Source organism: Solanum dulcamara, chromosome 1, assembly GCF_947179165.1.
Source record: "Solanum dulcamara chromosome 1, daSolDulc1.2, whole genome shotgun sequence".
Lineage (NCBI taxonomy): Eukaryota > Viridiplantae > Streptophyta > Magnoliopsida > Solanales > Solanaceae > Solanum > Solanum dulcamara.
The window spans coordinates 11,395,367-11,467,455 of record NC_077237.1 but is presented as its reverse complement, the minus strand read 5'-3'; the positions used below and the strand labels follow the sequence as shown (position 1 = coordinate 11,467,455).

At 33.6% G+C, this 72,089-nt stretch overlaps 4 protein-coding genes across 5 annotated transcripts; 1 reads left to right on the top strand and 3 right to left on the bottom strand.

Annotated features, from left to right (window-relative positions):
* Positions 1 to 31,329: 31,329 nt before the first annotated feature.
* Positions 31,330 to 32,859, bottom strand: LOC129891514 (alkane hydroxylase MAH1-like). The gene has a single exon (XM_055966904.1). The coding sequence runs from the start codon at positions 32,857 to 32,859 to the stop codon at positions 31,330 to 31,332; it is 1,530 nt and encodes a 509-aa protein (XP_055822879.1).
* Positions 32,860 to 45,988: 13,129 nt separating this feature from the next.
* LOC129887150 (uncharacterized) lies at positions 45,989 to 47,341 on the top strand. Its single transcript, XM_055962123.1, has 2 exons — positions 45,989 to 46,227; positions 47,101 to 47,341. Exons 1-2 carry the CDS (start codon positions 45,989 to 45,991, stop codon positions 47,339 to 47,341), a joined length of 480 nt encoding a protein of 159 aa, XP_055818098.1.
* A 442-nt stretch (positions 47,342 to 47,783) lies between these two features.
* Positions 47,784 to 50,286, bottom strand: LOC129887158 (uncharacterized protein At5g64816). 2 transcript variants are annotated; one of them, XM_055962134.1, is made up of 2 exons: positions 50,188 to 50,286; positions 47,784 to 48,312 (listed from the first exon to the last, which is right to left on the bottom strand). In XM_055962134.1, exon 2 carries the CDS (start codon positions 48,265 to 48,267, stop codon positions 47,884 to 47,886), a length of 384 nt encoding a protein of 127 aa, XP_055818109.1. In that variant the 5' UTR covers positions 48,268 to 48,312; positions 50,188 to 50,286; the 3' UTR covers positions 47,784 to 47,883. The 2 variants fall into 2 exon arrangements, with proteins under 2 accessions (XP_055818109.1, XP_055818117.1); XM_055962142.1 differs by having other exon boundaries at positions 47,784 to 48,305; positions 50,188 to 50,275.
* Positions 50,287 to 54,494: 4,208 nt separating this feature from the next.
* LOC129901941 (small GTPase LIP1) lies at positions 54,495 to 65,216 on the bottom strand. The gene is made up of 7 exons (XM_055977036.1): positions 64,628 to 65,216; positions 58,534 to 58,625; positions 58,293 to 58,434; positions 57,559 to 57,863; positions 56,109 to 56,162; positions 55,893 to 56,023; positions 54,495 to 55,079 (listed from the first exon to the last, which is right to left on the bottom strand). Exons 1-7 carry the CDS (start codon positions 64,719 to 64,721, stop codon positions 54,893 to 54,895), a joined length of 1,005 nt encoding a protein of 334 aa, XP_055833011.1. The 5' UTR covers positions 64,722 to 65,216; the 3' UTR covers positions 54,495 to 54,892.
* Between the last annotated feature and the right edge of the window lie 6,873 nt (positions 65,217 to 72,089).

Below are 72,089 nucleotides of genomic sequence, written 5' to 3'. Positions count from 1 at the left end.
AGCTCCAGAATGTGTAATTTGGTCTAGGAGAATTGACAGAATTAGATTTGGAGTTGTAACGAAGATTTGAGGTCTTAAGTTGGAAATTTGAGGAATTTTAGGCAAAGATTTGACTTTGGTCAACTTTTGGAATTTCGATACTCGGAATGGAATTCCAACGAATACTTGGATTCGGGGGATGGTTTTAGGTCTAGGAATGGAATTGGTTGAATTTTTGGAGGTCCCAAACTCATTTTGGTATTTTGGAGGCCTAAATTAGTTTAGTTGCAACTTTTCGAGTTTCAGGTCAAGGAGACCTCGATTTCGAATTCTGATGATTCCATTGAGTCCGAAACGTCGAAATTACTAAGGTAGCATATAAGTTTGGTGCACTTAGCATTCCGAACGAATCTCGAGGGTCTATTCCATGACTTGAACTTGGTGAGTTTTGCTGCAATCTGCTTCCGGTGCCATCTTCTAAACATTCGCGGTACTCCGTCTGCATCGCGAAGGGTCTTTCTACTGACCTCCGCGTTCGCGGTGGGTTGGTCTTGGGAACCTTCGCATTCGCGGAGGGTCGGAATTTTTCTCTCCGCATCCGCATGCCATTTTAAGTCGCGATCGCAAAGCCCAAAAAAGACTTGATTCAGTATTTAATCCCCATTTCGAAAATTTGACCTTATTTCACCATTGTTGGACCTTGGGAGCTCGGGAGAGGCGAATGTTTGAGGGATTTTTGGGGAAAAGCATCGGGGTAAGTTTTTTTATCATGAATTTGTCATTAACCATTGGTAATTTCTAATTTCTTAGTTCAAAATTGATGGTTTTAAGTTGGGAAATTGGGGTTTTTTTCAAGAACAAGGAATTTTTAGTGTTTTGATGATTGTGAATTGATTTTAAGTCCAAATTTAATTCCGTTTTCACTAATAGTTTCCAAATACTTCGAGGGTCATTTTCATGTAAAAATTTTCGGGGTTTTCTATTTGTTTTCGTAATTGGATTTTTTGAGTCAATTTCGGCTGGTTTTCAAAAAATATGATTTGGGTGTCATTAGAATCGTGTTCTTATTGGGATTGCATATTTGTGTCACGACCCGATCTAAGGCCTAATCTTAACATAGCGATCAAACCTTGAAGGATCCAACAAAGCCTCTTAGCATACATTGCATTCATAAGGTATGGTAAAATATTATAAAAACAAGCGGAAGAATAATATCAAACATGGAAGTCTAGAAATGAAAACGAAATCTCAAGCCATATGTCCAAACGGACTACATCAACTCTACGTCCAAACATGCCTCTATCATACTAACGTAGGTGGGGGCATAAAACAAGTCACTAGCTCCCCAAACAAGAAAGAAAAGTCTCAAAATGGCAACATAGTCTAAGGGTAGCAAAAAAAAGAAATAAGCTTGATAGGTAGTCGCCGAAGCATGAGGACTTACCAAATAGACTAAACAAATCTTCTATCTATCCATGTGAATATGTAGGGTGATCGTCAAGCCTTAAATTATAACACAATGTAGGCAAAAGTATGTGTTAGTACGTTTGAATGTACTAAGTATGTAGGAATACATTGCATGACATAAAATAAATGATGTAATGATCAAGGTTAAAACACATAATAAGTAAACCATTTATAAGTGATAATGAATCAAGAGTAAGGCTAATGTCATTTAAAACCGTAATGCATTCTTATAAAAAAAGGAATTTGTACAATGCATGGGTAGTCATAAGTCATAATAGAAAATCATAAAAGAGCTTGTAAGTTTATAAGTAGTAGTAAAGATCTTAAATCATATTGAGATTCATAAAATCAGGGGTGAGAGAAAATACTTTATTTTTTAAAAGACATATTAGCCATATTAAGAAATACCTTGAACATTGAAAGAGGGACCTTATACCTTTTGTGAGAGCGACCATTAACCGACATAAACCATGTAAGCTATAACATGGAGTTTCAATATTTACCCATATATCGAAGGAAAGGGGGAGACTACTTATCAAGGTAGATTTCTATATGCCTAAGTGGATCCACTAAGCTACATGAAGGATCGAGCCTCAACTACGGGTGATCCTTTTATCCTACGGTGTCACGTAGCTATGGGACAATGGGATCTTACTACGGCTCTTGCGCCTTTACTAGAGAGAGAATGCCTATCCCAGGGTGCACTCGGTGCTAGATAAGCTCTCAACATAATAGACAAACCATAAGACATAAAGTCGACATCATGTGGGAGGGGCCATAACTACTACCTATCCACCATACATAAAAATATAATCATAGAATATCTCCTTAATCATTAACTTGGTGAGAGATCCTCCACCATCATTCATACTTTTCTTAAAAGCATACTTGAAATATAATTCATGTGCTTCATAAGTCATTAGTAAATCCTTGATAGAATTAATGATCATACTACATGGTTCATCACAAAAACTTAATACATACTTTTCATGTAACTTGCTTGAAAGCTTTATCAAATCATGTTCATATTATATAGTTTTTCTTTAGAAATCATAGTATAATGCATAAGACTATATGGAATCATCTTAAAATCATGTAGTTAGACGGAAATCATGCTTAATCATATAGGATAATATCAATTGAATCATAATCGAGAGGACCCAATAAGGAATTTATGAAACCTAAATAGCTTTATAGAGAAATTATTTGTAAATAATCAAAACTCATGCAATTTAATAGTAATTCCTACCTACTTTAGTAAATAAACAATAATTAAATCTAAATTCATGCAATTGAAAAAGAATTGAACAAGACCTATAATGAGATCATGAACCCTAGGTAGCATTGTAGAGAATTCATAAGAAAATAACCAATTTCATGCAATTATCATCAACTCGTGTTGAAATAGATTTGTAATCATAGATTAAACCATAATTAATGCACTTGAATGAAAATTGAGAATACCCATAAATATACATTCTTGAATTGGGTAGAAAAGTAAAAATTTCTTTGGGCTCCATGGGTGGAAGGAACCCATGGATGAATACGCATATACCTAGGGTGGATTACTTGATTGAAGCTTTGAAAATTGATGGAAGAATTGGAAACCCTTGTTGATCCTTCAATGGAGTCATGTAGGAGAAGAAGAGAGTCTTGAGAGGATTGTTTTCTATAGAGAGGATTTATGATTTGAGAATTGGGTGAGAATAAGGGGAAAACTAGTTTGTGGGATGATATATTCCTTCAAAACACCAAAAATTGACTTAGAATAAGGTTAAAAGGCTTTGAAAGGGACCAAATTAACCTTGGGACGCGTGAAGAAAATTGCAAAAAAAAATATTTCAGCAACCCTTCACAGAAGCCTTCATGGCCCGTGAAGGTCTTCAAGGTCTGTGGTGGGTGGTCATAAACATGCGAATGCCCATCAGGACTTCACTAAATTGGGGATAACCTTTTACTTCGAACTCCAAATGAGGCAACTCAGTGGTGTTGGAAAGAAGAAATAAAGACCTTTAATTGGATAGGTCATGGGCCACCTAGTTCTTTATATTCTATCATATATGCTTGTTTGAAGTTGACTTATGTAAAATCTTACATCTAAACTCAATTGGTAAGGAAGCATTAAACTTAACTTTGTGCTAAAGGATTCTTGTGACCTTAAAACTTCTTCAAATCTATCCCCACACTAAATAATTGAACTTAACACCCCTAAGATAAAAATGAACCCCTGAACGGACCATTTTCACGGTTCGTGAAAAGATCCACGGGTCGTGGGGTGGACCGTGATGATTGCCTTGATCAAACTTGGATAGGGACTCTTTACTGAATAGGACCACAAGCCATGATGGACTCGATGGGGCCGTAGTGTCCCTCGTGAAGCTGACCTACTACATGGTTTTGAGAGTTGGCTTCCACAGACCACTTGATGGTCCATGACCATGACTATGGGTCGTGAACCCGATCGTGGTCCTCTCTTGATCTCAATTTCATTCCCTAGCACTACATGACTCCCTTCCATGAGCCATGGTGCTGAACACGGCTCTTGATGATCTTCCTGAACCTCAACAGGTGAAAATTTTTCTGAGATTTCATCCTTACATTCCATTTTTTCGGCTTTTCAACTTTTGGGGTCTTACATTATCTCTCCCTTGGGAACATTCTTCCTCGAATGTGAATTAAGATAGCATGAATAGAGTGGAATAAATGTCTAACAGCCCAACAAGAATACAATGATACATCAAAAATGCATAAAATATGAGATCTTTAAATTCAACTTAAAAAGTAACTTAAAATCAACTTCATGAACATGCATGCATATGAAAAGACATGAGAATAACTAGAACTCGGGAATTTGCAATAATAGACATGAGAAGCTAACACTTCAACTAGCACGTAAACTCAAGCTCTCGATTTATCAAGTCAATCATGACACAATGAATACAAAACCAATCCATACCAACCATTATCATGACCAAATGGAACTAGTAACATACCGAATGAAGCAGCCCGAGCCATCTCCCTTCCTCTTCTAGTAGCCACCGGACAATCCCTCATTTTATGTCCCATATCATCACACATGTAGCAACCCTCCTTACTAGTCATGCATTCTCCTTAGTGATTCCTACCACACCTTTCACAAGGGGAAAAGAGACATCCTTCCTTGTTAGGCCTAGACACCAGGGCATTAGCAAAAGATGAACTATTATTGGTTCGAACCCTCTTGGACTCTCTCTTAGACATCTCTTCCTCTATTTTCTAGGCATATGTCATGAGCCTAGAAATATCCATCTCTTTGATATATATAGTGGCTCGGAACTCTTTCATTACCAAGTCCGACACCCCCGAAATAAACTTACTCATTCGGGTACGGGAGTCGAATAACAAAAAAGGAGCATACTTGGACAACTTTGTGAACTTGAGGGAATATTCCCTCACACTCATATTACCTTGCTTAAGACTGATAAACTCCCTCAATTCAAGTGGGAAGAATCGGTCAAGAAAAGCAACCTTGAAATTTTCCCAACTTATGGGACCTCTTCCAACCTCTTCGGCCTTTCATTAATTGTACCAAACTTGAGCAACACTCTTGAGTTGGTAGGCCGCCAACTCCACTTTCTTTTTCGAAGTCACCCCCATAATACTCACTATCTTATAAACCTCATCAATGAACTCATAGGGATCTTCATTAACTTTTGAATCATGGAACTCAAGAGGGTTCTTTCTTGCAAAATCTCTTACCCTTGAAGCCGGAGTAGGAGCATTAAGAGAAGAAAAAACTCCTTGGTTGGCCAGGACATGAGCTAGCATAGTAATGGCGGTCTGAAACTCAGCATGGGTAACTTGATCGGCGAGAGGATCCTTAGCCTGAGGAACATGTCTTCTTGGAGGCATTTTCTGAAAATTACAAAGGCCATTCGTTAAGAAAAGAACCTTAGGGAACAATTCTATCGCACGACATAGATCATGAAAGAATTGAAACATTTTCCTAAATGCCTCATAGACTACTATTCATAGATGTGGTAGGTTCACACCAATGAATAAGACTCTACTCGACGCGGCATGTTAGACACCCTAGGACACTTGAACCTTGTGCTCTAAGACCAGGTTTTCACGATCCAACGTAAGGCCTAGTCGTAATACGGTGATAGAAACCTCAAAATAACCCAACCAAGCCTCTTAGTATACATTGCATTTATAAGGAAGGTAAAATATTATAAAAACAAGTGGAAGAATAATCTCTAACATGGAAGTCTAGGAATAAAAACAAAATCTCAATTCATATGTCCAAAAGGACTACATCAACTCTATGTCTAAACATGCCTATATCATACTAACATAGGTGGGAGGTATAGAACAAGTCACTATCTCCCCAAACAAGAAAGAAAAATCTCAAAATGGCAAAATAGTCTAAGGGTAGCAAAAAAAAATAAGCTCGATAGGTAGTCCCCGAAGCATGAGGACTTACCGAATCAAGTGAACAAGTCTTTTATCTAGCCACAAGAGTGTGTAGGTTGATCGCCAAGCCCTATATTATAACACAATGTAGGCAAAAGTATGTGTTAGTACATTTGAATAAACTAACAATGTAGGAATGCAATGCATGAAATAAGAGCAATGATGTAATGATCAAGGTTAGAACACATGATAAGTACACTATTTATTAGTGATAGTGAATCAAGAGTAAGGCTAATGTCATTTAAAACCATAATGCAATCTTATAAAAAAGGGAATTTGTACAATGCATGGGTAGTCATAAGTCATAATGGAAAATCATAAAAGAGCTTGTAAGTGTATAAGTAGTAGTAAAGATCTTAAATCATATTGAGAGTCCTAAAACCAAGGGTGAGAGAAAATACTTTACTTTGTAAAAGACATATTAGTAAGAAATACCTTGAACATTGAAAGAGGGACCTTATACTTTTTGTGAGATCGACCATTAACCGACATAAACCATGTGAGCTATAACATGGAGTCCCAATGTTTACCCATATATCGTAGGAAAGGGGGAGACTATTTACCAAGGTAGACTCTTATATGCCTAAGTGGATCCACTAAGCTATATGAAGGATTGAGCCTCAACTATTGGGTGACCCTTAAGGAATCAATCTTCTACTTTGGGTGATCCTTTTATCCTATGGTGGCTCGTAGTTATGGGACAATGGGATCTTACTATATGTCTCTTGCCTTTACTACGAAAGAGAATTCCTATTCCAGGGTCCACTAGGTGTCATGCCCTATTTTTAACCGAGGTTAGATATAAAGCACAACATATGGACTCTGAAAAATATTAATTATTGTATGGAGTCGCCACCTAATTTATTAAGGAAAATAAGGAAAACCTATTTGATGCATAACCTGTATGACTCACGTTTCAATCTGCAAAAAAACAGTTTAGATTCTAGGTAAGGGTTTACATTATTCCAAAGGGAAGGTGTTAGGCATCCTTCGAAATCCACAAAATGTGGTACCCAGCTAGACTTAATTCATCAAAAAGGGAGGAGATAAAATTATTATTTGCAAGTATAACAAACATATATATAAAAATATATACACTAAAATTGTATAAGAATATATGTATATAAAAAAAATATGTACTAAGTAAGTAAAGTATATTATCACCAATTATGTGTAAAAAAATATGAGGAAGGTATATGTATATAAAAAAAGGTAGTTTTTATGCAATATTAAAAGAATAGCCCTTTATTCATATGAACAAAGAACTCTTTTATCATATGAAAAGAAAAATAATTTTGAATATCATTTGCAGAAAATATCTCTGAATACATGTACAGACACTTGGTAAAATATTAATAATGAATAAATTATTATCAAAATAATTTTAAAATATGTGTGTATATATACTACAAAAAATAGAATTCTATTTTATAGTAAGCTAAGAGGCGTAACTGTAATAAGTGTTACATTCCTATTAGAACGTCATGGTGATTCGTAAAAAAAATTAATTCAATTGTTTAAAAGAGATTTTAAAAGAAAATAGTTTAATTTAAGGAGTCACCATAATTTTAGGATAATTAGAAACCAATCAATTATTTAAAAATGTCTACAAATTCAATGGATCCTAAGTAATTTTAAAATATGTGTGTATATATACTACAAAAAATAGAATTCTATTTTATAGTAAGCTCAGAGGCGTAACTGTAATAAGTGTTACATTTCTATTAGAACGTCATGGTGATTCGTAAAAAAAATTAATTCAATTGTTCAAAAGAGATTTTAAAAGAAAATAGTTTAATTTAAGGAGTCACCATAATTTTAGGATAATTAGAAACCAATCAATTATTTAAAAATATCTACAAATTCAATGGATCCTAAGTAAGGGGTTCAAGTTATTTCAAAGGGAAGGTATCAGCATCCTTTGAAATCCACAACTACAGGTCCCAGCTAAACTCAGTTTTTAAATTGAGGAGATGAAAATATTGCGCAAATATGTAATGAAATATACATAAAGAATAAATTAAAATAATAATATAAGGAATGGCCTAATGTTTGCCTAACGTCAATAATATACACAATAATAAATTAAATATATTATTCGAACTTAATTCGAATAGCTTTCTCAGGAAGCAATTCTGAGTACCTGTAAAAAACTTAATAGAAGTGTTAGTAAGGAATAAATATGATGATGATGATAATAATAATAATAATAATAATAATAATAATAATAATAACTAAAAATAAAATCCGTCTTATAAACATGGAAGGCCTTGGAAATCGACAGTAATTTCTTCATCGACCTATTAGGTGTAATCTCTATTTAATATGATGAATTACAATAATAATTAAAATTATTTCAATAAAATGGCGTGAAAGCCATGACAACCAATAATTGATGAAACAATCGACATAATAGAGACAACATATAAGATATTTGAGAAGTAAAATAATAATAGCGTAATTAATAACATAATAAGAAATACACTAGATAAAAAATGTAAAATTCAAACCAACAACAATAATTCAACAAAAATAGTAACATAAACAAAATAACAAAAGAAAAAAAAAACTAGTGAATATTTACATAATCAAGCACCAACACCCACAAAAATAAAGGTACAATATGACAAAAAAAATAAGTGAGAAGATTTTATCAATTAACTTAAACACATGATAATATAAAAAATAAAATAGTACTACTAAAGTTAATGACAAGTGAATCAACCTAGCTTTAGTATATCCTACATAGTCAAAAAGAATAAAAACAATAATATCAACATCCATTAAATAAGAAATCATGTATTAAAGAAAATAAATTATTACTAATCATCAATTATAATCCTTTGATGAATAAATATAGTCAAAACAAATGAAGTTAAACTATTAGCAAAAGTAGTCAAACAAAGTTAAAAATAGATACAAGATAACTATAAATAAATAAAGTATACACTAATCATCAATTATAATCCACCAACAAACAAAAGTGATGAATAAATATAGCCAAAACAAATGAAGTTAAACTATTAACAAAAATAGTCAAACAAAAACAAAATAATAATTTTCACTCAACAAACAATAGATATCACTAATAGAGAGATATAATGGAGACAACAACAATAAAGTAAAAAAATAATAGAAATAAATCACAATAATTATATCTATCATCAAACAAAGTAGATTAAAACTATCATATCTTTTAAAACAATCAATTAAAATAATCAAAAACAAATATATATGACAATAGATGTAACTAATAAAAGATATGATGGAGACAACAACAATAAGTAAAACAAATAATAGAAACAAATCACAATAATTATATCTATCATAAAATAAAGTAGATCTATAAACAAAAAAAAAGTAAAAACAGCAATGAAAAAAATAATAATAATAATAAAACAAAGGAGAGATAGAGTTGTTACTTGTTAGTTTCTTACCGAATTTACCATCGCGATAGCTAGTTGTTGTTTTCCGAAGATGGAGCTACTCCGGAGGTTATTGATTTAACACTATTGGACTTTGTTTTAGCTTGCAAAATATAACGTAAAATATAAACTTAAACTAAAATCTCCGTCTTTTTTTTTAATGGGGAGGCCTCAAAAATCGACGGAAAGATTTTTTCATTGGCCAATTACAATTTGAACTATATATAAATTTGAAGTAATATTTCATATTATCACTTAAGGTTATACAACAACAACAAACAACAACACTTAAGGCTATCAAAACAGTAAATCCGTCAAAAATGTACCTCATGTTGTACCTAATATTTGAAACTCCAAACTGCAAAACTGGACTTTATGTCCTTCATGAAAATTGTAGATATATGTCTTAAGCTTGCAAAAAGAAATGAATCACCGCAAAATACATTTTGTACAAAAAGATATGGTCAAAACACTAAAGTTACACACGACGGATTTTTAAAACAATCGGGAATCTGGACATAACACCCTTGTCCGGTTGTATCTAAGTTTGGGAACTTAAAAAGGAAAAACTGAACTCTATTCCCTTCACAAAACATTTATATCTATGTCTTAAGTTTCCAATACAAAAGAAATCAATGCAAAAAACATTTTGTACAAAAAGATATCATCAAAATACTAACAGTTACACATAACGGATTTTACAAATCAAGAATCTGGACAGAACTTGTCCTATGTTTCATCCTCTTTTTACGACTTAATAACAATAGATCTAGGCTCCAGCATAAATATAAATGTTGTAGGTACGTTTTCATCTTTCCAAAACATATTTATTTACTAAAATCAAATGTCTACACAATGAGATATGCAAGAATCACTACTGCCTACACAATCCCAAAAACGAATTTGAACACTTACCACAAGAGAGGGGTTGCTTTGAGTTCCAATTGAAAGGACAAGTTTTCTTGGTGAATTTTGGTGAGGGATTATGCTGGAGAGAGGGATCAAAGTATCTTCTTGGCTTTAGAGATCTGAAATTGAGAGAGAAAGTAGAATAGAAAGTCTTCTTAGGTGATACTTATCACCTAGCACTTACTAGGAAGGTGCTTGCCCAAAAAGTAAAAGTGGGCAGCCCAAATTCATACATATATGCATATGTGTATATGTATATGTAAAGAAAAATTCTAATTAGCAGTTTACATAAATACCCCAATACGATCCCCTAAACTACAATCGCAAATCTATGGTAAACAAATTTTAAAAATCACTCAAAATGTCATCAAAATGACTTAACGAGTCATTACAAAAAAAAATATATATGTATCGATATGTAACACAAAAATAAAAATATAATCGGTATTTTGGAAGATATTGTGTTGTAAATAATAAATTACAGTGTTATGTTGTGTACGCTTGAAGATGACTGTAAAATAGTGTGACTATTAAAATTTATAATGACAATAAATTGATAAAAATTTATTATTTACGAAATTAAGAATGTTTATCCATAAATTATTAAAAGGGAAAAATAGGGAGAAAAACAATTCATGAAAATGCTAAAATAAGGATAATTATTAATACAAAAAATTTAAACTAAAAAAAATGTGTAAAATATTATATTTGTGTTCTTTAACAATCAAGTAGTCTTAAGACGTTAATTTTGAGTACAGAGAGCCAAAATTGGGTGTCAACACTAGGTACTAGGTAAACTCTCAAAAGAATAGACAAACCATAAGACATAAAGTCAACATCATGTGGGAGGGTCCATATCTACTACCCGTCCACCATACATAAATACATAATCATAGAATAGCTCTTTAATCATTAACTTGGTGAGAAATCCTCCACCATCATTCATACTTGCCTTGAAAGCATACATGAAATATAATTCATGTGCTTCATAAGTCATTAGTAAATCCTTGATAACATTAATGATCATACTACATAGTTCATCATAAAAACTTAATTCATACTTTTCATGTAACTTGCTTGAAAGCTTTATCAAATCATACTCATATATAGCTTATCTTTAGAAATAAAAGTGCAATGCATAAGACTATATGGAATCATCCTAAAATCATGTAGTTAGATGGAAGTCATGCTTAATCATATAGGACAATATCAATTGAATCATAATCGAGAGGACCCAATAAGGAATTTATGAAACCTAAATAGTTTTATAGAGAAATTACTTGTAAATAATCAAAACTCATGCAATTTAATAGTAATTCCTACCTACTTTAGTAAATAAACAATAATTAAATCTAAATTCATGCAATTGAAAAAGAATTGAACAAGACCTATAATGAGATCATGAACCCTAGGTAGCATTGTAGAGAATTCATAAGAAAATAACCAATTTCATGCAATTATCATCAACTCATGTTGAAATAGATTTGTAATCATAGATTAAATCACAATTCATGCACTTCAATGAAAATTGAGAATACCCATAAATATACATACTTGAATTGGATAGAAAAGTAGAGATTTCTTTGGGCTCCATGGGTGGAAGGAACCCATGGATGAATACCCACATACCTTGGGTGGATTCTTTGATTGAAGCTTTGAAAATTGATGAAATAATTGGAAACCCTTGTTGATCCTTCAATGGAGTCTTGTAGGAGAAGCAGAGGGTTTTGAGAGGATTGTTTTCTAGAGAAGGGATTTATGATTTGAGAATTGGGTGAGAATGAGGGGAAAACTAGTTTGTAGGATGATGTATTCCTTCAAAACACTCAAAAATGACTTAGAGTAAGGTTAAAAAGATTTGAAAAAGACCAAATTAACTTTGGGACGCATGCAGAAAATTGCAAAAAAAAAACATTTCAACAAGCCTTCACGGCCTGTGAAGGTTTTCAAGGTCAGTGGTGGGTAGTTGTGAACATGCGACTTCCCAGTAGGGCTTCATTAAATCGAGAATAACATTTTAATCCAAACACCAAATGAGGCAAACTCGATGGTGTTACGAAGAGGAAACAAAGATCTTTAATTAGACAGGTTATGGGCCACCTAGTTCTTTATATTCTTGGAGATATGCTTGTTTGAAGTTGACCTATGTAAAATCTTACATCTAAACTCTATCTGTAAGGAAGATTTCAACTTAACTTTGTTTTAAAGAATTCTTGTGACCTTAAAAACATCTTCAAATCTATACTCATACTAAATAATTGAACTTAACACCCCTAAGGTAAAAATGAACCCCTGGACGGACCATCTTCATGGTCTGTGAAAAGCTCCATAGGTCGTGGGGTGGTTCGTGATGATTGAATTGATCAAACTTGGATAGGAACTCTTTATAGAAAGGGACCATGGGCTGTGATGGGCTCGATGGGCCATAGTAGCCCCATGAAGCTGACCCACTTTATGGTTTTGAGAGATGGCTTCCACGGACAACTTGATGGTCCGTGACCCAATCGTGGTCCTCTCCTGATCTCACTTTCATTCCCTAGCACTACCATGTCTCCCTTCCATGGGCCGTGATGCTGAATATGGCCCGTGATGGGCTTCGTGAACCTCAACAGGTGAAAGTTTTTTTGAGATTTCATCCTTTCGAGGCAAGTGAACTTCTAAACCTTTGTTTAAACTTATAAGATCATGTATTCTTATTTTGTATGTTCAAGAGTAATGGGAAGAGGTTTGGAACTATTTAATTATTTGGTTGAACTTGATAACGAAGATAAATGGTAAATTTGATGATTTAAAATGATGTGTTCAATATGATTAGACCTTTGGCTTACTGTGGATATTTGAATATATTATTGTGATATGAGTTGTGACTTATTGGTTATATCATTTCATCATTATGATTTACATAGACATTGCCTATTTATATTGGTTCTGATATTTGAGATGGAAATTTATTTGAGGATTATGCCAAAGAGAAATGGTTTCGACGACAGATAATTATGTCGAAAGAAAATGGTTCCAGCGATGCCAAAGGGAAATGGTTCCGGTGATTGATATGTTTACCGAAGGAAATGGCTTTGGTGGATACATGGTACATGTGTGGCCCCGATGGGTTCTGTCCTGCTAGTAAGTGGATGTGTATTATTAGGACAGACATGCATCACTATATGTGATATTTCATTGCATTACATTGCATCATACATCTTTTGCCATTTTGGAATTGTTTTACCCGTGATATTCCCCTGATCTATATTATTGACTATTGTGATTTGACTGAGACTTAATATGCACTATTATTGAGATATATGTACTTATACCATTAGAAATATTAGAGTGGGCTGATTTCTATGCAGGTTGTACTTTGAGGGATTCGGTTGGTATGACAGGAGTTGATGTAATTCTCCCTACAAAGAAGAACACAAATGTGGAAACAAAAAGAAAGATAGTAGAAGAGATACAAGAGAAGGAACAATTGGCAACTAAAGGATATACTAAATCCTAAAACCTCTAATTACAATCCCTAAACAAGCTCTAATCAAGATAAAGAGACTGACACAAGAAAAGGAAATCAAAGGTAACCTAAAGGTATATTAAACCTAAAGACCTCAATCGATTAATTTGAATCAAGCACCGAATCTTTTATGATGACCTTGAGGGAAATGAATTCACCTCGCAAATAATGTTTATAAGCAAAGATCAACCCAAGCTTGTACTAATCTCTCAACACTTATCAAGATTTTACAATATCAATATTCAAAATAGTCTAAGAAAATAAAAAGGTTAAGCTAGCTATTTATAGTTTTGGGCATTTATTACAAAAAGACCTAAAAATGGCCTAGAATGGACATATGGATGAGCTGGAGTGTCCTCGCCGAAACCATTACGCAAGTTGTCTAATGGGTATGCAGGCTGAACTTGGAAGCTTGATTCATTAGAGTTGATTCTGACAAGTTTGGCGAGTTCAGAAGTCATTTGGCGAGTCACCAATTGGTTGGCCTAGCTCACCGATGGTAGCATCCCTTTCCCATGTTTCCTCAATATTTGTTAAGCCAAATGGTACATTTGGCTAGTCGCCCTTTGGGTGTTCCTTTTAGCCTAATATAGAAGCCCCTCCATCACTTCTCCAAGCGATCTTCAAAGCATGGAAACCCTTCTTTGCCATCAACACAATCTTAAGGGCCTCTAGCTTTATGAACAATCCTTGCATCCTTTAAAGGTCACGAGCTTGACTTCGAGTAAACGGCCTTGGTGCAATCCAAATTCCATCATTCTCTCTTTCTTGAAAAGAATTTTTCCTCAAATTCAGCTCATTATCACCATCAATAATTGCAAAGGGTGAGAGATCATATATATGGAATGTGTTGTGAACCCGATACTCCGAAAAAAGATCAATCATGTAGGCATTGTCATTAAGTCTTTCAAGTACTTGAAATGGACCATCTCCCCATGGAATTAATTTTTTCTTCCTATGAGTGGGAAATCATTCCTTGTGAAAGTGTACCCACACCCAATCACCTGGTTCAAGCACAATTCACTTACGTCCTTTGTTTGCCTTCTTGGCCACCTCTTGCTTTTTCTTTTCTAGGTGAAGTCTCACCTTCTCAGGAAGCTTCTTCATAGCATCCGCTCTTTTGTTTTCATCTAATCTTAACATAAATTCTTGATAAAGAGGATTTAGATCGAAAGGGGTTAGAGGATTAAAACCATACACCACTTCAAATGGAGTCATCTCAATAGTTATATGAATAACATGATTATAAGAAAATTCAACTAATGGAAAATGTTCCTTCCTTGAGGCCAAATGTCCATGTACCACGGCACGAAGCATAGAACCCAAGGTCTTATTCACAACTACTATTTGGCCATCGTTTTATGGGTGACAAGAAGTTGAGAACAACAATTTGGTACCAAGTCTACCCCACAATTCTTTCCAAAAGTAACTAAGGAACTTTGGATCCCTATCACTTACAATGGTTTGAGTAATTCCATGCAATTTAACAACATTTTCAATAAAAAAAGATGCAACATTCGAAGCATCATCACACTTATGACATGGAATGAAATGAGCCATCTTTGAAAATCGATAAACAACTACAAAGATGCTATCTCTACCTCTTTTTGTCCTTGGAAACCCTAAAACAAAATCTATTACAATATCAAGTCAAGGTCTTTGAGGGGTGAGAAGTGAAGTGTACAAACCATGGGGAAGGATACATGACTTAGCACTTCAACACTCAACACATTGGCCTCAAATTCGAGCAACATCTTTGTGCATCTTAGGCCAATAGAATTATTCATCTATAACTCCCCTTGTTTTATCTACACTAAAGTGACCCATCAATCCCCCATTGTGTTCCACCCTCACAAAAAGTTCCCTCCAAAAGCTCATAGGCACACATAATATCTTGTCTTTGAACAAGAAACTATCAAATTTAGAATAGGGAGTAGAAGATTTATCCCTAAGCCACCTTTCCCTTTCCCATTCCTCACAATCTTGGTAGATTTGAGAAAATATGCAGTCCTCGGGATACATTGTCTTCAAACATTCAAAATCCAGCAATTTCAAATACAAGGTAGCTATCAACACATGTTTCCTAGACAAGTCATCCGCTATCATATTTTCCTTCCCCTTTTTGTATTTAATTACATAAAGGAAAATTTTAAGGAATTCAATCCATTTAGCGTGCCGTTTGTTTAACTTTCCTTGGGCCTAAATATTCTTCAGAGACTCATGATCGGTCTTAATGACAAGTTCTTTGGGCCACAAGTAATGTTGCAAATTACCCAATGCTCTAATCAAAGCATACAATTCAAGATTGTAAGTGAAATAATTCAAAGTTGCGCTTCTAAGCTTTTCACTGAAATAAGCAATGGGCTTTTAGTCTTGCATTAAGAGGCTCCAATGCCTACTTTACTTGCATCAACTCAACTTGAAATATTTTCTCAAAATCAGGTAATTGCAACAAAGGAGTAGAGCCAAGCATCAATTTCAAGTTCTCAAAAGTTTTTGCTTGCTCTTCACCCCACTTAAAAGATTATCCTTTTGAATTACCTTAGTCAAGGGAGTGTCAATGGTACTAAATCCTTTGACAAACCTCCTATAAAAACTAGCCAATCCATGAAAGTTTCTAATATCACTTATGGATTTCGTAGTTGGCCAATTCTTAATAGCGTCTATCTTAGATTCGTCAACCTCAACGCCCCGTGAGCTCACAACAAAATCCAAGAAAACAACTTCATCAATATAAAATTCACACTTTTCAAGATTAACATGAAATTTTTCTTTACTAAGGACATCAAACACACATCTCAAATGATCTACATGTTCATTCATGGTTTTGCTATAAATCAAGATGTCATCAAAATAGACAACCACAAATTTTCCTATGAAGGATTTCATCACATAATTCATGAGACGCATAAAAGTACTAGGAGCATTAGTGAGATCGAAAGGCATTACCAACCATTCATAAAGACCAAATTTGGTCTTTAATGCGGTTTTCCACTCATCACCAGGGTTCATCCAAATTTGATGATAACCACTCCTAAGATAAATCTTTGAAAACACACAACAACCATTGAGCTCATTAAGCATATCATCTAATCTAGGAATAGGATAAAGATACATTATCATGATTTTGTTGATGGCTCGATAATCAATACACATGCACCATGTTATATCTTTCTTCGGAACCAAAATAATGGAAACGGCACACAGACTCATACTTTCTCTCATATAGTCCTTGTTGAGGAGCTCTTCAACTTTCCTTTAGAGCTCTTTAGTATACTCCGAGTTACTTCAATAAGCCAATTTGTTTGGAAATTGTGAATCCGGTACAAAGTCAATTTGATGCTCAATTCCCCGAATAGGGGGTAAACCGCTTGGGAGTTCTTTTGGGAAGACAACATCACAATCCTACAAAATAAGGGAAAAGAATGGGGGAAAGGAGAATGAGAGTGGTCAGTTTGTAATACATGATCCCTATGTGTGATAAGGATCAATGAACTTTTGGCCTCTATTTCCATCCTTATCTCATTATACCTAGCCAACAATACTTGGCCCTTTCCCCTCAACTTCCTTCTTTCTTCCTCTTCATTATTCTCAACCTCTACATGTTCTTCCTCGTCCTTCTTTTTGTCCCTCACTCACTCATCTATGATACAATTCATTGACTTGCGAGGGTGACATAGGATGGAGGACATATTTATGTTCATTCAACACATTGAATATTTTTTGGTTCTTTCCTCATGCTTAGTTGAATGATCATATTGCCAAGGTCTCCCAAGTAGCACATGACAAGCTTGCATTGGACCATATCACAGAGGATCTCATCTTGGTACTTCCTAATTTTAAACTCGATCAACACTTGACTATGAACCCTCAATTCTCCACATTTACTCAACCATTGAAGTTTGTAAGGTGTAGCATGAGTAGTGGTAGGAAGTTTCAAGAAGTCCACTAAAGAGGTACTAGAAAAGTTTGCACAACTCCCACTATCAATAATCAAGGAACACACATTATCTTTGATGAGGCATTTGGAGTGGAAAAGATTCTCTCTTTGACTTGGATCATCCATGACCTTGCTAATCATAACTCACCTTACCACATACATTGGTACGATGAACTCTCTTTCTTGAGGCCAAGCTTCTTCAATTGGGATATTTCTTCTCAAATCATTAGGAATAACGACATCTCTTCCATTACATGGGTCTTGTTCCTCATCCTCATCACCTTCAAATTCATCATCTTCTTGGGGTTTCTCTTCACAACCCTCCTCTTGATCTACCCCATTCACCAAGAACAATTCCCCCCTTGAACTAGAACATTCAATCGATTGGGATATTTTCGTATCATATATCCTCATCTTCTACACTTGTAACATTGAATGCCTTTAGGAAACCTAGTTGTGTCTTTATTACCTTTATCTCTTGGCAGGTTCTTTTGAATGTTCCCTCAAAGGGTTTCTTCTCATAAGGCTTATTAAAATCCTTGCATTTGTTCCAACCCGAAGAGGTTTGAGCTCCCTCATTTTTCTTGCTCCAAAAATTTGAAGATGAAATACCCTTGTATTTAGGTACTTTATCCTCTTTGAGTTCCCTTTCTACCTTATTAGCCACTACAAAGATGTCACTCAAACTAGCAAGCCTATAAATAGTTAACTTGGAAAATATTTCTTTGTTCAACCCTACCTTGAAGCAAACAACGGCATGTTCTTCATTCACTTGGTATTCTAGCTTTAAGATCAAGTTTTGGGACTCATCAAAGTAGGTCGCAACACTTTTGTTTCCTTGCTTTAAGTTGTACAACTTAGCAAGTAATTCTTCTCGCTATCTTTATGGCACATACTTGACTCTCATAAGGGATTTCAATTCGGTCCATGGTGGAGGGTGTCCATCTTAAATCACTAGATGATACCTCTTTATTTACTTCTACCACGTAATGGAAAACCCTTCAAATTGAGCAATGGAAAAGCAACTCTTCTTGGCCTCGGTCATATCATTGACTTGGAAGTTCTTTCACAAAGAGACTCTCATTCTAGGTAAGCATCGGGATTGCATTCCCCTTTGAAATATGGGCGACTAGTCTTTATATAGTTGATTCCAACATCTCGACCTCCATTTCCACCTTGGTCCCCATAATGGTTGTGTCACGCCCCGAGAGGGTACCCTAGACGTAACCGGCACTCAGAAACCATTTCTGGCTCCCAAGCGAACCACATAGCCTGATCAGACATCTGTTCATCCATTCAATCAGTGAAAGACTTAAAATAAAGAGAATATTTGGTGGACAAATCCCAAATCTACAATCTAACTCAAGAAAGAAAGGCCATGGGCCAACAAATCAAACTTCAATCTTTGTCATTAAAATAGTTTGACAAGAATAATTCTAGGAACGAAATACTCAATCGACCCATCACTGTCTAGTCTATGAAGCCTCTATCACTACTATCTAATTGGTGCTAATGACATGTTCATGGCTACCTCAAATCAAAATGAAAAAGGGCTAACTCGATGCAAAAATGATATAAGCGGTGTCCTCCGGATGTAGGGAAAGACTCACCAATACACTGAGTGTGTATAGATCCTCAATGGTGCTTCTATTGACGATCTCTTAAACCTGTCTCTGCATCATGAAATGATGCAGGTCCAAATGGACGTCAGTACGTGGAATGTACGAGTATGTAATATGGCAGAATGAAACATACCTCAAGGAAGAGTAACGTTGGTTCAAATATCTCAAAATCAAAAAGATAAGAGAGACTCAATCAAAGTGTCATAAATCTAAAGTAAAAACACAGTTAGGCAGAGACCAATTATAAACCATCCAATCCAGTCTAATCATGTACGATACAATTCAATTAAATCATTCAATCCAATTCAATCATATATCATCTGATCCACTCCAATCATATACCGTTAACTCAAAGTCAATCACGTATCCTCTAATCCATTCCTATCACATATCCAACCAAATCATGTACAATCCAATCACAATTCGTCTAACCCAATCCAATCATATACCATCAACTCAACAATCAACTCAAAGGACTCAACTCAATAAATATGCAAATTAAATTATGCAATATTTTACAATTCAACTCAAACATCTACAATCACAATCAAGCCAATCATATCAAGCACAATCCATTCAATTGGGAGTTTCTCTAACCGACAACTATCACCATATGAGCGAGTGATAGTACAACAAGCCAACGTTGTTGCCACGTCCGTCCATACTTTTCCAGGGTATGAACGATCAACCAATCATAGATTCCATCGATCAGTCAATTCCTATCATTTCAGGACAATAAAATGGGAAACATCCGACTTTAACGGTTCGATCCCATGAGAAGCATCCGACTTTTATGGTTCCACCCCTCCTATGTTTGGCGACATAGTTCTAGTATGGACTATACCCTTACCCAATTCGGTGCTCGATACTCCTCTCAAGACTCAATATGCTCATATCTATCAAGTGAGTAAAATACTCAAAATACTCATTTAGTCTCATCGGACTCTTTCAAATCAACTCATTTAGTCTCATTGGACTCTTTTCAAAACTCAATCAAATATGGCCTCATTGGACACCTTCTTTCAAATCGACTCATCTCAAATCATCAAACTCTTCTCTTTAAAATATATACAATCTCAACTCAATCTCAAAATCGACATTTTTAAAGTAAAACTACTCAACTCTTTTATACTCAAAATACTCATATTCAAAAACAATTAAAAAAAACTTTTCAAGCTCAACTCATGCTTAAACTCTTTTAAAAATCATAGATGAAAATAATCATTCTTTAAACTCAAAATAGTGTATAAATAGTTTATGCAAAAAGGTTCACACATTTTTTATTTAAAGCTCCTTCTCAAAAGATCATTTATTTTCAAAATATTCATAAGACTCCAATCAACTCAAATTACGCAAATCACATACCACATAATCACATTAGACTCCAATCCACTTCATCACACAACATCCTCATCAACATACCCTCTTCATTCACATCATCATCAAACATCATCATCACATCATCATCATCAAACATTATCATCACATCATTATCAAATATCATCATCACATCAATCGTCAAACATCTACTCCAAAAATCCTTATTTTAGTCCTATGTTCAATTTATAGAAGCAAAAGGACATTCTTAACTCTCCAATTCATTCTTTTCATTTCAATCAATATACATATACACAAAATCATCAATCTCAACCTCAAGACAATTATAACAAAGAAATCTTATCTTGGGTTCATGTGAATGAAACATGAATCCATACTCCCAATAAAACTCAACTCAAGAATACCGTCCATACCTATAAATCTATATCCAAAGATCCATTGGTAGTCAATAATATGAAAGTTGACTATTTAATAATACAAGTCATGAAATCATCCATCAATTTTTAGTATATAAAGATATTCTAGGGTTTAGGAAAAATTTCAAGAAAACCTTCCTAGGAGGTTCAAATCTTTCACAACTCCTATCCAACACATACATGGGCATATGGAAGAACTCAATCCATATTTTAGGTTAGCCTTACATACCTTGCTTAAAGACTTTGAAGAAGCCTTGATGTTAGGTCTTCAATGGAAGGCTTGAATCCTTGAAACTCTCGAAGGCACCCTTTGTTGGAGAAGGATTTGGAGAAGAAGAAGAAGAAGAGAGGGAAAATATTAGGGCTTTTAGAGAGAGAGGGACTAAAAATGGTCCCAAAAACGTCCAAGGATAGTGTATATATAATTTGGGGAATTACCCAAATTGCCCTTTGTCAAAAATCTGGAAAACAGGCTAAAACGCTCCTGGCGCGATAGTGGCGCATCGCGCCACTGCGGCGCCAAGTCGAATTTAGGCTTTAAAACCTACACATCTGATAGTGGCGCATCGCTCCAAGGACTAAACTACTGAGGCTATTTTATAGCGCGATAGTGGCGCGTTGCGCCCTTACAGCGCCAAGCCCAAATTTTCTGGGTTCTGGAAAATAGGCTTGAAAACCCTACACATCTCATAGTGGCGCGCCGCGCCAGGGACCAAACTACTGAGGCTTGTTCCTAGCGCAATAGTGGTACATCGCGCCACTGCGGCGCCAAACCCAGTTTCCTGCAGTTACAACCCAAGCCTAAAATTCCTACAGTACCCGTCCGTCTTAGGATTGTCATATATTTTGACTCCGAACTCTAAAAATTACACTCTTGGTAGCGTTGGAAAGAAGACTCGACGACCTTTAATTTAATAGGTCGTGGGCTACCCAAATCATCATATTTCAAATGATATGGTCATTAGAAGTCGACCCTTATACAAACTTCTTCGACAACTTACCCAAGATGAATTCTTTTGGACTTAGCTTGGTTCTAAGGATCCCTTATGACCCCACATCACCTCTAACACTCTTTAATTACTTAGGAACTCATCCTAACTCATGCACACGATTCACAATAATTGAGTTTGACCATACACGAATACAAGAAAGGTCTGAATCTTAGGGAAAATTGTTGGGGGGTGTTACAGGTTGCTTCGGCCCTCACCTCCTTGGTTGTTGTTATCGTAACCCCTTTAGATTCTCCTTTGATATTGGTTAGCATGTTACTCTTGATTAGAATAAGATTCCCTTGGTTCTCCACCTTGAGGTTGGTTCCCATATTGTCTTCTTCCATGTGGAACTAGACCAAATCAACCTCCTCTTCCTCTATGTCCCATTTGACCTCTTAGTTTATTGCTTTATGCTTTATTCCAAGGCGCTTATTCTCCTTCACCCTCATAATCTTCTTTGTAATCATCATGCTTCACATCCATAACTTGGATTAGTTGGTTTTGATTTTGTGGAATGGGGTAGGGTAGATTTTTGTTTGCAGCAATTGGTAGGATGCATTTTGGTTTAGTGGTGCTTGGTAAGGTTGGTTTTGGTTTGGTGAAGCTTCTTGATTAAGTTGGGGTTGGAGTGGTCTAATGGTATTTCGTATATTGGGATCAGGATTGATTGGTGTTGGGTTGAACGCTTGATGGAAAACTCTGATTGTGATAGTAGGAAAAGTATTGTGGATAGGTCCACTTGTGGAAGTATGACAGAGTGGAATTAGTAGAGTTAAGTCAACCCTCCATGTTGATCATTCTACCATCCATCATCGACATACTACCTTGCACAGTGGACACTTGTCCTTCTATGTTCTCCATCCTCCGATTTATTATAATAATGGCTTTCATTATAGATTCCAAGGTAACCCCTTCCATGGGTTGTTGTGTTTCATTTCCAGCATCCATGGTACCTATCAATAAGAAAAATCAACAAAAAAAACAAAAAACATTAGCGTCAGTAAAATAAACTCACAATCACTCGTGTTTACATACCTTTGATTGCCTTTTAAATTGTCTCGGCTAAGGTTGAAGAATGCTTATACTTGGTTGATCACAAAGTGTTAATTTTTACTCTTGGCCAAAATGGATTCTTGTTTAGAGAAGCACAGATGACTCTATTAAAGCTAACGTACTTGAATCAAGAATTTAACTACGAAGCAAAACAAATAAAAGCACAAAAAAAATAGCACTAACAAAGAAAAGAACTCAAGAACTAATAATAAACAAGTAGATGAATTACGAGTCAAAAATTAGTTTAGGAATCTTGAAAAACGAATAAGAATCAAGGAAAAAGGAAAATAGAAGTTTAGAACCTGAGATTGGTTATAAAATGATGTTTGGGGCTCCGAATCTAAACTTTTAAAAGACAAAAATAAAGTTCATCTCGTGAACTTGAGGTTGGCTCGTGGAATCAGCTAGGCGAGTCGCCGATTGGATGTGTGAGCCCGACCCAACTCGCCCAATTGACCAGAAACTCAGGCTAGTTCGGTGAGCTCAGCAGTCACTTGGTTGCTCGCCGAGTAGACTTTGCGAGCACAATGGAGCTCGGCCAAGTGACCCTTCTGCACACTTGAAGCCTCTGATTTTGACCTTCTTGTGGGCCCTCATATTTTCTTGACCTAGCACTTTCCCCTTTCAGTAAATTTTCTTTTGTACCAACACAAGTACCCTTCCTTTTATTTCTCCTTTTGGATCAAACACCCTTTTTGGAAGATTCTTCTTCTTTAAGATTTGAATATTTCCAAGAACACTATGAACAAGATGAAGACCCCAAAATAAAACCCTTGATAATTTTGGCTCAGAATTTCATGAAATTTGAGATTATTAATTCCATTGATGTTGAAAGAAAACCCCAATACTTTTTACTTGTCAATTCCCAAGCAATGTCATCAACATTCAAAATCCATTTTTTCTTTCTTCAAAGTTTTTTCTCTCAACAATGGTAGGTTCTTCAATATAATTTCAAACTTCTACAATCTCAGATTTAGACTCTAATAATGTTGGAGAACACAAATTTAACACTAGAAACTTCAAACAAGACTCAAATCAATAAAAATAGTTTTGTGATTTCTCAAAACGTTTTTGACTTCTTTTTTTTGTGGTAACAAACCCAAGACTAGAATCGTAGGAATGAATCTAAAAATGACTCTGATACCAAATGATGTAATTCTCCCTATGAAGAAGAACATAAATATGAAAACAAAAAGAAAGATAAAAGAAGAGATACAAGAGAAGGAACAATTAGCAACTAAGGGAATTATTAAATCCTAAAACCTCCAATTACAGTCCCTAAACAAGCACCTAATCAAGATAAATAGATTTACATGAGAAAAGAAACTCAAAGGCAACATAAAGGTATATTAAACCTAAATACCTCAATCGATTAATACGAATCAAGCACCGAATCTCTTATGTTGACCTCGAGGGAAATGAATTCACCTCACAACCTACGTTTCTAAGCAAAGATCAACCCAAGCTTATATCAAGTTCTCAACACTCATCAAGAGTTTACAATATCAATATTCAAAATGGTCTAAGGAAATAAAAAGGCTTAATCTAGCTATTTATAGTTTTGGGCATTTATTATAAAAAGACCCAAAAATGGCCTAAAATGGACATATGGGCGAGCTAGAGAGTCTCACCGAAAGCACTAAGCGAGTTGCCTAATGGGTAGGCGGGCTGACCTTGGAAGCTTGATTCATTGGAGTTGATTCTAACAAGTTTAACCAACTCAGAAGCCATTTGGTGAGTCGCTAATTGGTTGGACTAGCTCGTCGATGGTAACAGCCTTTTCCCATATTTCCTCAATATTTGGCGAGCAAAATGGGATATTTCCCGAGTCGCCCTTTGTGTTTGGTGAGTCGCCCTTTGGGTGGTCATTCTCGCCTAATCTAGCAGTCCCTCCATCACTTATCCAAACGATCTTGAAGGCATGGAAACTCTTCTTTGACATCAACACAAGCTCAAGGGCCTCAAGCTTCATGAACAATCCTTGCATCCTTTGAAGGTGACGAACTTGACTTTGAGTAAACAATCTTGGTGCAATCCGAATTGCATCAAGGTACTTGTATTCTACTAGTTTTGCTTGGTCTTAGTTGTTCACTTGATGGATACTGTGTCGGGGGTACTCATTCCTTGTTATCTACACTTGTATAGGTTCAAACCCGGACAGTGATCCGGTTCTTTTTTCTTTCATCCAAGGCTTTTAGGGGAGATTCGAGAGGTAGTTGTTGATGCCAACAATCTTTCTAGTTACTTTTTATTTTTACTTTGTTCTATTCGAGAGACAAAGATTGAGATTTGTATCTATTTGAGTATAGTTGTATTTAGAGGCTTGTGCATGTGACAATCAGTCCGTGGAGAATTTTGTAGTTGACTAAGATTTCCTCTTTTGTCTTTTAATTATCTATTTTAAATTGTTTCCGCATTTTTTTCGCAAATGTTGGGTTAGGCTGACTTGTCCGGTGGAAATGGATAAGTGTCATCACACCTGGATTTCAGATCGTGAGACAATAGCCTATTAGATTACCCAAGTGAAAGTGATACATGTTCACAGGTCCAGAGCTTAGAAGAAATTGTGGATATCATCGGAGGAAATAATGTTAATGATGAATTAGTTGAAGATGATACAATAACTTTGGAATCAGTTACGCATAATATAAGGATGCACTTATCACGTTTAAATCTCTTCACAATTTTTTGATGTAGTTCGAGAAGACAAATAACACCGGAACTTTTGGATCAATAAGAAAAGTTAGATATGAGCTTCAACTAGATTTAAATTTTACCAAAAAATAAAAAACACTAGAATCATATTTCAATAAATTGCCTTAAATATTTTTGTAATTTTAAAAAATTATTAATTTATAATATTAATGAGACCATATATTTATATAGGGGTCTTCCAAAAATATATTATCTCATTTTTCTTATCAAAATCGATAATTTTTTCCATTAACCTAAGTCGCGACTAAATAAAAATATTATCTTAAAGAGTTTATTAATTTATAGAGGTTTTATTATACTTGAGTTCGTATTGTACCGTTTTTAGGTATTGTCGGCCTTGTCCCGATCAGTTGATATATAGTACTCCTAGAGGCTCTATGGACATATTGATTTGGCTTCTTTTACGGCTTTCAATTTCTAGCCTTGTCGTTTAGTATGTATATATGTCTCCAATTGTAGCCGTGTAGTCTTGCCAGTTTAATTGGTTGAGTTGGTCTTGCTGACCTGGAACACCTCGGGTATTTACGATTGTCTTTTGTTTTGTGTTAAGGCTTACGAGCCTAAATTTAAGAAGTTTTATTGTAACATTGCCCGTATACGGAAACATCAGTTTTTAAATTAAATTTGATAAATATATATATTTTTAGTTTTTTTCTAAAATATCTATGGAAAAATTCTTTAGTTACGATATATTTGTATGTGTATTTATTTTTATAATAGTTTTATTAATTATTAATATTTTAACAGAGATAGTAAGTCTAGTTATTTTGAAAGAATTGTTATTATAGGATCTAGGTTTTGTTCAAAATTTTCTATTAATTGTGATATATTCAAAAAGTTATATGTATTTTAGTAGGAACTTATGCAAAAGCCGAATGCATATGTGGCATTGTACGTGGTATAATGGATAATTTTAGGTGGTAACTATATTGCCACGTGGATCTATGGGAAAAGATCATAAAGTGACAGTGCTAGATAAAGTTACATGTCAACTGATAAGCTTTCTTCATATATATATCTTAAAACTTAAAAGTATGGCAGTAGCTATTTTAGTAAAGATTCGTGAGCATTTAGATTCTTGCTTGAAATTTATTTCAACAAAAATTCAATTTTCATAACTGCAACCAATATATATGCATTCATCGATCTTTTCTAAATTACTTTCCCTTGCCAATGCAATTCTAAAACACTGCATAGTTACATACATACTCATATATTGACATCAAAGATGGTTGTTTCCTCTAGCTAATTCCACCTATGTTTAGTCCATTATGTGGTTTGTTCTCGTATAGTTCTTTGAATCTGTAGAAGTTGTAGCACCAAATTGGTAAGAGCTTGGAGATGGATTGGAGGTTAGTATTCTACGTGTTATCATAGTAGGTACGGGAGCGAAGTCGTGGTGGCTTTGTGGACCAGACATTAAGGTGTGGATGAGCTACGCATATATAATATTTGTGAAACTTAGGATGTAAGGAATAACTTCCTTGAAGGATCTACGAACGTTTGGACGTTCCATGGAAGGTATGTTAAGGCAGAGCTCTCTTATTCATATCGCATGAATCATAAATTAAATTACAAATTATCGAACGAGTCATTTTTACCATCCTATTGCTAGGAAGATCCTCTGTGAAGGGCATTGGGATGTCAGCTGGTTTTATTCCGTAGTTTTTATTACATGATTATCGCACTTGTAATGCTGGGAAATAGGTTTGAAAAATAAAGTTATTTTCCGTATAGTTTTTTATTCTTTATGTCTATTAGCGAGATATTGTCCTATGAATGAGGTAGAATTGTTAATCCATTCTTTTGTGTCAGAAGCTTTCACAAAAATGTTATTTGAAAACGATATTAACACTAAATCTTGTACTCTATTCTTTTGGTTATGTACCTGTCAAGCCACCTTGTTTCTAAGCAGGCTCATACTATTACCAACTAGAGTCGTTATAGTAAATCAAGTCAGGCATGTCAGTCTCCTTTTGAGTTCCTAAATGATTAATTTTCTAAGTTGAATTCGAGTCAAGAACTTTGAGTTTATTATGAGTTTTATAGGCCTAAATGGTCGTACAAAAGTTAAATAGGGTTACGATGAGATTCTTTAAGCTCCTTAAGCTCTTTACGAACATCCTTAGGTTTAAATACCTCTCTAGAGTCGAGTTAAGTGTTTAGATTTATTCTAAAATCATATGAGGTTCAAAAAGGCATTTCCATGCTATATGAAAGTAATTACGGTATTATGAAAATAAAAGTACGAAAGAGCCAAAGTTCTTAGTATGACCTACTATGTGCATTCAAAGTTCATATCAACATGGCATATTATGCATCGTCTTCGAGCTATAATCGAAGTTATGGGGCCTATTTTCTCAAAAGTATTATATATATTGTACAAATGGCCACAAGTTGGCAATATGATGCTTGTCATCTATCGAATGAGATTGTCATTGCTAGCATTTGGTTGGGTATGTCATGTATTTGAATCTATATATACATATTCATGACATACGATTACACAAGCATACCATGCATATTTGATTACTATAAGGTCAGATGTCAGCCATGGAGGCTATCAGAGTTTCAGTGTCAGATGGTATTTCTATTATCTTTTTTACTGCAACTATTTATGATTTTATTTTTCTGCCTTTCATACCAGTACATTTTCATTCGTACTGACTTTCCATTGCTTGGGGACGCTGCATTCGTGTTGATGGTTTAAGACAAAGGTCCGGATCAGCGTTTGCAGTAGGAATGTGGTCTCAGCTGAGCATTGGTAAGCTTCATTTTTCCTGTAGTTGTTGGTTGTCTGTAGATTTTGCATACTTGAGTTTTGTATATAATTTCTGGTATCGTTGGTGCCTTTGTCCAACCAGTTGGGTTGTACTATTTGTAAAGACTTGTGGACATACTTTGTTGGGTCTTCTCAGCTTCCATCTATAGCTTTGTCGGCTTATTGTATATATGATTTTAGCTGCAGCCTTGTCGGCTTGCTGTTTCTTTATCAGTTAAGTTGACCTTGCTGGTCTTTTCATTATGTCAGTAATATTGTCATAACCTCACCGATCTAGTTATCTTGGTTCAGTAGGTTAGTATGGTGGCCTTGTCGGCCCTCATAGTTTTATTTTTTATGTTATGTTAGTTCACTCGATCAAGTGGGGCACCGGATGCCTGTTGCACCTTACCTAGTTTGGGGCGTGACAAGACCCTTTCATTATGTTATTCTTATTGTGGTAATGACCACGCTAGATCAGATATAATATTTCAGTTGTTAAGTTGTCTGGCCTTGTCGGCCCTCATCTTGTCCTTATAGTTATGTTTCAATGTCTAGCTCGATTGTATAAGGTATCGATTTCCAATTGCGCTGATGTGTTGCCAAAATACAACACTTACGAAGCTCAAAACAAGGAGTATTATAAGATCACAAGTGCATTTTGTTACTTTGATATGTGTTTTTAGTTAGTTTTCAGAAAACTTGAAGTACGCTTAGGTTGATGGTCTTTCGCATGGTTTATGTGGAAATTTGATTGATCTTGAAGGGTGTTGGTGGCTATGCTGAGGTGAGGTCAAAAGGAAACAAAAATATGCAAGAAGTTCTAGGTTGACTTGAGTTTGTCAACGCTTTGCGACAACTTGAAAGGAGAACTCAAAGAACGAACTTCACCTGGACTTGAAAGACCTTGGAATGTGTGTTGGGAGATTAAATAAAATGTTGTGACCAATTATGCCCACGATAAAAGCCACCACGCGCCGTGGTAATCAGTACTGGCCGTGAAAAGCACCTCCAAGTCGTGAAGAGGACTTCCCAAGAAAGCTGCCAAGAAATTAGCTAAGGCTCACACCAAGGAAGCCTCACCACGAGTCGTGATCCTCACCACTGGCCGTGGTGGGAACCGTAGTGTATTTCCAGCCATCAAAATGCCAAGGCAAGAAGTGACATGGACAAGGCAACCACCAAGAGCCTCACCACGAGTCGTGGTCCTCACCACTGGCTGCGGTGGGTGCCGTGGTGGGATTGCCAGCCATAAATGCTAAGGAAATGACCGAGGAAGGCCATCATGATCCGTGGTGTCTCCCGTCCAGTGCCATTCAAGTTCAAAACCAAGTTGGTTTCCTAGTCCGTTTAGGATTAGTTTTAGGTTTCTATAAAACCCTCTTGTGTTATATTTTTAGGGTACACTTTTCCTATAATTTTTACACTTTTTTCCTACTGTTTAGATGATACATTACACGACCTAAACTCTATTTTTGAAGGATGTTTCATCAACCACACGAACTTGGACAGATTTGGAAGAAGAACACACAACTCGGATTCTTTGAGTTCTAATTTTGGTGATTTGAATCTAAGTCTTATTCTTCAATTGTGAGTTTGATTCATTGTTATTTGTAAGCCTTCTAATACATGATTTGTTCATTTTCTATTGAGTTATTCATCATAATTATGCAAGGCTAATCCCACAACCTTAGTTGTGGGATGTATATTATACATTCTAGCCTTGCATAATTATGATGAATTGTTTTGCATGTATTGTGATTTCTTTATTCAAAAGTCTTTCTTAGTGAGTGTAGGTATTAAGAACTTTCCCGTATTCATTGCTTTCCCCGGAGGGAGGTAGTGATTAGGAAAAGAATATCACAACTGAAATTCGAAGAGTATGACTTCGAAAGAAGGGATATACTTCGTCTAAGTTACTTGAAATCGGGAGGAGATAGTACTCTGAGATCTAGGGCGAGGGTTAGTATAGTATACATTCTGAGACTAGGAGGAGATGAATGAGATACGTCTAAGAAGGACCGGGAGGTGAATTAGATGTTATCTAACTCGCTAGATTCTACATACAATATATTGAACGATATCATGAATATGAGTCGTCTATTAAGTCATATGTCATGGGGATCATAACCCTAGTCTAGTCTTCATATTTTTACAACTTTAATCTTGTTTACTTGTCATTGCATTGTTACTTGTTCTAAACTAAAACCAAAACCCCCACTTTTATTTTATGCATCTTTATTTGCGGGAAGTAGAAACTACAACTGAATAGTGATAGCTAATAGAACTTGTTTCAACCTATTCCCTGTGGGTTCGACCCCCATTCTTAGTTGGATAAAATATAATGCTAACGATCGTGTATATCTCTTTCGAGAGGTGTAATTGAGCATTATCATGCGCCTCCCCTAATTTGGGGCATGACACCCTTGAGCCAAAGATTGCGTTCTATTATGATATCAGATCCAACGTCGGACTCATCGTCTACATCACATATAAGGCATCCATGCATGGCTCAAACTAGCAATTGGTCTTCCTCTCATCCATAAAATTGTGAGTTTAAATTTTATATATTTATATATTGAAATGATACTGATTTTTCATATATATACAACAAAAAAACTAACATTGACATTTCTTGGTAGAAGTTATATTACATGTTTTATTTATTGAAGTAATATTATACACTAGATAACATGACATAACAACACAAACAAATATACATTTGACACATATTGATGACACTATCACTCTAATTAGTCCATCTCCTACTAATCCTAACTTTAAAACCATGTCTCATATAGAGAATAACAGAAGCATTAGGTTCAATAGGGTATCCTTCCACAACTTCAACTTGGTAATTATGTATGATAGTAGCAGCCACAGCTTTCATTTGAGTGAAAGCCACTTCTTTCCCTAAACAAGTCCTTGGTCCAGCATTAAAAGCCAAGAACTTATAGGAAGGTTCGTGCTTAATCGTTCCTGTCTCTGAAATCCATCTCTCTGGCTTGAATTCTAAACAATCTCCCCCCCAAATTGACTCCATTCTCCCCATTGCATACAATGAGAACATTATCTTCATCTTTGGATGAACTTTATGACCACTTGGGAGAGTATCTTCTTGAAGTGGCTCCTTGTGTTGAAATGGAACTGGTGGATATAGCCTTAGTGAATCACATAACGCACCATGTAAATAAACCAATTTGTTCAATTCATGAACATTGAAAAGCCTCCATTTTGTAGCTTCTTCTTTTGGAATAATTGAATTGATCTCTTCCCTTAATTTCTTCTCTACTTGTGGATTTTTTGTCACGAGCCAAATGAACCATGTGAGGGCTGAGCTAGTAGTGTCACGCCCCGCGATCATTAGGTTCAATATGGTGTCCCTCAAGAACTTATCATCACAATTCACTCCCAAATTTTCACCTTCTTTGAGATAAAAGGTCAAAAGATCAAAACCCTCGTCGTTCTCTTTCAATTGATCATGAGTTTCCATTTTTGTCAACTCATCGCGCTTTTTGGAAATATAGTTCCCTATAACATTATCCATAGTTTTCCAAGCTTTACTCAACTTCTTTTCTTCTCCAATTCCTAGCCATTTCTGTAACCTCCAAATTGGCCCAGGCATGACATGTCGAAAAAGAATTGCTTCTTCAGCATCATCCATAGCTTTCGAGAAGGGGACATGAGGGAAATCAATAGATACACAACCAGGATCATATCCAGTGACTAATATACAAGTAGTATCAAAAGTGAACCTTTGAAATAAATCTTGTAAGTCTACTATGACACCCTTGTTACAAACATGATCAAGAACCTGAATAAGCCCTTTCTCCACTTTTTCGCGACTAGTCTTGATTAAAAACTTGTAAAATTGTTGGTGAGTGATCAAAGCACGAGTCGTCTTCCTTTGAATCTTCCATAAATCCATGTCCGCATTAAAAATTCCATCTCCTAAAACATCAAAAAACTCTTTGAATTTTGGCCCTTTGGGGAAATTCATGAAATTTTGACTCATGATGTAGTGTACATTTGCTGGATCAACTGTGGTTAATATGTCCATATTTGTAAATATTGGACCTTTTGATAAAAAAGTTCCCCCTGATCTCCTCATGATCACAGTGATCCTTTCATGAATATGTTTTATGTGATAAAGTATACTTGGTAACATACCAATAATTGGCCATTTTCTAGGGCCCTTTGTTTTTTTTAGGGCATGAAACAAGAAAAAACATAGTATTGCTAGGAAAATTTCAATGTAACCTAATCCAACAATTGCCATTTTTTTTTTGTTGTTTTTTGCTCTTTTTGAAGGATTTCAAACTGAGGGGAAATGTCTAGCATATATAGAGGGTTGATTATACTTGTTTTAATAATATTCTATTTTTGGTTTTTTTTCTTCACTATATTAATTTGCTTATTTGAAGTTACTAGGTTGAATGCCACCAACTACCAACAAAAAATGGATTTAGTTGAGGAAACAAAAAGTTTATAAAAAAAAATTGTTGGTAGTTTGTGAGACGTAATGTTTATCCTTTTCGTCGAGGGTATAGTGGGAACAGTTTTGATTATCTCACAAAGATAAAAATTAAATTTGCTATATTCAACATTCCGACACATCACTTATGAAATTACTATGAATATGTTATAGTTATTTAATTTTACACAAATATAAAATTTATTCTTTTACATTATTAAGTTTATTTATGACATGTTTATCTATAAAAAATTAAACGGAATTAATAACTTGGAAATAATTTTTTATAACAAGTTAAATTTCGCCCCTTGATAATGTAAGAATTCATTACATTATTCCTTTTTTTTATCGCCTCCTTTAGTTGTATGCATCAAGTAAAATATCATGGCATATTTCAATTGAGGCTAATGTGTATAACTAATGAAAATGACATATTTTATATGGTTAATATAATTATCTTATAAATGATTGAGAATATGCATAAAAAAAATTCAAATTTGAATTGAAAGATTTTAATAGAAACACTTTATCATATGTTCATGTACTCAATTGGAATAAGTGATAAAGGGATTGTCTATGTATATAAAGCCAATAAATTATAATTGAATTAATTAGTTGACCAGCCTGCCAATATGCACATTTAATGGTTAGATTGTCATTTTCTGAACAAAAAAAAGGAAGAAAAACACATCATGTCCTTTGAGTTTAGTAAAAGAACTATCTGAAGTATTACTTAGCGTCATCTTTTTCTTCTTATGAAATCAATATTTGTAACAATATTCCTATATTATCTTAAAATGTATGACATACGTTAAAATGTCAAAATTCAAGATAAACAACAAATAAAAAGGAACGTAAAAGGAAAAAAGAAAAAGGAATGTGTCATTGTTTATCCTCTATTATGAAAAAAATTGTAAATTGTCATTTAAGTTCTTAGTTGTTAGATGTTAGTTTGTGAGATAAATCCAACTGAGATCGTCATATTTTGCAAATATTGAATTTTCATTGTTTAGCCTACAAAAAGGATACAATAAAATTTATATGCGAGATTTAAAGGATAAGAGGTATAAATTGATCAAAACAGATACATAGTTAAGCAAGTAAAGTTGTAAATCAGAAATAAAAGCTAATAACAAATTGATTGTATTAAACCAAGTATTGGATTTAGAATAGCCAGTGTTGGTCTGGTTATCGATGTTGGAGATATACCTGAATTCACCAAACTGGTGAATAAGTAATGAAATTTCTAGAGAAATTATAGTAAATGTTAATCAATATGGGGTTTGTGAAATTAAACACTCATATCAATTATTATTTCTTTAAAAATGTGCAAAGTTTAAATTGGACAAATAAAAATAAAAGGAGAAAATAATCGAAATTCTTTATCCACTAAAGTCAACGTATTTTTTTGGCACCATGCTATGACTTTTTGAAATTTATTCTTATTTAGATAACTGAATTGTTAATATAACCAAGAAAGTATATCAAATAGGTAGTATTTAATTAGTTAAGGATAACTTAGTGAAAATCCATCTAACCTTACTTCTTACTTTTTAGGGGTGAATAAATAGTTCAAGGGGTATGTCAAGTCAAACGCATTATATAATATGGATAGGAAGGAGTAACCTATTCGTGTTTCGATATAAAATATGTATCAGCTACTCGTTTTCCTTGAGTTAATTATAAATAATTAATTAAAAAGATTGAGTCAATTATAAATTAATAAAAATGATAGATACTCTTAAATACCTAAAAATGTCATGGAGGTTTGAGGCTTAAAGAAAATATTGTATCCTTTCAGGATAGACATTCTTTAAACATTAGAATTTTAGAAGCACACTTCAACAGCCTCTTAAATTTATTTGTGAATTTTATTTAGGTTGAACTATGGCTTGTTTAGTTGAATATTTGAATATATAATAAAATATTTTTATTAGATATTTTTTATTTAAATTTTAAAAATACTTTTATGTGTATTCAAGTAACATAATTACATAGATAAATTAATCACTTAACATATGTCACCTCCTTTAATTTAATTATGCACATTAGACTTAATAAATAGTAAAATCTCAAGTATGTGTGAATTGAGGTTGATGTATATGATTAAATGAAATTACATATTTTATGTGCATAATTTAACTACCTAATAGATGCTTAAGAACACGCTAAAAAAAATTAAACTGAAACATCTAATAAAAATACTTAATCAAGTAGTCAAGTGATCATTCGAGTGTTTATATCAAACTATTATGTGAATGATTAATCACACATAAATCTTAATTAAAGCTAATTAATTGTACCTAGCTACTACCTAGAATTGTTGGAGAGATTTGTCGAGTTTGACATCATTGTACTCAATGAAATTCTTCTATGGTACTTTGCGTTTTTACATTTTTGGAGTACTTGCTTATAAACAATGACACACTAATGACATTGATTGTTGCATTGTAAATGAAGAAAAAAACTCATTTTTATAATGAAAACAATAATAAAATACAAGACAACAAGAGACATAATCAAAGAGAGAGTCTATTTTTGTTGAACTAGTTGTTGAAAAACTATATGCACAGCGGAAGCATATTAGAATCTTACTGCTTACATGAATAATAGAAAACACATACGTTTATTCTAGAACACATAAACTTGCTGAAATTTAATTCGATAAATACCTCTTGAAGCGTGAGCAGATACCTTCAAGCGAATTCACAAGTTAGACTGCAGTCTGCGGTCTTCTACAGTGAACCTAAGTTCACAGCCAAACTCTCTCAATACTTGGGTGGTCTAGTATCGTATATAAAACTTCTTATTTTCCTACCTTAGAAGAACCCCTACTTATAGAGATTTCTTCCCAGTGCAAAAAGAAGAAGTCCAAAAACCCAAACCTTTTCTTGAGCAAGAAAACAACGTTGTTTTCCTTCCCTTTTTTCCTTAGAAATAGAATTATGAGTTCTAGTTAAATATGGGCATTGTAGGGATCGCAAAATTAATTACTGAGGCTCTTTATTATGAAAATAATTCAAATAATTAATTTAAATTATTCTTACCATAATAAATTACAAATCATTTCACTAAAAATTCGTAATTGCACTCCTCTATTTATATTTCAAAATTCTTCATTAAACACTTATGTAATTCCTTATGTTAAGATTACATATACTAATCAATAAATTAAATTACTGATGAATTTAACTTAAAGATTAATTTCCTTTAGACTTATTTCATTGCCGGATTCATAAATCCACTTGCAAGTTTTGACACAATGAAAACTTATAAGCTTCTCAAAAAGGCATATCATCGATCTCTATATCGAGACATGGATTACATCATCTAACTTATTATTTTACCAATATATATTATTATCATTCAATCTACCAGGCATATTGACACATCTCAGAATCTCACATTTTAATAAATCAAAATGATAATTAATATATACAAATCATAATAGTTATATCAAGATTGAGAATATAAGTACATTTAACAGTTTAGAGAATATGTTTTTATCAATCAATCTAAAACAACTATCTCTACTCGGTCTCGATCAATACATACAAAATGTATCAGCATAAGAAGTTGGAACTACACCACTCCCATAATCAAGATAAATTATATATAATCTTGTGCTACAATCATACCGATGACTTGTCCAATTTTCATATTAGATTGTTAACAAAAATACTTTATACTTATAAGAACCGCGATGATTTAATCCTCGGTGTAAAAGCTAAAACTCTATACACTAAATCATCTACTATATAAGTAAATGGACACATAAGCGAATATATGATCTATTAAAACTTTTATTAAAATTGAATAAACAATTGTTCTATAATAAATACTCATGGTTAATTGTATATGTTCCATGGTTAATAGTATATATCCCAACACTAGTTAATTAAATCGCACTTCGCTCGATCATCAAATCTTTTAGGGAGTCCATTACGTGATGATTTCGTAAAGTAGTTTATATATATGAGGGGGGGGGGGTGGGAATATGACAAATGTTTAAACTAATTTGCTCATCGAAAGTGAACATGGTTGTTTGGAGACCATCGGCACACCAAATGAAAGGATATGTAATTGTTATTATACATTTAAGGGGTAGTTTAGTTGGGAGCAAGTTATTCCACGATTAATTATTTTGGGATTAGCTATTCAGGGATACTTATTCCATCATTATGATATAAATGGTGGATAAGTTATCCCAAACTTGACAACCAAACAAGACATCAAAATTTATTCAGGACTGTTTATTTTTATCCCTCACACCAAACCACCCGTAAAGCAATGTGACTCTTTATTTTTCATCATAACTTTTCACTTGCTCATACAATTTTTCACTGTCGTCCTTTTCTAATAAGTTAGAAGGACACACCTTTTCCAGAAATTGCTTAAAATTAGTTTCCTTCCTCTTTTAATAAATAGGGAAAAAAATGTATACTAATCTTAGAAAGCACCGCATCACCAGGTCTAAGATCCTCTGATATATATATAAGATTTGATGTTATTTTGATAAAATAAACACTGAGTTAGCCTCCCTATTTATAGAAGAACAGAAGTATAATTAGTCCATTAGTTTACAAAGCTACTGCAAATTATTTGGGAAAGTTGGATCTAAGCTAGTTATAAGTTGATTGTAAGAAACTGCTTACAAATCTACTTGTAAGTTGCTTGCAATCTTCTTTAGAAGTTGTAGGAGTACTAAATGGGCATCCATAATAAAATCTATTTATAACACTTTTTCTTAGATATTTATTAATAGATAATCTCTTTAAAAATCTTACAAAAAAATGTGAAATTTTCTTTTAGTGAAAAAAAAAATACATTTATCATTGCTATGCCTCATTAAAAATCTTATTAAAAAAATTAATAGGACAAAATCTCGATTTATGAAAAAAGAGTGGAGTATGTATTTAAGTTTTCTTGATTAAAGCATTACGTAAATCTTGGAGATGTTGTACTTTAAATTTGTTTATCAGGTTATCATATGTTGTGGTTGGCAGTGTCTTTATGATCAAATATGTGAAATTATCATTTAATGAACTGGTTAATCATATGTATCTGCTTTCTCTTTTGATAGAGTTGCATCGTCATCATACAATATTAGTGAAATCACAGAGAAATTCATGGCTTTCTTTATAAATTATTGTTATCTTTGCATGATTTGATTGTCATATAAAATAACATGGTATGATAGTAACCTCTCACATGAGAATAGAATGAAACAAAGAGATTTGAAACTCGATTGAATCAAATACACACAATAAATGAAATTTTGCTAAAGTGTCACATAGCCTCTCGAAAATAAGTACACATGTTTCTATATTGATCCGCAAGATTGTACTAGACATGATTTTTGTACCCACGAGATCAAAAAATGTGGAGCTTTGATTTTGAGTTGTGATAATTTAGTATCAGAGCCCCACATTACTACACCTAAGCTCGGTAGGCAAATCAATAACCAGTTTTATTTCAATTATAACAATTAAGCGAAAATACATGAAAACCTCATAATAATGTTAAATAGTCATAGAAATGCAGATGTACAGTTAAAAATCTCCCATAACCTAGAAATCATAATACAATAGTCTCTAAGATTATACAAATTTGAAATACTTAATACACTATTGAAATAAAAAACAGAAAATAAACATGAAGAGAAGGAGATTGATATTGCAAATCAACCAGGAACTCACCACAATATTTTCTATCAACAATAATGTTGTATGGAGTAACACAATGCAATGATCATGTAATGTTACCGATAAACACATTCTCCTTTGTCAGAGAGTCATGACCCATGAGGGGATTGTGAGTTTCATATATACGCCCGAAAATTTTTCCTCGACATACTATTTTGTCAAAATCATTTTCCCTTGCATGCATGATTTACGAAACTTTAAATAAAATGTGAATTTCATAAATCAAGTCAGTTGGCTTAACTGAATGATAAATATCCCGCATCAATATGAGTGATGTAAATACGCATAAACGCAGGATACAATATAGAATTTACAATCAAACAATTTTCACAAATCTTAATGTGTAAGATATTCAAAATTGTATCATTAATCGACTAATCTATAGACTCATCCAACAACAACTAAATTATGTCCTATTATGTGCTCAATTTTACAATCACCCTTAAAAAATATCAGATAATTACATAAATTGGCTATTGAATCAATTTATTACCCTCACATGTCATCTGATATCCGCACAAATATTCGTCACCTCACCTATATGGTATCCCCATATACAAATTATCTTAATAGCACTAATTATAAAAATATCCTTCAATCGGAATCTAGAAAGTTTTAACTTATCTCAATATGAACCATCACATATCACAAAATTGCTTCATCTTTCCTTTGATCTATAAAAAAAAATGTATTCTACATGAATATACGAGTATATTGATACCTATATTGACATATAAAAACTCTAGTAAAAAAATCAACAGAACCTCACGGGTCCATGAGATCAAATTTAAAATTTTATCACATAATTAGTTTACCCATATTAGATAGGTTCCAAATCTCAAAGCCCACACAATTTAATCCATGAATCGATGCCCAAATCAACTAATAATCACTAAATTTCATGATTAAATGACAATAAGGAGGTTAGTGTCTTACTCCAGCGACAAAATCTTGAAAACACCTCTAAAATCACCCAAATTCGAGATATATTGCTCACAAAATCAAATAATAAAACTCAATCATCGTAGGTATGGAAAATCCACCAAACCTACGGAACTTTGTATTTGGTGAACCATCATCGCAGATGCGTACCTTGACTAATTTCCTCTCTTCACACCTAAGAACCACCCTTCGCGGGTGCTTCTACTCACAAGTGAAAACCCTCTCGCAATGCAATATCGCACTTACAGAAAATCCACAAGTACTAGTGCATCAAATATTAGTTGCACTAACGTTCTTCTAAAACAGTCTGTTCAATGTTTTTAATCTCTAAATCTCCCCTGAACCCTGGGGATGCAAATCACTCATAAAATCGTCTCAAATCTATTAAAACATTCAAATTACCGATGTGATCAGTTCGTCTCGACACATTATTGAACGTGTGAATTCAAATAGTAAACTACTCAAGGGTCTAAATCATTTTTAGGCCCCTCACGATGCAACTTATTTAATCAAGTCAAAAATCACCTTTTGATATTGTTCGAAACATCAAAATTAATTGCGAGTTTATTTACCTATTTTGTTGACTCTAGTCAAAATTGAAGTTGTCAAATTTCTACATTTTAATTTTCTTGTACGATACGCATTTGATGGCCTCGAAAATTGTGTCACTCATCCTCACATAAATCACATTTATAGCTACAGAAAGTGTCATTTAGGGAAAAGGGATTTTAGTATTCAAAATGACCATACAGGTCGTTATCATGAGTATCCAAAAGTGTATTTGTTAAAAAAAAAAACAAATCTTATTTCAAAAGGTGTTGAGGTTTTTGACCAATTAGTTTTTAGGATAAAATTAGTATTATTATTTTTACAGCAGCAAAAGTTGAAAAAGGTAACTTTTCCCCGTTTTTTTAATTTCATATTTAAACTATTGGGAGTGTGAGTTTCATATCCAAACTCTCTCTTTCATTTAAAAAAATTATCATATCACACTCCACATGGACAAAATATTCCACCTTAACAAAAATTAAATAAATTATTAGAATTAGTTAAAAATAAAAATTAAAGTATTACTATCTCCCGCCCAAAAAAATTATAAAATAAAATATAAAATATTTTTATTACCTCACTCTACCACTTTCTCTCACCATAACCCCACACCCACTCACCCTCACCCCAATTTTTTAGTTTATTTTTATTTATTAAATTTCTTTTATAAAAGTTTTTTAAAAAATTTCTACTTCATCTCCCCCCTTCAAATAATAATTTAGATAACTTTTTTTAAAAAAAAAAATCTACCCCACCCACCTAACCCTTCGCTTTCAAATTTTTTTCTCATTTTGTGTTATATATATACATATGATTTAAGAAAAGTATTGTTTATTTGTCGCAAGACTTTTCTTAAAATAAAATTTTTATTTTTTTTATATTCGATACGCAAGTAGGAAAAAATATTTTCCTAAAAATATATGTACATATCTAACATAAAATGAGAAAAATAAAAAATATATAAATTAAGAGTGGAGGGTTAGACGGGGTGAGTATAATTTTATTTTTTTAAAAAAAAATTAAGAAGGTGTGGGGAGGGGGTGAAGTATGAATTTTTCTAAAATATTTTATAAAAGAATTTTAAAAAATAAAAGGAAGGGGATTGTGGTGGGGGGTAGATGGTGGAGTACATGAGCAAAATATTTTAATTTTTAAAAAATAATTTCTTTTATAAAAATATAATTTATTTTTTTTGGGTAGGGGGTAGAAATATTTTAGTCTTTAACTTTTAACTAAGATTAATAGTTTATTTAATTTTTATCCATGTGGAATGTCATGTGTCAAGGTTTTTTCTAAAAATAGAGAGAGTTGAGAGTTTGTATTACACACATCGGTGAGGTGTGTTTTTCAAACTAATAATTGATAGTTTAGGTATGAAACTAACATTGCCAATAGTTTAGGTATGAAACTCAAAAAAAGAATAATTTTTGGTGTGTTTTTAACACTTAACTCTTAAAAAAACTTTTGAAACCTCGAAAACACAAATTACTACTAAAAATATCTTTTCAAATTAATTAATCAAACACGAACGATAACTCTCCAAAAATATATTTTTTCTTAAAGTTACACTTTTGGAAAAATATTTAAAAAACTCATTTTAAAAGCTTGGTCAAACAAACTATTAATCCTTAAACTCATAGTTAAAGTGGCAAACTACAATCAAGTAGGGGTTTGCAAATATCAAATCGATCAATAAATCGAATCAAAAAAAGTGTTATTGGATTGTTGAATTATTGGGTTAACAGGTTTTTAATGGTTTTATAAAAACATATTATCGGGTTTTCGGTTCAGTATCGATTTTTAGTATTGGATTATTGGGTAAATCGATAACCCATTAAGACGATAGTAATGTACTACTTTAACCTTCATAAATATTAGATATTAATAATAATTTAACATAACTAGACACTATATCAGTATGCTACAATTTTCACAGTACTTCTATTTCACCCTAGGCCGCTTGTAACACCCCTTAAAATGTTGTATGTGGTGCTCCAATTCTTGACGAAAATGATTCTGCTTCTGTATTTTGGGTATAACTCTTCATAGAATTGTCAAAATTATGTGATTCAAGTTGCTAAGAACCCCAACATTATTCTCTACAAGTTTCGTGAAGATCATAGCTTAAGTTTCGGAGGCTAAGTAGGTCAAAAAAATAATTTTTGCAAGACATGATGTTGTGACGAAATGGAGTGTTTGTAGACGAAAATCCATATCTCACTGTAGGTTGATCCAATTCAGTTGATTCTTAAACGACATGAAAGGAGACTTCTAGAACTACAATTCATATGAGGACATCAAATCCTAATTAGGAAGTTATCGTATTCAAACATAGCTCCGAAAAAGGGTATTCCGTAAAAAGAAAATTCATCCCACCAACCATGAAAGATCTAGATCCATTTGACATCACCCATGATATCAATAATCCTCCATTTGACATCACAATCCTCCATTGAATTTTCAAGATCATTTTTTATAATTATTTTATTTATTGTTAGGTCCCTTCTTCACACCTATAAATACCTACCTTATTTCCTCAATTTGTTCATCAAGCTTTCTCAGGCAACTCTTCCCTCTATATATTTCTTTACTCATTCTCAAATATAGTTTTATTTTTCAGTAGTATAGAAATAATATTCCGGTGACTCGTATACTCCAGATAGTACATAAAATGCTCCAGCAAGGAGAAAAAATTAGGATTCAAGAGTGTTCATTGAGTTCTTCAATTCTGAGTAAAGCTTCGAATTCCAGGCATGTAAGACTATTCATAGCATTGGATTGAGTTCGTCCACATGCCCAACATTTAAATTTATCGTAATTGAGTTATCGTTGAGTTTCACCCTAATTCTTGAATTCTAAATGAGTTAATTCTTCTTCTAATGAATTAGATATATTTATGCATTGAGATTATTATTATTATTATTATCTCTCATATTATTGGAATTATTGTTGGTGGCTATTTTCCCATTAACCCTAATTGATTTGATGTTCATGATTTTTTTCATGCGTGTTTTGAGTAAAGATATTGGCTTTTAATATGCATTGACAAAAAAAGTGATTTGAATTAATATTATATATGTATTTTATTGAGTTTTGAAAGAACAAAAACATTGAGTTTAAATGAATTGATTATTTGGGTTAAATGATTTTTAAGCAAGATATTTTGATGAGATGTAAATGATGTTTTAAAGTATAATGATTGATGAAGAGGTAATGATGATGATTATGCATTGAGATGAGTTTGATGTTTTAAATTAAAGTCCAATGAGACTATATGATGAGGTTAATATGAGTATATATTTTAGGAGTAATATTGAGCACCGAATTGGGTAAGAGCTTAACTGACTCAAACCCCAAAACTACGTAGTCAGCGTAGAATGAAGGCCATGTCTCTTAAGTCCCAAAAAGAGGACTATGCTGATTGGATCCAGAAATGTGATGTTCTTTATCCTGGCAAGGTATTGGATGGATGTGGCAACGACATCGCTTCGTTATATCATCACTAGCTCATAAGTGATGGTTGTCGATTAGAGAAACTCTCAAAAAGTAAAATATCATATTTTTATATACTGAGTTGCATCTATTATTGCATATCATTTAAAATATTGTATTATTTTATTACATATTTTATTGAGTTGAGCCATTTTCAGAGTTGAGTTGAATATCTTTGAGTAAGTTTCCTTTCAGCTATTTTACATACTCGTATATTCCATGTACTGGCGCTATTTGGCCTGCATCATTCTATGATGCATATACAGGTACTTAGAGATCATCAACAGATACTCCGTTGAAGATTCACTTCCTTCCTGATAATTGTGAGACCTCCTTGCTTTCGGAGGAATCATATTTATTTCATTCATCGCTTTGAGTAGTTTCTTTTAAGGTAGCGGTGAGCTTGTCTCGACACTTTCTGAATAGTTGATAGAGGCTTTATAGACAGAGTAGAGTTGAGTAGAAGGATTCTTTCAGAGTCCGTTTTTTAACCATAATTTTATTAATGAGTTTATGAGTTGAGTTACATTATACTTTGAGTATTTTAACATATTATTTATTTATTTATGATGATGTTTCTAAATTTCCACTTGAGTTAATTATCTATTGAGTCAAGTCTTCTGCTAAGTAATTGAATCAGTGAAAAGATCAAGTGGTTCGCTTAGGACCAGTAGGTCTTCGAGTGTTAGCCACGTCTAGGGTACCCTCTCGGGGCGTGACACCGCTTTAGTCTTACTCAAAACCTAAAGATTAAAGTAAGAACTAAGAATTGTTCAAGATTGTCTTGTTGGACAAGAACTAAGACTTGTGTTGTTGTACTGCTTGGTTTTAGTTTTAGTTTTACTTGTAATTGTAGCTTTTGCAAGTTCGTAAACGTCTATAACTTGATTAACATTAGAAATTTCATATTATGTTTTGATTGTAACATATAATTGTAGCATTCGTACTACATCTGCTCTTATTGATGCAATTTCTTATTATCTTTATTGTTTCAGTAGATCAAAGCATTTACATGCTTACATCTGATTTGCTTGTACCACTGTATCACGCCAAATTGTTAGAGAAGTGAGAAGTCATATATTTATTTTATGAGCATTTTCTTATTGGGTAAATCGAAAATCAAACCGTTAATGACCAAAAACCGATAAGAAATATCTTATTGGTTTGTTATTGGTTTAGCATATTTAAAAATCAAAAACCGATAATACATAAAATCGAACCGAACCGACCAATGCACACCTCTACAATCAAATCGAATTTGTAAGATCTTATTTGCGCTAATTAGAACTCAAAGGCGCTCTTTCCTTTAGGTTGTGTTTGGTATGGATGAAAATATTTTCTTATTTTTCATATTGGTTGATCAAAATATTTTGAAAAATATTTTCTCTATGAAAATTAATTTTTTCAAAACAAGAAAATTGACTTTCCTAATGAAAATAGGAGAAATTACTTAAATACACATTATTTTATCATAATTTTTAAAATTTTCTACCATTTAAAAAAATTCAAAATCTCCTCTCGGATATATCATTCCCCTCTCGCTGATACATTCATATCCCCCTCTCGGATAAATCTCTCTCTTATGTATCCAGATGTCCTATATATCCCCTCTCTGATACATCCCTCCGCTCTCGGATACATCATTCCCTTATATATCGTGATGTCTGTTGATGTGTTCGAAAGTTCAGTGATGTATTTGAAATTCATAAATTTTAAGGGATTTTTGTAATTTGAAAAAGAGTAGAAAAATAATGTAATTAACTCTAAACACTATGAGATTTATATAAATTGCATATGAAAATATGCAAAACAAGCTCCATAAATAACATTTGAAGTGAATATCTACAACGCCCCCAACCCCGAACCCCCACTCCCACCTCATCTTATTCGCATAATATTTTGCTAGATCACATATGAATGTTCTTTGAATAATTATTATTATTATTACTTATTTATCGATCACTAAAAAAAATACTCGACATTTTCGAGAAAACATTTTCTTCCGTCCCAAATGCACCCTTTAAACTGAAAACTGTTTGCTACAAAATTATTGACACATGTATGAACGTGGGTACTTGAACCCCTCATTTTCCTTTCTTGTAGAATCTCCATTACTTCCGCACACTTTTTTTTACCTACAAAAACTCATATATATTTTTCTCCATTAACACAACAACCATATTCACCTCCACATACTAATATATATTCATCCTTTCCAATTTAGAAAAAGAAAAAATTAAAAAAACATGGATTTTTTTAGAAAACTAAGTATACTTGTTCTTTTTTGTCTTATAACAATTTCCTCTGAAATAATTCACACAAGTGGTGATCAGCAAAATGTTCTAGACAATCAAAAAGAACAATCTCCTACACAAATGCTAGAAGAAGCTTATTCTATGCTTCTTACATCTACATTACGTTCTTTGGATGTGGCTAAGTCCTATATTAATCAACTTCAACTTAAGTATTTTCCTCCAAATGTAGAGTAAGTATTTTTCCTTCCCTCCTATTTTTTCTTGACCAAAAAATATTTAGCAACAATTGAGTTAATGTCATTACATTCGTCTCTAAAGTCTTTAGCATCATTTATATAAAGGGATGGTTATAAATACTCATATTTGTTATCGCAAAATATAATATAAAGGCAATTCTATTGTTGCTATTAAATCCTTTAATTGTTGGTGTTAGTATAGTTGAATGATAGAGGTGTTCTTTTATGGTTAGTGGTAGTTTTAACTTCTATCAGAGGCGGATTCAAGATTTTAAATTTATGTGTTCTAGATCATGACCCTTTTTTGCTTTATGGATTCTTGATATATATATATATATATATAAACAAATATAGAGTTCGAATGAAAGCTAATTGATTTTGCCGAACTCATATAGCAAGTCCTGAAGATGGAGACATTATGATAGGAAGTTATTTCCTGCCGTATCTTAATTAATCATGCAAGTGGATTCCGAATATGATCAAATGGTTATAGACCAAAAAAAAAAAAAAGGAGAGATATCCCCTAATCAATGATTCAATGTCTTACATTCCTAGGGACAATAATACCGTCTTTAGGAAGAACGCATCATGCTTTACTACCAAGATTTGGATCACTAGTAATGTATCTACCTTGATGAAGTTCTCTTGTTTTCTTTTCATAGTATGATAACATAGTAGTTTATCTTCTCTTTTTTGTTATATGCTACTTGAGCCGGGGGGTTTGGATTTCTATGAGGTAAAGGTAAGATCTGCATACACTCTACTCTCCCCAAACTCCACTTGAGGGAATTTAGAGTATGTTGTTGTTGTTTGGAAAATGAGTTTGGGAGTTGGATTTTTCTTTTTGAAATTATAAACAATGTGCAGTTTTAGGAGCAAGGATGATGGCAGTGTTAATGGAGGTGCTGGAGAGAGGATAATGGAGGCTACTCAGAAGAGCTTTGAGAAGACCAAAGAGACGGTAGAAGGATCCGCCAGATCTGCGGCCAAGGCAGTGGAGCAGAAAGTGCATAAAACAGCTGAGAAAGTGAAGGATACCATGTCTGCAGGACACAAAACAGATGAGAAAATTGAGGACACTGTGCCTTCTGGACATGATGAACTCTGAAAATAATGTACCAACAAGTCAACAAGTGATTAGCATTTCTTCCTTTCGCTTCTCTAGTGTAATGCTTTTGATGTTCTTTTGTAACCGTGTTGTTCAAGCCAGCACAAATACCAGGTGATTATATCCACAAGGCTTGGATGGATGGATGGATAGATAGAAAGAAACCTCAAGATTCCCAATCCGCTTCTATAGTAGGATATATTTTTTTTCCCTTAGGTCTTTTATAGCATCATAAGTTTGTGATTTGTCTACATTCAATTTCTGATTACTGTAAAAATTCCACAACAGTTTAGGGATACAACTGATTGGACTTTGCTTATGAATTATGACCAATATCCTGAATCCTAATCCAACAACCATAACTGGCTATATCTGAACTAAAGTTACAAGCTGAGAAATCAATGATCTAAAACTGGAATAAAAAATAACAAAGTTGAGAAGATAAGATAAAACAAAGCATGTCATTTTAACCCTCAAAGCTTGAGAATGGTGGCTTAACAAGTTTGGCAAAGAAATACAAATGGATGAAAAACAAGTAAACACTATAAAGGGGGGAGAGAAGAGGAAAGTTTGAGGCATTCACTCTGACATCTCCTGAGGCAGACATCATTCCAGTTTGGCACTTGATGCTGGTTAACACAGACAGTACGAGCGCAGGCGTCAGAGCAAGCATCAAGTTCCGATACGCCACAAACGGTAATACAGGTATCAGGAATTGGATCCTTGGAAAATGCACCCACCTTCTTCAACATTCTCTTTGACGTACAGACTCTCTCGCACACGAAAATATCATCAGTGCTCTTCTCCCTGCCACGTGCACTCTTAATTCTCTGGTCCTCAGCATGATTTCTCCTAATTCTGTAAGCTTGACCAGCTACAATGGCAGGAATAGCAGCCCCCAACAAGGACCACCATACCTCAACCATAAGGGCTACAGCTGTGGAATTGTTTGTCTTCTTCCTCCCTGTTAACTTTACAATAAGAACAAGACTTTTTAACCGACGCTCTTTTGAATTAGAAAAGAGCAGAATTAAAACACTTGAAATGTGGAGTAATTTAAGAGATGCAAGAAACTACGCAACCAACATATAGCCGTGGTTTCAATTCTTTCCCTGTTTATCCATTAGGAGGACTCACAGATACAGAAATGTGGTATGACATACTGTACATCTGTAACTTATTCACTAAATGAATAGATTGTCATATTAAAAACTAAAACCAAACTCTCCACCCCTTGCTCCCCATTAAACTAGGGCCAAAACCATTAGTCCCTTTTGTGGAACGCAATACCCAACTCTCATATAAACTGGTACACTTAAAACAAGTCAGTATATCTCTTATAGCCATTTCAATAATTTTGTGCTTCATTTTCTCGCAAAGTACTAATTCTATGACCAGAAATACCCATCCGACAGAAATTCACCCACCCCACCCCCGAAAAAAGAAAAAAATAATTGCACCAAGGGTAATGGGATCACAATGGTTACAACAAAATGCTTAATTGATTAATATTGTGATGAATGAGCACTGAGAGAGAAGAACACAAGGCTGAGATTCATAAGAGCACATGTTCGTTGATGTCATCTTCATTCAGAATAATAATGAATGCCACATCAATTTATCTCAAAAGGTAGGGGTAACTTTGCGTACACTCCCCCTCCCCCCAGACCTCACTTGTGGAAATATAGTAGGTATGTTATTGCTGTTGTATATCCGTGAAAATTAACCACAATAGCATCATTAGTTAAACCTACTATCAAAACAGGAAAAGGAAACCATTTCGACTTGGAAATAGTATCTCCCTATTTTCCTACTGTTGTTTCTGAGAAATACAGATAAAAATGGATGATCAAGCAAGACAACATAAGTTTTAACTCCATCATTAATAGTTCGTTGATTAAAACACCCACCCAACATTCATCCCCTAAAGAAAAGAAAAGATCTTTCTCTTCACTAAACAGACTAATCCCCAAAAGAGCTCGAAATTGGAATCCTCCGTCACCTCCAACTCTAAGTACAGAATATTGATCCTATCAATCAGAAATGAAAACTCTCAGGTTTTTCTTTCCCGCACTTCAACACCTAAAAGGATAACAATCCAAGTCTCTCCAATTCATAATGCAAGAGATTTTAGCATTCATGTGAGCATCTCATGCCCTATTCATCTCCCCCCATACTTATCAAGCATAACAAGAAAAATTCAAACTTTTTCTCTTCCAAATAAAAATGATATCTAACCAAACCTCCTATCAATCACATCACTAAGTTGGTTATAAGCAACATCCACAATGCTATCGAGGGTAATGTTTATGTCCTCATCCATGTAATTATGATTTTTGGTAAATATACAACATCATAAGGATGGAACTCTTGCAAAAAGAAAACATCAAAACCTCAGTCTACTTTTTTTTTTCAGAAAAAAAAAAACAAAAACATAGCACTATGTTCAGGAGTCCATAACATTTTAAGAATGGAAAATTCTCCTTCCCTCAGCTCAAACATCCAAAATTGACATTAATATGGTCAAGCAAATCAGGAAAATTGACCAAAGCTACAAACTTCAACCCTGAAACCACATTATTACCATTACTATTACAATTCCTTCTTGTTGGGAATCATTGATTTAACCTTAATTTGTGAAATTATTCATTTGGGTCGGCGCTAAATTGCAAGACAATTATAGTACTACAACAGCTAAAGAGGCAAAACCAGAAACTAGAACATCAAAATTTTCAAGAATTTAATCCCAAAAAAACAAAAACAACTTAGAAGTAGAAATTGACAAAAATCAAACAAGAAAAGCAGTAAACTACGAAAAAGACTATATATTAAGAAAAATTTCTTACCTTTACAAAATGCAGGAAGCAAGTAAGGGAGAGAAGTGAATTGTGAAAGATTTTAGAGGGTTTAAGGGTTTCCTATGTTGCTGCTTTTTACTGTACTTATTCCCGGACAAAATTATAAGAATAATAACTTACACTCGTTTGGTCGAACAATAAATTATTTCGAGATTAATTATTTTAGGATCTTATCTTATTTTCAATGTGGATTGACTTATTTTGTAGTTTTATCTCAATAAAATATGGATAAATTTAATTTTTAAATTAGTTATCCCTTATATCTAATACCAAATGGGTCATAAAATTTGAGATTAATTTTATTTCATATTTAATTTGAGGTATTAGCTAATTTTAGGATTATTCTATTTCATTATCTATCTGTATATAACAGGAAAAGCAAAAGCATCGCGTGTCAGCGCCATAATTATTTTTAAAATTTTTAATTTACGAAAAATCAATTATCTATATTTAACATAGAAAATAAAAAATTTATCAAAAACTGCCAATTTATAAAAAGATGCATATATTTAAAAAAAAAATGGCAATTGACATAAACGCATACAAAACTGTCGATTGACAAGATTATTTACAGTTTGTTTTTAAAATTTAATTTTATTAATTTTTGTGACAATATTAAAAGAATTTTGAAAAAAAAAGAAAAATTAATATTGAATATTTAAAATTTCATATTTCATAAAATTTAACAATGGTAGTTAATTAGTAGTCAATGTAATAAGATTGATTTTAAATTAAAACATAAATTATAATTAGATTAGTTTAAATAACTTAAAATACTAAGTACATATTTAGGTTAAAACTACGAAGTATATATTTATATTAATTTTTAAAAAAGAAGAGAGAGAGGGTAAAAAAGGAAAAAAAATAACTAAACAAAACTACACACGTCCCTTGAGCCCCATATTCCCACTAACTCACAAACACACGCATGCACAAATTAAATTAAATTTCAGATAATCAAGAAATAAATAAATAGAAAACTTTTTACAATTCAAAAAAAAAATCACAATAGTTTCAAAAGAAAGTTAAACACGTTTTTAAAAGTTTCAGATCCTATATTTTTGAAACTGTATTTTCACAAAATACACCTAATAGCAATAGATAAAATTGTGTTTTCAAAATTTATTTGTTTGCATCAATTTAAATTTTAAATTATTGCTAAAAAAATTTCAATGTTATATATAAAAAAAAAAATCAAACCATAAAAATTACTACCAAATAATTAACAAATTATTTTAAGATTATGACACTTTATCAAAAAGAGAAAACTCACACAATAAACTATAGATTATTAATTTTTTTTGTATGTTATGAATAATGTAGAATTTGTGAAATTTTATGTTGTATACAAAAAGAATTTCGATATATATAATTAAAATTAGTGAACTACCAAAGGCTGTTGCAATGAAGACATATAGCATTCTCTCTTGCTTGATAATGATGATGATCCTCATAATTTCACTGAAGATTTCTAGTAAGTTTTATTTTTAAATGTTTTCATATTTATTAATTATTTTTATTTAAAAAAGAAAGAAAGAGATGACTGAGAAATGACTTAAGTGATGTATTTTTTTCTAGATGAAGTGAGTTTCATCACCGGCCTCTTGACGATTTTGTAAAGCCAACCATCTATAAAATTGAGGGTGAATGAAAATCTTTGAGAGAAAAGAGGAATAATAATTTACATATAGATAAAAGAGTTAAATCTTACATGAATTAATAGACTTATAAATTTTTTATTGTAAGTCAAAATAATAATTTAGAAATTTTAATTTATAATTTTTGAACAATTATTATCTTTTAGACTAAACAATAGGTGCTTAGAAGCACTTTTTCATTATACTATTACAAAAATAATTAAAACTATTTTTGCTTTAAAAAACTTAAAATAAGTCAATTATATCTGGTATGATCCGGATTAACGCATAAAATGAGAAATAAAAATAGGTATTGGTCTAAACAAATTCAAAAAATGCTAAAAAAAAAAGAGTAGAGAATTCCCAAGTTATCATAAATGCATGCATAAATATTGCTATCAAAATTAGTTAATATATATTATCTGACTAATGTATTTTGATAAAGAATTTTAAAAAATATATAAATTCTAATTTTACTTACAAGTTTTATTCTATTGCTTAAAAATTACTTTTCTTCATATTCAATAGATATTAATATTTTTTGTTGCTTTTCTATGTCAAAAAATATGTGAACAAACATATTAGTTAACTATAAGAGGATCTAATAAGGTGTGTGTGCAGGTAAGATAAATATATGAATTTGAAAAAGAAAATCTTAAACAAATAATAAGTATTTTACAATTTTAAATATATATTTAAAATAAAAATTTATGATATGTTTAATAGAGAGAGCGATTGGATTGTGTAGAGAGAGAAACACGAGGAATCACTTTTGTTGATCATAGGTTGATGAAATTATTATTTGAAAATAGATTTATAAAAATATGACTCAACTATAAGAATAATATGGTAGTAAAATACTATATAATTGCGTGATTATTTTTAAATATCATGTAATTGATATATTATTTTTAGAAAAATTAAAAGATAAAATTTTAAAATTTGAATAGCATGTCTACAATTTGATATTCAAGTGATTAAAATTTCTTAGTTTTATGTTTTGCATTATCATAATCGTAAGACTTTTTTTCAATTACATTTTATTTTAATTTAACGATTAAATTTTCTTATATCTTTATTATTCTAACAAGAAGATATATGAATTGTGTGAGAATATTTATGATCTTGAATAATTTAAAAAACATATAAATTAAATAACGCTAAAAATTATTACTATCAAATTTAGACAATGAACTAAGCTTATATATTGATTTATTTTTATAAGTATTCTATTATAACATGTCAAGGTGCTAAATGCTAACATTTTCTAATGTAAATTTTACAATATCATTTTATAGTAGGTTGAATTTTGAAATTGTCAATAAATCAGTATTTATAATTATATTATTAACTGGCCGCACAACGTGCAGGTATGTATACTAGTTTGTACCAAAATGGTGGAATTACTATCTCATATCGAAAATATGATAAAATAATCTTAGAAATATTCTATAGGATTATTTATTCTACAGAATTATTTTATCTTACATTTGGTAATAAATATATTTAGTTTCAAAATTATGTTATCTCACCATTTTAAAAAGGGATAATTATAGTAAGTGGCCATTTGGTTGTTTTAATTACCACAAAATGGTCATTCGATGTATATTCATGTATATTCAGCGTGTTTTCATGTATATTTGGTATATATTCATGTATACACAGATGTATAGAGTGTATCATAATGTATATTTAGTGTATAACTCATATATAAATAATCTATATTGTATAGTCAATGTATACTTTCTATGACTTTTGGCAAGCTATATTGTATAGTCAATATATATTTTCTATGATTTTGGCTATTTCTTATGTAAATAAAATATGATTATATTTATTGTAAATTAATTAGTTTATTGCATATATTTAAAATTGTCCCTTTTGAAAATGGTGGGATAAGTCAAAGGCAAACCCATGTGGAAGGATGGGAGTGTATGCACCATTAACTTTGGAAAAAAAACCTATATATATATATATATATATATATATATATATTGAAGTATGACATATATTTTATCAGACACCTCAAGACACAAAAGCAAATTGAGTGTTATTTAATTCTATTTATATGTTAAATAACATATAATCGAACCCACGACCTCATGGGTGCATAGTGAATTTCACAACTATCACACCATAATAGTGGCATAGCCAGAAATTTCATAAAGAATGTCCAAATTTCGAATAGTAAATTCAAAAAAAAAGAAGTAATTGTACGATAATTCGATCTTGCATGTCCTGGATACTTCTGCACCCAATTCCCACGAAGCTACTACTCACTTCACGTCAAAGTTGTGCATTTTTTAATATTTTACAAATTTTAAGTAGGCCATAATAAAAAAAATGCAAGGAATCAAACTTGGGTTGCGGGTTTCCATTGGTCTAAGGTTATTCAAAATACTATATATACCAATATAAAATAAAATTTAGCCAACATATATATAATGAAATTTTCCAACAAAAGGATGTCCATCTAGACACCCTGACATCCCCATTGTTCTGCCCCCTGCTCCACAATACAAGTTTTACTAAGTAGAGTTATTTAATTCAGATTTATATGTTAGTACATTAATTCTATAGTGATGCCGTCATTTTCAAATCATGAATCCACCTCTAAATATAAAATAAATATACAAAGATTTTTGATATATATATATATTCATGAGCACAAATTGTCAAGGTACTTATGCTCACCAAATTTGATATATCATCACTTTAGCTCTTATTAAATGGCATGTATAGTAGAACTTTAATAACAGTGATGTTTGAACCAATTTACACGCATAGTGGAACATTATGTCATAGCAAATTTAACAAAACTTGTACACCCCTTCCTAATACAAAACAAAGGACAAAGAAATGGTGCACACTATATCAAAGATCTTTGTAAAAACTTCAAAGATCTTTGTATTATAAGCCTTTTCAACTTTACCCTACAATTTTCAAGAACCTCACAATGAGTCAAAAAGAATGAATTGGAACATTTTACAAGACAAGCTTTTCACAGATTATGTCCTGAAAATGTGTATCATTACATGAAAAAAGAAGAAAGATCATCAAACGTTAATATCTGAACGCTTATATCTGGTACTGCTCATGTCTTGCGTGCTGGCAAATCTGGGGATGCTATAATTGTCAGGAGTGGACATGGGTTGCTGTGGGTAAAGAGTGGGAGGCGGTGTGAGATTGCGTTGAGCTGGTAAAGGAGGGAGAGTGTTGTACTTGTAAGAGTCACCGATATAACTGCAACAAGTGGAAGACAAATTATTAATACGATTTAAAGAACACAAACATAGATGGAGTTGGTGAAAACAAGATGAGTAAGAAGACACCGCTGTCACTGAATATGACACTACTCTAAAACATAAAAAGTCTCTCATTCCAATCAACCATGAATACGTCTCGACACCCGACAATTCAGAACAAGAATAGCAAGCATTCATCCACTAGTAAGCACAAAGACTAACGGTGCAATGACTGAGTTAATATTTATTGGACAGCTATCGAAATATTTTTTACATTATCTTTTTTCCCATTCTCCTCCCCTTGTCTTAGGAAAGAGGAGTTATCTATCTACCTTATTTGAGGTGATCATGACATTCTATTCAAGACACTTGGGAAGTTCACCATAAACGGCCACATGCCCAGCACCACTTATTTAGGGTGATGGAACACCAGGGTTTACAACACTATTAGGAAGTTAAACATTCAACTATGTTCAAGTCCAACATGAGAAAAAAGACATTATATAATGCCATTAACAAGTAATTTTGGAACAGACTTGAGACAGGTTGCTTTGTAGCACAATCCTTCATAGTTCACGGCTATGTTGCTCGGACTCTCCAAAATGTTGTCGTACCCGTGTCGGATCTCCAAAGTTGCACTACTTTTGGAGGATCCGACACACTCATGTCAGCATTTTTGAAGAGTCCGAACAACATAAGTCGCGGTCAGTGATCATCAGCCAATGGCTGACAACAATAGATGGAACATATTTTTCTATAAGTATGGAAGGCGTTAACAGCAGCCAATTTTCACTGAATTCAACAGGCATACCTTGAACTTTTACTTTTATACAAGTGATCATCATCATTTGAAATTTCGCTTGATCCGTGCAATGATTTCTGAGCTGGGGTAGACCAATGATTCCCAGGTAGATCATCTGAGAAGTATCTCCTCCTGATTAACTGTAAAATAGTGAACCCCACACTTCAATAATGTAGGATAGATTAAGTAAATCTCATTTTAGATGCAAAGCAATAATATACAGACCATGCGGAAAAACTTCACGACAGCTTCTTTGTCATATCTTGCTCCCTTAGCGGCCTGCAAGATTTCAAGGGGCAAAAAACATTACACATGTAAATTATTGACGCTTACTTGAAAAGAAAATTGAACTTCTTATTCACCATTTATGAAAGAATGTATAAACTCAACATTCGCCATGATTATTAGTCACAAGACTTGTTACAGCAGGATGCATGTTTAAAAATTTCGAGGAGAATTGTTGGGGCAGGGGTTGTGGGGAGAAAGGGTAAAAGAAAGCAACTGGGGTATAGAGAAAGCATATCTATCATTCAATTTGATAGCAGGCCGAGTGCATGTCCACAACTCACTGTGCCTGCTTCTCTTCAAGTTTACGATAATTCTTACAGAGAAACCAACATTCACTGGCAAGTATCCTCACAATTAGCAGGCTCCTCAGAGAAAACTCAACTGGGAGGAAATAGAAGCTGCTTCTTTCATAAGCTTCCTATCAGAAAAGAAGCTAAAAGTTTTTCCTTTTAAAAGCTTCAGATTACCCAATATAACAAAGTAGCTATTGTTCTTTTCTACTTTACTTTTTGAGGATTTAGTTGCAATGTAATGAAAAGATAGCCTATGATGAGTAAGGCCAAAAAGTATGCTTTAATTTGTCAAACTCAAAACACATGTCGAAGAACAGCTTAGACCTACAAGAAAGTCCTTATAATGGAACTGAAACATGTAACGAGTAAAAGTTTAGTCATGAAGAAGAATAAAATGATGGATCAAAAAAGGGATTTGAGAATTAATCTAGCAATTATTCAAATCTAATTAGCTCCAAACCAATAACAAAGGTGGGCTCAGAGAATCTCAGGCATGAAAAAACTATCGAAAAAGAGAGAAAATGAAAACCAAGTGGAAGAAGGAAAACACATTATGTCCCCTTGGTTCAGTAGGCAGATTATTTAAGTCAAGAATCTCTTTCTTCATGTGTGAGACTGTCAGTTATTACCATCCAGATAATTCCCAAGACTGTTGGTAGCAGGCAACCAATTTTTTTCGTCTTCAAATATAAGAAAATGCATGGGAGGTAGAGCTTAGGAGAAGGTTTGACAATATGATAAGGTAATTTCCTTCAGATTTAAATAAGAATAGAGTTTCAAACCTTTATGCATGCATTTCCCTAAACTCCTAGCTTAATAAGCATTTTTAACCGAACGACAGAAGAAGATGAAAACTTATATTGCTATGCCAATAAAGACTTGGCTTGACAAGAGTGAACACTGTGAGACCACAGCAACAAGCTGATCTTAACATACTAGCATGGATAAACAAGTAAGAACCCTTCCGTAGCAACAGCTTAAGCATCAGAAATTTATGTTCCCTGAAAGATAATTGTTTTTCATAACAAAACAAGATGCATCACTTTAAAAGTTCTCATATGTGAATCAATACAATTTGTGTAGTATAAAATTACCGCAATAAGACCTCCACCACCAGGAAAACTCTCGGTCAATGGGATCTCTTCGCTTGAAGGAAGTAGACCTTGCTTCTCAACCCACTGCCGAGCCATATCAACAAGATTGCCACTGCTTCCTCTAACACCCTCTTTTGTAGCGATATCTGCTTTATTGCCAATGACAATGTAAGGAACAGGGAGACCGCCAGGACCTCCTGAAGCTAGAGGAGCCGAGAATGTCCCTGCTGTTGCTATCTCTACAGCCCACTTCTGCAAGCTTGTCTTTGTCCTTCTTTGAGATAGATCATATACAAAGATAACACCTAAGGTGGAAATGGAAGTCCATATTAGTTTTCATCCGACAATCATCAGGATGAGTAATTATACAAAGTGATCTCTTCCTACTACCTTAGAGAGAGAGTATATAAAAGTAACACCTCTAGTGGAAATAAAAATGATTTCACCAGACTATCATCAGGCATAGACTTCACAGAAAGAGAGTCGCCCATTAACCTCTCCCAAATGAAGGAAAAATGTAAGTAACAAAAATTTTGATAACATCTCTTTTTCTGTTTGGATAAACAGACATAATCAATTATCTAGAACATTTTCATGCTTTAACCATCTGCTGACATTAATGATCAGGTATCAGCTACAGCTCATCCAGAATAGATATTGTACTTGTACATGTCTGCATAAGAAAATATTTTTAGGCATATAAAACAGTTTATGAGAAGAAGCTAGTTGCTTACCATTAATTTGTGAGTAGAACAGAGATCGGCAATCTTTGTAACGATCATGTCCTGATATATCCCAGAGTTCAATAAAAAAATCCCTCTCGGCATCACCTTTTATGCTAGTTGAAGAGCTACCAGAATTTCCAAAAGTAGTGTGCTTTACAGAAGAAACAGGAAAAAATTAGTTTTGGATATGGACATGCATTTCTCAGCACATTTTCATAGTATAGGGAGAACAAAATTCTGTGAATCATACTTTTACTCCGACTGTACAGCCAATTGTTTGAGGAGGACGAGCGGTGGAAGAACCATTGAGAATCAGATGAACAAGAGAAGTCTTCCCCACACCTAGCAGAAAATATGAAGCAGAAAAATGGTGAAACTAGGAGCTGAAAAGAAGGAATCACTGTGTATAAATAAAAAGGGAGAAGCTAATATCCTGAACTTCTTACGAAGTCTGAATATCACAGGGGAAAAACTAACGCCAAACAGGAAAGACTTGAACACTGAATAAGAAGACTACATCAGCATGAACTTGGATTATACAAATAGAAGACTAAATCCTAGTGTACCCAACGAAAAATTCCACCAGTACTTCCTCTGATGTATCCAGGACTTTTCATAAAGGCTAAAAGCCAAGCACGACTGTGAAAACAAAAAGAACACAGCAAAAGTAAGAGGCAGTAAATGGAGCAACTATTTTCACTATATCCCCAACTACATAAATTTTCATTCCCACAAATAAATTTTAAGTAGTGATCCTCATAGCTATTTTGTTTTATTGTTGTTACTTTGTTTTTTAAAAAATAAAATGGTGGTCCTCAATGACTATTAAAGGATCCAAAGAAGCTGTAAGTTGTAATTCTTCCTTCGCACAAATAAAGACAAATATGAGAGCTATGGAGTCATTGTTTGAAGTGGAATCTCAATTACTAGCAGCTTATCTAGCTTCCAAGTCCAGTATGATATCCATGCATCATCCGTTACATATACAACCGTCAAGCTCCCAAAAGAACTTCAATTTTTTTTTTAATTGAAACCCCTCGAAAGGGATTCAATTAGTCTAACTGTCTAGGCTTTTTAAACAGAGGATAAGAAGTCAACTAAAATTACCTGACATATACTTATTATCTGCATTTTTTTTCCATTTCAAAAAATTTGCAGATAAGTTATATGTCAAGTAATGTTTAATTGATGTTTCAGCTTCTTATTGTTTATTTTAAAATACTTAGATAGTTAGACCAATTGGAGCCCTTTTAGTTTTTATTTATTTATTTGGGGGGGGGAGGTTCAATTAAAAAAATAAATGGGACAATGACCAATTTCAGATGACTGATCTGTCAATTTTTGTTCAAGACTTGTAGGATGCCACTGACTGATAATCCATTTCAGGGAAGTGTTACCTAACCAGAAGAGAGAGAGAGAGAGAGAGAGAGAGAGAGAGAGAGAGAGAGAGAGAGAGAGAGAGAGAGAGAGAGAGAGAGAGAGAGAGAAGGGGGAGAGGCCGGGGAAAGGACGATATCTTGAGTTCACTGTTCACAAAGTATAGTACTCAGGTTAACAGACTAAAAAATGGATCATTTATATGAATCCATGCAACTATCCCTCACTCAATAATGGCAAAAAAGCTATAAAGTGAGAATCTCGTCAGACTCGTGGAAGACTGCTGTGATTTGATGCAGTATTCCACATTCCATGTCAAGGACCATGATGCTAGTCCAACATCAAAGCTCGGAATGAAAAAAGTAAATATAAATATATAGTGGATTGTTGCAATATCCTATCAAGTAGTATTTGAACTTTGAAACATTCCTAGGTAAAAGCAACTTAGTAAAGTACAGTTTCTAACAAAAGATGACCACATTACTTGGCTACAGGTTTATGTCATAGAGTGGAACTGCTTTGAACATTTTGACCTAGTCATTCAAAGCTTTATTTGGAATTCACTGAAAGAATAAGAATTCCCAATGTGAAGAATCTTACATTTACAAAAATTCAGTAAAGCTGAGGAAGAGAGGCAAAATGGAGCTGTATATGGTTAAGGAAACTTTAGAGATGAAGGGTGTGTTTGGTATGAAGGAAAATGTTTTCCTAGAAAATGTTTCCTTGGAAAACAAGTTGATTTCTAGTTTATTTTCTCATGTTTGGTTGGTGAGTGACAAATATTTTTCGGAAAATATTTTCTATTGTTTGGTTAGTAAACAAAAATATTTTTTAGAAAATATCTTTTATTTTTGGCTAGAGAGTAGAAAATCTTTTTAGGAAAATAGTTTCTGACATGAAAATCAACCCTAGTAATTGACTCAGGATCCGATCACGACCCTTGATTTGGGAACCAACTCGACTTTTAACCCAAGATTTGACTTCTAAATTTAGACTCGATCTCAACTTTTGAACCGAAATTCAACCACACCCGACTCCATACCTAACCTTTCAAATAATTTGATTTTCTTAAAAAATAATTTTTAAAATTTTTTTGGGAGTGGGGCGGAGGGCGGGGGAAGGGGGGTTGGGGGGCTAGCACGGGAGTCGGGGTTAGGGGTAGGGTGAAAAATGAAAATTTCAAAACTTGAAATGTTTTTCAAAAATAAATTTTTAATTTTTTTGTGGGGGGGGGGGGGGGGGCTGTGGGGGGGGGGGGGGGGGTGTGCGGGGTCGGCGTAGGGGTAGGGGGTAGGGTGGGGTAAAAAAAAAATGAAATTTTCAAATATAATTTTTTAAATTTTTTTTTGTGTGTGTGGAGGGGGAAACTGGTGGGGTGGGGGGCTGGTAGGGGGTCGGGGTAGGGTAAAAAAATAAAATTTTCAAAGTTTAAAATAATTTTCAAAGATATTTTTTTAATTTTTTGTGGGGAGGGGGGCCGGTGAGGGTGGGGCTGGGGGCTGGTAGGGGGAGGGAGGGAGGGAGGGGCAGGAGTGGGGTGAAAAAATGAAATAATATTTTTCAAAAAAAATAAAGTTTTAAATTTTTTTTGGGATAGGGTGGTAGGGATGGAGTAAAAAAAAATGAAATTTCCAGGATGTGAAATATTTTTCAAAAATAAACTTTTCATTTTTTCTTAAAAAAGAAATTTAATTAATTTTTTTTTTTGGGGGGGGATGCGGGGTTGTGGTAGGGGTGGGGTAAGAAGAAAACATTGTAATTTGAAGTTGGAGGAGAGTTGTGGAAAGTATTTTCCTTAGTTTTTGGAAGGAAGTCATTTTCCTCAAATTTGAGGAAAATAAGTTGATTTGGAAAACATTTTCCAAAACATTTAAGCCAACCAAACATGAGAAAATTGGAAAACATTTTCCGGAAAATGTTTTCCTTCATACCAAACACACTCGAAGTGCCTGCTGACTAAGCCAAAATAACTGGGTATCTGAGTCGTTGGGGAAAGCTGAAGATATTGCCAAAAGATTTCAATTGGAATACATGCCTGAAATTCCTCAGAGGTCATATGCTTATGTAGGAAATCAGAGGATCAAAATGATAAACAGAAAAATAAATTGCATAAAGAAGAATCTCGTGACGAATCTGATGACAATTATTTTTACCATCCAGCAGCTAAAGATCTTCATCAGGAGGATCTGAAGCATTTTCATTGTCATTGGGTGAAAGGGGAGCCTGTGATTGTCGGTAATGTGCTTGAGACTGCATCAGAGTTAAGCTAGGAGCCCATGGTTATGTGGTGAGCATGTTGCGAGATAAAGAATATAAGTCATCCCCTTCATTTGAATGGCATGGCTATCAACTGGTTAGATTGGTGTGAGGTAGAAGTTAACATCCAACAATTTTCAAGGGATATATATAAGAGGTCAATTTGATAATGGTGGCTGGCCCCAGATTCTGCAGTTGAAAGATTGGCCTCCATCTGATTACCTCGTCATGGCATGGAGTTTCTTAGCAACTTTACTTTTAAGGAGTACAAACATACACAAAGTAGTATCTAAATCTTGCTGTCAAACTGCTATAAGGGTCATTGAAGCCTGAGATGGGACCATAGACATCTATTGCTTATGAGTTCCTCAGAAGCTGGGGTATTTAGAATCTGTGACTAAGTTGCATCATGATATGTCTGATGCGGTGAATTAGTCGACACATACTCAAGCAATAACCCCACAACAGACCAGCTTTCAGAAATGGGAACATTGAAAAGAAAAAAAAACATGCTGCCCAAAATAAAAGGGAACTTCAGATGGCTAAGGACAAGAAAGAATGAGAAACTGAAGCATCATCTGAGTTGATTGGGGGTCTGCTCTGCCCTACATGAGAAATGAAGTAGAAAAGATAAAAGGACTAACAGATCTATTTGCAGTTCAGAGCTTGAGTAGGAACCCAAATTGTGACAATCAATCAACTGTTGCATCTGCTTCCTGTTTGAGCCAGAGGGAGAGACTAGTGCTGAGGTGGTAATGGTGCAATCAATACTACAAGAACTTATGGAGCAAGTGCAGGAATTAAGTGACTAGTGCAAAGATAACCCCGCGATTGAAAAAGTGAAGCATTTGAGGATATAGAAGGTGGTGCACTCTGGAACATCTTTAGAAGGCAAGATGTTCCGAAGTTGGAGGAATATCTCAGGTAGAACTTTAGAGAATTCAGGCATATCCACTGTGCACAGGTTATTCACCCCATGTATAAATAGAGCTGTAAATGGGTTGAAAGGCTACAGAACGTAGAATAGGGGCATATTTTACTATTGGAACTTCAGAAAGTTCAGGCATATCCACTGTTGCCTGGTGCTTGCCTGGTGCACAGGTTATTCATCCTATGTATAAATGGAGCTGTAGATGGGGCTGAAGGGACAGAGAACACCGAATAGGGGCATATTTTACTTTCGGAACTTCTGCTAAGTTAACAAAGTCACTACCACAGGAGCTTAATGCACTAGATTTACTAACTACTGATCTTAGCATCATAAAACACTGTAATCGACAACTAACGAAGCTTTCGGTTTAAAGTGCTTAGTCACATTTTGAATCTATGAACGTGCAACCTAATGGATGTTCAAGGGAAGAAATTCAGCAAACAATATCAATTGACTGTACTATATGAAGGGCATTCAGAAGATCATATCTAAAACATTCAGTTCATTTCAACCCAAAAAAAAAAAAGATGATATCCAAAAGATATTGATACATTTTGGATTGAGCCACTAAACTCAGAAGATGATTTATCAAGAGAAAATGAGGCTAATGTTTCGGTTGTACATACTTCTAAGAATGAATACATGCACCAATATCTGTTGTCATCATAATATCAAATTCATTTTATTTTTTTCTTGATATATATATAAAAATCATTGCAAACAAAAAAAATTATAATTGTCTACTCTTAATAATCAGCTTTCCCCATACATCTACACCATTACCAAATAACCCTTAAGATGGTGTTTAATAGCCTCTAACATATTACCAATCATCTCACCGCAGCAATGAACAAGACTGTAACAAAATAGTAAGATGTGGTAACACTCTAAATGAGCTGGATCAATCATCACTATATTTTCAAACGGATGTAACAGTATCTAGTACCCATTATCCTCCAAATTAAGTAGGTTAAAAAAATTCTTGCAGTTATAAACAGTTTAATGTCTCATTATCAATTCTTTAATAACAACAGAAAACAGCAACTCTTGGATTCTAAATAAACTCTTTAACATCTTGTATTGACCTAAATTTTCCAAATTGCGAGAAGTACGAAAGAACCTATGGCTTTGTTTATTTGGATAAAGGTGGTGCCCGGACCAGTTGTGCACACCTCAACTATTCCACCAGGTACTCGCTACATACCATCACTTTCACATGCATCGAGTAACTCTGCACACTACTATCTAAACAGATGAGAAGAAATAACCAAGTGTTCTGTCTCTATTCAGATTTGGAACCCTGATTATGGAAAACAGACCTCAAGGTGCAAGTACAATAAAAAAGCAGTTCAGTAATCCGGGAAAGTTTTCATCTATTTTGTATTTGTAGCATTTTGGCGGCATGGCCGAGTGGTAAGGCAGAGGAATGCAAATCCTTTTTTCCCCAGTTCAAATCCGCCTGATCAACAATTTCCATTAATTTCCACCCACTTTATTGATAGCTAAGCCACATCCTCGAGTGCAGCATAAAACAAACTATGTCCATAAATAAAAGACCTCATACTATTAGCATCTATTTATTATCTCCAGTTCTTCAAGCATTTCTGAATCTATGCAACTATATTTTACAATCAAACTCCAAGCCAAAGACTAGAAACCAAGTTCAAGAAGATACATAACTAGGAAGATGCATAAGAAAAACAAAGAAAAAAAATATCCTGATAAGTAAGAAAACACACAAAAGATGAAAACTAAAAGCATTTGCATTGTAGCTCAGTACCTGAATCTCCAACAACAAGCACCCTAACTTGTCCACAAGGTGGACCACCATTCTGATCTTTAGTCTCCCTTTCCTTTTCCCTCCAAAACATCATCTCCTCAAAAACCCCAAATCAAAACCAACAGAAAAGATCCAAAAAAAATTTAAAAAAAAGAAAAATTTCAAATCAACTCAAGTTACCATAAAACACACTGAATCTCCATAACAAACAACATTTCCTCAAACATAACAAACACACCCATGAAGTACATCAATGTCGACAACCCATTTTTTCAAATACCCATAAGATTCAAGAACATACACTGGATTAACCAAAACCCAATAACAGTAGATCTATCAACAAATCTTGAAATGAGTGATTTCAACTAGTTATATTTTGCATCAAAAAACGAATTGGGTGTTTTGGGTATCAATTATTTTCTTGGTTTTACAGCAATATAGTAGTGATTGGAGTATATATTTTGGGAAGATTTGTGTATAGATCGTCGAGCAAAGGTTGTTCATCAAGAGCTACGAAAAGACAGTTTAGACGGTTGATTCACCGACCAGAATTAAGCAAAAGGCTCTTGCAAGCCCATAAGGCTTATTGTGGCCCAATTGTATTGGGCCTGATCCATTGTAGAATAGTTTGGGGTATATTGCTTGTGCAAACAAACTTTCAACGTATACGTGTTGAAAATTTAACTTACTAAGGTCAAACTTCAAATACATATATCAAAAGTTTGAAATATCAATGTCTAAACTTTCAGACAAATATGTTAGAAACTGAAAGTAGTTTTTCTTAAATTTGAATTGTTAATTTTTATCCTAGTCAGTGTTTTCAAAGAAAAAAACAACATTTAATAACTTCCACTTGATTTAAACTTAATTTTCATATTCAAAATTCAAGACTCCGTTTTCAAACTTCGAATAGTGAAAACTTTTAGGATAATTATATTTCGGTTATTTCTAAACTAATAGCCGATAAATGTATATATTTTGTATATCAAGAATAAGTATGCATATAATATACATAATATGAATATTGATTTATTAATTTATTTTTACTTAAAAAATATTGAAATTTGTAAGAAAAAAAACTGCAAAATCTTTATTAAAAAAATAAGGAAAGGAAATTTTTTGTTTTCAATAATAAAATATTTTAGACCTTGAATTAAGCTACTCAAATTTTCATATAGATAGATAAAAGTTATAATGTAACAAGATCTAAGGTAATGTATCACATATACATGGCTAAGTTATTAATTTGAAATAATCCTTATAATATTATTATTATCATATTTTTGTTGCAAGGTTAATAATATTATATCTTATAAAAATATTACATAATACACCAAATAAAAATATAATTGAGGAGCTCCTATTAGAAGTTCATTTTAGTCTACTGATAACCAGTTATAAATGAGTTTTGAATCAAAATAGTAATGGGTAATTTTACTGGCTTCATGAAATGGACCAAAGACCAAGATCCAAAAAAACATACCGATCTCGCTCACTATGGTTTTCTTTCTAACTGTTACCTCGATCACGTCAATTCCTTTCACATTCTCTACAACTACCTTTTCGGTCTTTGTTACAATCTTGATTTTCGCCCGACTTTAGATAGGTCGGACGAGAACCTCTCGGTTGATTTGCTATAAATTAGACCTCTTCGTTGTACATTACATCAAACTTGGCATCCTCTTGACTCAACCCAATATTAGCATATACCGCATTCACGGCCTTATGTCCCCCACCCATGACGTGTTTAGAGAGCAAAGCGATTTGAGTCATCATTTTCGTCATGTTCTCATTACTTTCATGGTTCTTTTGTAGTTGTTCCTTGGTTAGCCTAACATTGAGACGAGAACATGATCCTCTCTTGTGTGTCATTCAGGATTGATTTTTGTAATTTCATCTAGCAACGCTGATGTCACATCGAATAGTTGGCGCAAGATACCTCCTCTAATAAGTTATCCACACCTTTGTTCACCGTATCAAGGCTACGATAGAAATACCGCAGCAACACATTGTCCAATAGCCCGTAAGTAGGACATTGCAAGAGCAATTTTTGGAATCTTAGCCAAGTCTCGGTTCCCCATCAACTCACTTAAAGTTTTGGATGTTATCCCTCAATTTTAGCATCTTGGAATGAGGGAAAAATCGTTTATAAAAGGCAGCCGTGAGCTCTTCCTAAGAAGTGATTGAATCCCTCGGTAGCTCGGCTAATCACTTGATTGTTTCCCCATTAGAGAGAAGGGAAACAACCTCAGCCGAATGGATTCCTGTGAGATATTCTTGAAAGAGAAAGGGCTACACGCATCCATGAAGTTTTGGATGTGGTCATGAGGATTCTTATGAGCGATTCCCCGAAGAAGCCCTTCATTTGTAGCAAGTGCAGCATCTTACCGGTCACGTGGAAGATCGCATTACCCACAGTTGCAGTAATCTTATTGGAGTGGTACTATCCATTTGGTTAATATTGACATCATTCATGTTCCCGATGTCATCATTTTGACCATGTAGACTCACAGTCTTACTCCCGTGAAGACAAAAATAAAAAAACAATAGTAAGGGAGTTCTACTACAAACAAACTAGATCACCAACAAACTTCAATTAAAGAACTACAATCACCGTTTTCCGACAACGATGTTATTTTTGATAACGCTACACTTTTTATAATTTAAAGTGTAGGAGATCATTGTCAATAAAAATACCAACTAAGAGTCGGAGTCGAGTCCCACAAGAAATGGTTTTAGAATAGAATTCAAGTATGAAGTACGTAAGTGCTCCAAATTGTTGTAGAGTTGGAATAATAAAAACGCGACATAATATGAATTCATAAGTTTTAAATATCAATTAAAAGAGTTTACTAGTTTATCACTAACAAGATCAATAGTAATGGAGTTCAAACAAGTTTTAGTAGACTTCTAGGGTAAGTGCATAGTTAGACATGTACGAATATGGATAAATGCACAACTCAATATAAAGTATTAATGGATAGTCTAGGTTAGACAATCATATGACAAGTATCTTTCAATCACTAGTCGTCTAGTCATGCTTTTGAACCTAAACATGAATGATAATGCAAATTAACCCCATTCTTAGCATAATCTCCTCTCGGGAGAGAGATTTACAATTGACAAGCATATATCAATGGCTATTTGTTAATTCAAGTACTTCACATAACCTTCTCAAATCAACATGAAGATATAACGTAGAATTATATTTGCAATCATAACTCATAAATGAATACATGCTAAATTAACAAAACCTTTATCAAATTAACAAGTCTTGACCTGATACAAGAACTAAAATTCAAAACTACAAGTCAACTATATAAGCACTCCCCTAAAAGGATGAGGTTTAGCTACATATTACAAAATTGAAAAAAAAAATTACCAAAGTAATTATCTCCTGTTAGAATCAGCAAGATTACCTTTAATTTCCAAATGCCCAAAGCTAAAAATTTTAAAAATCACCCAAAAGCAACATCAAAATCCCAAGTAAATGGAATGTTCTATTCTTTGAGTTCACAGTAGTGCAAGAGTACCATATTCTCTCTTCTGCACTATTTATACCTTTTACAGAAATAGGCTAGAAAGGCACGCTTGGACCACTTCATCGACGTTAGTCATGCCCGTCAAAGTAGTCGGTGAGTCGCCTAAGGGAGAGGAATCTCGCCTTTTAGTCCATAAATCCTCCAGTCCTCAGGCTAACTGGTCGGGGAGCTGGATTGAGATAGCAGACAGGTTCGGCGGATAGCTAATTGGAGTTCCATTTTGCCTTTTTGCCTCTCAATCTGCTTAGAAATTGCAAAACTTTGGGGCGAGATCAGTCGAGCTCGCCATCCAAGTTGGTGAATCGTCTTCCTTTTATCCTACTTGTTGTTTTGTTCCTTTACTTGAGAAACATTTTCATATCAATCAAGCTCACCTTCTGCATTTGGAAATCGCCTTTCAGGCTCCTGGCTCGTCGACCTTACTTGACAGTTGGCTGTAACTTTCAATACCCTTTGACAATTATGAGGTTCACTTGGCGAGTCTCCAATGGACTCTTTGCGAACTCCAGTGCTATTTTTCCATATTTTTGCCAACTTTTTGGCTCTTTTCTTCAAAGTAATGTCAATGTCTTGTCCTTGATCCCTTATATCTGCAATTCAATACTTTAATATCAGTTTTGGACATAATATAGGCAAATAGGACACTATTTCATTAGATTTTAAGCCCTAAATGAGTCGAAATTCCTTACTCATCAGTATACGAGATCCTTCAAGGACCGTAAAGACCTATATGCGCCGTGAAGATGCCCGTAGAGAGGAGATGCCAGAGTGTCAAAGTTCACAGGCACCTATACGGGTTGTGAAATTGGGCGTGAATATGTGTCGACTTAAGTTTTCCCAATTTGTTTAGAATTCATTTTATGTCTATTAATAGTCCATGTTAGGGTTTATTATTTTTTACGCACTGAACTTAGAATTGGAGCTTTGTAAACAATATCTTAAGGATTTTTGACGTGATCAATATTATTACTCTCTTCTTCATTCGTTGTTCTTGCATTATTTCGGGATTGATTGCTTAATTATCATAATTATTTTTTACATGAATTCTATACAAATTTATTATATTATTCTTACGATTATAAACAGCTAAATTCGACAACTAGGGTTGTGCAAACAATGACGAAATAATAAAGTAAGTAAAGTATGAGTGGTTCTCGATCAATGTATTCGCATGAATTATTGTTATCTTCATTTTGATTAATTTTTAACAAGTGCACGCGTTAGAACTTGCCTAAACTCAATACTTGCTCGCGAGAGGGATAATGATTAGGAAAAGATAACTACAACAGAGATTGAATCTATAAAGCTTCGTCTAAGGACTTGAGCCCGGGAGGAGATAGTCTTCTGAGGTCAAAAGAAAGGGTTAGTTAGTCATACACTCTGAGACCGGAAGGTGAAGAGTGCAATTCATCTAATAGGGCAGGCGTTTAGGTGTCATTAACTTGCTAGATTTTGCATGTTACACATTGAGAAATGATTATTGATATGATATAACTACTGAGTTAAATGTCATGGGGCATACAGTCCTAGCTATTTTCACATGTAATTTACAACTCTAAGTTTGTTTTACTGAGCTATTGCGATGTTACAATTCAAGCTAGACCCTAGGTGTGATACGACGATCGAAATCTGAAAGGACCTCAAACAAGCCTATTAACATATCATACATGAGCATACATAAGGTAAAAGAATCAATAAGACTAAATCATGAAACTAGAAGCAAGGTCTCAACATGATAAGTCTCAATAGAAGAGAGAAAATCTCAAATGAAAAGAAAGCATAGACTCCATGAACATCTGACATGCCTCTACTAGTCTAGATGAGGCATAAGACAAGCTCCTAGCTCACCCATAATAGGAAATAAAAGTCATAAGAACAATGAAAATATAAAGTATTTTTCTCAAATCATGAGGACTCACCAATAATAGGAGTAAGTAAGCACAACTCTAGCCACGAGTAGGATGTGTCTGATCGTCGAACCTTACATTATGATGCAATGTAGGCAAAAAGTATGTGTGTGAGAAGTATGCATGAACAATGATAATAGGAAATAATCAATATGAGCATAGGATGCATGACCAATATCTTAAAACATGAGCAAAATCTTGAAAACATTTAAACATCATAGTCTTGTGGTCATGCATCAAAACATCATCATGATTTATACCTTTTCATATACCTTGATATGGGATTAGACCTTTAACCGATATATAAAATTATGCGAGCTATAACATAGAATCTGATGTAACTCTTACATTGAGAAGAGAAAGGCTATTTTGCCAAGGTAGACTCCGTGAGAACATCATAACATCATGATCTATATGTGGATCCACTAGCTAGGCCATATTGGCATAAGAAACCTATGTAGGAAATGTAGTTAGAGACTAAAGGTTGCTACTAGGATTTCCTTGGGTAGCTACTTTGGCTACCGCATTGAACTCTACCTTAAAGTCCTCTTAGTACTTAGTCATTATCCCAATGAAATTCATAAAAATATAGTCATTAACATCATTATCAAAGATAATAGTAAATATCAATTTTCTTCAAAAAATAATCATAAGAGTAGCTCATTAACATGTTTGATTCATAAGAATCCATAAGCCGGTGAGAAAATTCTTTCACCTCTATAACATGAGTATGTGAGGAAAATCCTTCACAACCTTTATACTTTGCTTGAAACATCATCGATGTCATAGTTCATCATCATTCATTACTTTTATGAGTCATTCATAAGCCTTGATAAACATTTATAGATTATTTATAGAAATTCTTTGTAAACCATGATCATATATCCTTGAGAACTAACTTGAAAATAGAATATGACTGCATAATTAGGTCAATAATAATGGAATAAATCATAATTGAGAAGACTTAATGCAATATCATAAGAATTAGGGCTTTAGAAGAAGAATTCATAAAAGAGAATTGAAGAAAACCTTGGGACTCCATTAATAAAAAGATTCATGAATGAATTCCCGCATACCTTAATAAATTTAAATCCCTAATGGAAATGAATAAGGAGATTTGAACTTGAGTTCTCTTGAAATTTGTTTGAGAAAGAAGAAGATCTTTGAAAGAGAGCTTTAGAGAGAGGATTTTGTGATTTGGGTGTTAGGGTGAGAATGAGAGATTTAGGAAGGTAGGAATTAGTTATAGGTTAGGAATCAATCCCTAAAAACGTCTAAATACATTAATGAATCAATAGAGAAAAGACCAAAACACCCCTAACTTAACTGAATGAAGTCCCTTAGATAGAAGGGCACCACGGCCTGTGACGCTCACCATGGGTCATGGTGATGGTTGTGGTCATGATGGTCAACTAGGCTTGGAAGGGGCTGACTTTCACAGAGGGCACCACGGTCCGTGAAGTACTTCACGGTTCGTGATATGCACCACGGGCCATAGAGCCCTCCGTAGACCCTTCCCCTTGATTTTCCTTGGTTCCTGTCACTTAAACGGCTCCCTTCCATGGGTCGTGGAGCTGAGTGCGTCCCTTGAAGGGTCTCATGATCATCTAGTGCAATTTTTTCTGTGATTTCCACTTTAAATCTTATTTTTCTGACTTTTCAACTTCCGGGTCCTTACATGCGAACACAGTTTACTAATTACTGAATTAAATCAAATCCTCAATTTACTTTATATATTTTTACTCTCGAAAAATATTGACTACAACTAAACATAAGTGCTAGTAGACTTATTCTCTCCGTATTTTCTATAGAATCGACACCAACCAAGTTGGGTTCTATATTTAGCAGCGACCACTTTATTCTTTTTAATTAAGGTGTAAATATGAACGTATCAACACATATTTGTTTTCTTTCAATAATTGTACTGAGGCAGTCAAAATAGAGACTCTTGATATCTAAAGCATAGATAATCGAGAGATAGAATTAAAATGTTGAAAAAAAAAATAAAAATTA

Excerpts from the sequence above, each read along its gene's own strand:
- LOC129901941 (XM_055977036.1), bottom strand. The coding sequence starts at position 64,721 with ATGATGTTTTGGAGGGAAAAGGAAAGGGAGACTAAAGATCAGAATGGT. Across the intron at positions 58,626-64,627 it reads GCTTGTTGTTGGAGATTCAG|GTGTGGGGAAGACTTCTCTT; the intron begins GTACTGAGCTAC and ends ATTTTCTGCTAG. Across the intron at positions 57,864-58,292 it reads GTTCTACTCACAAATTAATG|GTGTTATCTTTGTATATGAT; the intron begins GTAAGCAACTAG and ends TTTCCACCTTAG.
- LOC129887158 (XM_055962134.1), bottom strand. The coding sequence starts at position 48,267 with ATGGTTGAGGTATGGTGGTCCTTGTTGGGGGCTGCTATTCCTGCCATT.
- LOC129891514 (XM_055966904.1), bottom strand. The coding sequence starts at position 32,859 with ATGGCAATTGTTGGATTAGGTTACATTGAAATTTTCCTAGCAATACTA.
- LOC129887150 (XM_055962123.1), top strand. The coding sequence starts at position 45,989 with ATGGATTTTTTTAGAAAACTAAGTATACTTGTTCTTTTTTGTCTTATA. Across the intron at positions 46,228-47,100 it reads TATTTTCCTCCAAATGTAGA|TTTTAGGAGCAAGGATGATG; the intron begins GTAAGTATTTTT and ends AACAATGTGCAG.